Raw genomic sequence first — 72,089 nt, 5'->3', positions numbered from 1 at the left:
TATGGATCAAACACAGGGGAATTATCTGCCTTGTCTCAGAAAGACTTTCTGGCTCCTGATTCTGAACCTCAGGAAGCCTAGTTTCCATTATGCTCTTGGGTTTCCTGGACACCCTATATTCAGACAGCAATAAAACAGTTTTTCATAAGTTAATTTGAGTACAAACCTAAGCTCAATATATAAGCTTGCAGGTCATCACTCTATATATTTGTGTATTTACCAAGGGAGTGAGTATAGACAGAAAAGAGACATGATCTAAGAACTAAGATCCAGAATATTAGGACAGTAGGAATGGAGGAGGGAATAAAGTAAAGAAGAATGAGGAGCAGTAGCCAATGATGTAAGAAGAATCCAGAAATAGATGCTCACCTGGAAGCTAAAAAAAAGAAAAAAAAAAAGTGTAAGAGACAAAGCCATAAAAGTAAGAAGACACATGCAGGGTTTAAGGAAAAGTTAAAAACAAAAGTGATTGCGATTGGCAGAACTTGGTTTGAAGTTGACTCAGGGGAAAAAATGATGAGAGCTCTTCTGTTTCATCTTTTTCTACATGACCAGTACCCGATCTTACCCCTGGAAGAGAAAACAGTCATTGATTTAGAGATGAAACGAAGGAGTTGTAGTGTATTTCCCGTAGAAACAATCTATTCTGATCAGGCTGAACCTTTTTAGCTCTGTAAATATAATTTATTTAATGCCAGAAAAGAGTATAATGCTTTGAATACAGGTGTTAAACACTACTAAAGAAAGTAGCTTTTTTCAGAGATAAGTAGAATAATTATGGGCATTTTTTTACATCTAAAAAGCAGGTTCCATCAACAACTCTTGAAAACAACAATGTAGTTAGCTTTTAAAAAAATGAAAATAATGATGCACTTTGAAGCAGACCTCAAAATTACCTGTCTTTAACAGAAAGTCATTATATATTTTCACATAATGCAAGAGTAAGTACTAACTGACATTTCCAACTGGAAAAAGTTAAATGGTATCCTGTAAACTGGTACCAGCACTCATCTGTCAATTTGTGATACTGTGGTGACTTGCATGGTGCTGTGATGCTGGAAGCTATACCACCAGTATTTCAAATACTAGCAGGGTCACCCATGGTGGACAGGTTTCAGTGGAGCTTTCAGACTAAAACAGACTGTGAAGAAGGACCTGGTGAAATATTTCTGAAAAATTTGGCCAATGAAAACCTTATGCACAGCAGTGGAACATTGTCTGATATAGTGGCAGTAGATGATGCCCTAAGGTTGGAAGGCACTCAAAATACAACTGTGGAAGAGCTGCCTCCTCAAAGTGCAATCAACTTTAATGACTTGGATGGAGTAAAGCTTTCTGGACCTTCATTTGCTGATGTGAAATGATTCAAAATGAAAAGAAACAACTGCAAACATCCATTAATAATCAAAACGTGGTATGTACTAAAACTTATGAATCAAGGAAAATTGGAAGTTTTCCAAAGATAAAATTGAGCACTTGAAGATCTATATCCTAGGTGTTAGTGAGCTGAAATGATTGGTATTATTCATTTTGAATCATGCAATCATATAGCCTACTACACCAAGAATGACAATTTGATGAGGAATGGCATCACAGTCATTGTCAAAAAGAACATTTAAAGAATATCCTGAAGTACAATGCTGTCAGTGACAGGATAATGTCCATATGCTTACAAGGAAGACCAGTTAATATAATTATTATTCAAATTTTTGCACCAACCATGAGTGTCAAAGATGAAGAAATTGAAGATTTTTCCCAACTTCTTCAGTCTGAAATTAATCAAACATGCAATCAAGATGGATTCATAGTTACTGGTGATTGGAGTGCAAAAGTTGGAAATGAAGAAGAGTCACTAGTTGGAAAACATGGCTTTGGTGATAGACACAATGCCAGAGATGCCATGATAGAATTTTTCAAAACCAATGACTTGTTCATTGTAAATACCTTATTTTAACAACATAAACAGAGGCCATACATGTGGATCTCACCAGATGGAATACACGGCAATCACATTGCCTACATCTGTGGAAAGAGACTACGGAGAACTCAATATCATCAGCCAGATGCAGGACAGAGGCTGACTGAGGGACAAACATCAGTTGCTCACAGGCAAGTTAGAGTTGAAGCTGAAGAAAATTTAAACAATTCTGTGACAGCCAAAATGCAAACTTGAGTACATCCCACCTGAATTTAGAGACCAGCTCAAGAATAGACCTGACACATTGAACATTAGTGACTGAAGACCAGATGAGTTGTAGGATGACATCAAGTACACCATACGCGAAGACAAAAGGTCATTAAAAAGACAGGAAAAAAAAAAAAAGACCAAAATGGATGTCAGAAGAGACTCTAAAGCCTGCTTTTGATAGTAGAATAGCTAAAGTGAACAGGAGAAATAATGGAGTAAAAGAGCTGAACAGAAGATTTCAAAGGGCAGCATGAGAAGGTAAATCAAAGCATTATAATGAAATGTGCAAAGACCTGGAGTTAGAAACCCAAAATGGGAGAACATGTTTGACATTTCTTTAGCTGAAAGAACTGAAGAAAATATTCAAGTCTGGAGTTGTAATATTGAAGGATTCTGTGGGCAAAATGTTGAACAATGCAGGAAGCATCAAAAGAAGATAGAAGGAATACAGAGTCACTGTAGCAAAAATAATTGGTCAATGTTCAACCTTTTCAGGAGGTAGCACATGATCAAGAATTGATGCTACTAAAGAAAGAACTCCAAGCTGTATTAAAGGCATTGATGAAAAACAAGGCTCCAGGAATTGACAAAATACTAACTGAGATAGTTCAACAAATGGATGCAATGCTGGAAGCGAACGTCCATTCCAAAGAAAGGTAATCCAACAAAATGTGGAAATTATTGAACAATATCATTAATGGGATATCATAATCATGTAAGTAAAATTATACTGCAGATAATTAAAAAATGCCTGCAATGGTAAATCAACAAGAAACTGACAGAAATTCAGGCAGAATTCAGAAGAGAATTTGGAACAAGAGATATCATTGCTAATGTCAGATGGATCCTGGCTGAAAGCATAGAACACCAGAAGGATGTTTACCTGTGTTTCATTGACTATGCAAAGGCATTCAACTGGGTGGATCATAGACAATTATAGATAACATCTCAAAGACTGAGGATTCCAGAATACTTAATAATGCTCATGTGGAACCTGAACATAGACCAGAAGGCAGTTGTTCAAACAGAACAAGGGTATACTGCATAGTTTAAAATAAAAATAAGTGTGTGTCAGGGTTGCATCCTTTCAACATACTTATTTAATATGTATACTGAATAAATAATCTGAGAAACAAGACTATGTGAAGAAGAATACAGCATCAGGATTGAAGAAAGACTAATTAACAACCTGCCATATGCAGGTGATACAACATTGCTTGCCGAATGTGGAGAGAACTTGAAGCACTTACTGATGAAGATAAAAGACTACAGCATCCTGTATGGATTAACCCTCAACAAAGAAAACAAAAATCCTCATTATTGGACAAATATTAACATCATGATTAAAAAAAAAAATTGCCATCCAGTCAGTTTTGTCTCATAGTGACCCTATAGGACAGATTAGAAATGATCCATAGGGTCTCAAAGAGTTGCTGGTGGATTCAAACAGCCAGCGTTTTGCTTAACAGCCATATCTCTTAACCACTGTGCCACCAGGACTTCATGATAAATGGAAAAAATGTTGACATTGTCAAGGAATTCACTTTACCTGGATCCACAATCAATATCCTTGGAAGCAGGAGTCAAGAAATCAAGTAAACGTATTTCATTGAACAAATCTGCTGGAAAAGACCTCTTTAAAATATTAAGAAACAAAGATGTCACTTTGAGGACTAACGTGCAACTGATCCAACTGATTCAAGTCGTAGTATTTTCAATGGCCTCATATGCATGTGAAAGCTGGACAATGAATGAGGAAGACAGAAGAAATGACGCCTTTGAATTATGGTGTTGGTGAAGAACATTGTATATACCGTGGGATGCCAGAAGGAGCAAATCTGTCTTGGAAGAACTACAGCCAGGATGCTCCTTAGAAGCAAGGATGGTGAGACTTCATCTCACCTATTTTGGGACATGTTATCAGGAAGGACTAGTTCCTGGAGAAGGACATCATGCGTGGTAAAGCAGAGGATCAGTGAAAAAGAGGAAGATCCTCGATGAGATGGCTACAATGAGCTCGAACACAGCAATCATTGTGAGGATTGCACAGGTCTGAACAGTTTTTCATTCTGTTGTACATAGGGCCACCCAAATGGCACCTAGCAACAACATCAACTGACAAACTACAAGTGATTCTTGGTGATGAAAATAATTACGACATGTTATCGATAACATGTGCATCTTTGAGAGGAAGGTGATTTACTTGGTATCTACAACAGGAGAACAACATTTGGGGATGCAAATAGTTCTCTTCAAAAGGACAGTTTATTGTGAAATATTGAGTTTCCATTTGTGGTAAATGGGAAAGCAGATGGCTGAAGAACAATATTTTGTCAAGTTTGTAACATAAACTACCTAGTGGTAGGCACAACGTCTTTCTCACCATTGGAAGGAGTAAAGAGTGAGAAATAACCATAAATAGACTGATATTCCAGGATAGATTTTCCCTTTGGATTTTGACCACCCATTAATTTAGATATTTCTCTGCATTTAACCAATTGTTTCTATTTTTGCTACTGTGGGCATACAAAAGGCAATCAGATACAAATTTTTGACTTCTGGGTTTTAATTTTTGTTGTTGTTGTTAGTTGCTGTTGAGTTGACTTTGACTCATGACAGCCTTATATATAACAGAACAAAATGTTGCCTAGTAGGTTTTTTAGTAATGATTTGCTAGTAAAATTAAGACAGGTGCTTAAATTAATTCAGCAACAAATATTTATTAAATGCTTACTCTGTTTACTGGAGATTCCAAGATAAGTAATACATGATGTTACAAAGATGAATTAAAACTTACAAATTAATAAGTTCGTTGTTGTTGTTGAAGACCATCAAATCGATTCCCACTCATAGCAACCATGACCTCATGGAGTGCCCTAGGAAATGGGAGCAGACAATAAGTGGATAAATTTGTTTGTTAAAGCCATCCAGTTGTGCTATTTCTTTCAAAGTAGCACTAGATAGCTAAGTATTTATAATAAACTCATTTTAGAAACATACAACTAATGCCTCCCCAGTCACTGTTGGGTTAATTCCAACTCATGGATACCCCATGTGTTTCAGAGTAGAACTGCATTCCATAGTGTTTTTATGTCTGTGACCTTTCAGATGCAGATCACCGGTCTTTATTTGGAGGTGCCTCTGTTTTTTTTTCACTTCTGGATGGGTTCAAAGCACCAACCTTTCTGTTAGTAGCCCAGCACTTACCCATTATGCCACCCAGGGATTCCTAACTAAGGCTTAAACAAAAAATCTAGTGTCATCAAGTTGATTCCATTGCATAGTGACCCTATCAGACAGAGTAGAACTTCCCCATACTGTTTTCAAGGGTATAATCTTTATGGAAGCAGACTGCCGCATCTTTCTCCCACACACAGGCTGGTGGGTTCAAACCACTCACCTTTTGGTTAGCAGTTGAGCACTTCACCACTGTGCCACGAGGGCTCCTCAGCTAAGGCTTACGGAAGATAATTATTTTCTCAAAGATTAAATAAAGTGACAGGACGAGATCTTAATCAACTGATTTGACTTCAGTATTCTTTATTTTCTGCTATATTGTAAACATACTAACATAAAAAAATGGATTAGAAGGAGAAGAGTTTAGATAGGCAGGAAATAAAAGGCCTTGTGGAAGAGGTGACATTTTGTTAGGTTGCCTTCTAATTGTGGGTAAAATTTTAATGGGAAGTTTTAGAACACGTAAATCACTATTAGAATTTGACTGGAATGTAAAGTTTTTGAATGGGATGTTTATAGAATTATATTAAAAATACCAGAAAAACTAGGTAGAAAAAAATCTTTCAATTTTAGTCTGTATGCAATGAGGAGTTACTAGTGCGTTAATCTGGCAGCGGTCTTGCAAATGGACTAGCGATGTTGGAGACCAGATGAGAGAAGAGCAGTTAAAAGTCCATTGGCATCATCTAGATTAGAGATTCTCAAACTCTAATGTACACATGAATCACCAATGTGTTAAGACAGAGTGGAGCCCTAGTGTCTGCATCTTTATTAAGTCCTCAGGTGGTATCTCTGCTGCTGGTCCAGAGTGCATGGGTGTATGGATACACTAAATCAATGGTAGTCAACCCAGGGCAATTTGGTCCCCCAAAGGACATTAGGCAATATCTGGAGAAATTTTTTGGTTGTCACAAATTGGGGTTATGGGTGAAAGTGGTTGCTATTTGCATTTCGTGAGTATAGAGCAGGGATGATGCTAAACTTTGTACAATGCACAGAACACCCCGCACAAAGAATTACCTTTTGCCAAATGTCAATAGTGCTGATGTTGACAAACCCTGCATTATTTGCAGAAAATGTTATGGAAACCTTTGAAGAATGAAGGAATTCTGTGTCCTTTCCACATGTGCTGGGGAGAAGGGGTAGTAGGGCTGAAAGAGGGGCAAAAGCTGTCAAATGTAATATATATGCCATTACTGAAGAAAATCTGATGTCTCCAACTGCATGATCTCAGGCTAAAATAATTAAGTTGAATTAAGATGCATATATTTCTCCAAAATACAATGTACCTTCACTTTCTTTTGATTGTAAATCAGTGTCACTCATTTTACACTTTTTTTTTAAGTTGATAATAATCAGGCACAGATTTTCTAAAATTTTATCCCCTCAGCAATAAATAGATTAACATTTGTACCTACCATTTCCATCTACTTCTTATCTCAGAGGAAAAGATTGTAGCCAGTTATTCACCTTTCACATCTGCTCCAAGATATTTAATCTAATTGAAGATTCTGTTATTTTCTATCCATTATCCTTCCCTTCTTCCTTCTTGCTAACGTAACTTTAATCTGTAAGAAGCCCAAGGCAATAAGCATGAATGTTCTAAGCCTATCTTATCTTTTAGCCCTTCTTTTAGCAAATGATGTCAGTATGACCAGTTCTCATCAATAACACTTAATTGACTAGAAAAGTCTCTGGGAAAGTTGTTGCTTTCCCTGAGTAAGAGGGTTGGGCTGGAGGGAGATGTGGCTGTCCCATTCTTCTTGCCTTGGATAGAAGCACCCATCCTGTTGTAGTGTGGAACTAGTATCTCAGAGACATTGGCCCTTCCATTACTGAGCCATTGAATGAAGACTGTAATCTCCTACTCAGGAATTCTTGTTATATAAGAGAAGTAACTACTTACTTGATACACTGTAGACATGTTTCCTATTTCTTACAGTAAAACACCATTTTAAGTGATACACTTTCTCTCTTGACCTCCTCAGAGTCATAGCCCAACAGTATTCATCTAACTCTACACAATTTTCAATCATTCCTTCCCTTCTGTCACCTTCTCAAACCTGAAAGCGTGAATATCTACTTTCTCCTACTAACAAATGAACATACAGTAAACGACAACATGTGCACATAAAATATATGCTCCTTGCTTTTCTCTAAGTATTATTTAGAGTTTAAAGTGTTGTTTTGCGTTTGTTGCAGTTCAACAAGGAATAGAACGATAACTGCTTAGCTGCTTCTTCGTATTGTTTCTTTCTTCCCTGTTTTTTTTTTTCTTTTGAACTAAAGATAGGCTTATCCCAATTTCTATGCCCTTACCCTGCATTTTAAAAGTTGACGTAGTAACAGGCTAATCATTTTATGAAAAAAGAAGAGAACATAAAATATATCTTTCTTATTAAAAATTATTTTTAAAAAGTCTGCAACCTTCACAATATATTTTTAAATGCCATATGTGGAATTAACTACATATCTCCTTTTTAAGAATGAGCGTAAGAATTAGGGTACTGTGAACAAAAAGGGAGGTTTGAATTTCTTTCCTTTGCATTCCATTGTCAAATCTACTTTTCTAAAATATATCTTGCCAGCATTCTTTCAGTACATCTTAAAATTACACAACAATGCTTAGGTGATTGGTAAGTCATTTTCAGAACATCACTGGTAAATTTGAAACACTCTCATAGATCCAAAATAGAATAACCAGCCTAGCTGCCCCCTGTTGAGAAGCTTACTAATTCAAGAATTGTGCAAACTCTCACAGATGCTGATGTTACCACAGGGAACTGAGCTAGTGCTGCTGCCTCTTTACTTGTGACACCTCACATAATTAAGAAAATTACAGTTATGCTCCTTTCTCCAACACAGGGAATGAAAACTGTCCTTGGACTCTTTCCAAAGATAAATGGGCAGCAAATCTCTCTCCAATCCAAGCTTTAGTGTTTGGTTAGGAAGAACATGAAAAAACATACGGGCATTTCCATTTTTCAGTACTAGTGGGAAAATTTTAATTTAATTTATGCCTGGTGCTTCTTTTGCTCTGTCAGTTAAAAAAGATGTGATAATGATTATATTAACATATTCTATCTAAGGTGAACTTTAAGATGTATATCAATGCACACAAAGAAGGCAAGGGGTTATAAGAAAGGCAAAAAGAAACTCCTAGAAGATGTACTGTATTACGTCTACACATAGTTTCTTCCACCTCTAAAAATCGGGAAGAGCAGAGTTGGGATGCAGGGAAGGCTACTGACTCTACCTCAGTACAACCCAGAAGACTCATCTATTTCTCCCTTGGTTCACCGATTTCATCAGTTTCTTGTGCTACTCTCAGTCCATGTTGATTTTCACTGCTTTGTATCACAGCAATTACAGTCATTGCAGAGTATTTTTAGTATCTATGCCTGTAATTAATGCTCTTATTTTAAGTATTCAGTCTTAGCCAACTATATTTCCATAGCTATCATTATTTATGTCCTTTAAATGCACAGAATTTAATATCTTTTGCTTTTGACATGTTGAGCAGAATGTGTGGTGCATGTTTACTTCTAATGACGTTCCTCCGTCTGGGTTTTTCTGTTCTTTTTCCATCTGAGAACTCTGAATTGTGTTATACAGGCAGTGGGCGAGTGGAACCCACAGCTCTGTGTTTTCTAAAGTATGAGTCCTGCTTGCAGATGGAAGAACCCCTAGACAGGGTGAGATTTCATGAAGCTTCTTGCTCACCATGATCACAAACCTCCACAACTTTGATTGAAGGTGCTATATCTTTCTTTCACGATGTAAGTTCCCCCACGCATTTGACTATTAACATATTTGTACAATGTGTAGTAGCACTCAAGGAATAAATGTTAATTTTCTTCACTCATATATTTACATCTTCAGTTACATGGAATGAGGGAGAGTACTTCCCTCTAGAGTTGTAAGACTATGTGATTAAGTGATAAAACATGTAAAGCACTACAATGCCAAATGCAACAGATATAATCAGGATCAATTAAAATACAGAAAAAGTGAATCAACACGTGAATATACCTCTGCTTCAGTTAACCTGCCAATGTGGAAATAAAATCTGATGAGATTGTTCATGAGCATGAAGAACTATGCCACACACATGTAAGCAATTACTGCTTGGACCTGAACATTATAGAAAGTTGTAGTTATTGCTAGTCAGATTGAATCTGCTACAGTGAAAGCCAAAATTAGTGCCCAGGGGAGTAGAGACAAAGCTAAAGCTATTCATTCACTAACAGTACAAATCTGGAAAAGGAAATCAAACAGAGCATTGGAAAACTAAAGGTGGTTAATGAAATGGGACATATACAATGAGCATTCCTAGTAGTGTTTAAAATAGTAAAGGGGTATTTGAATTAATAACAGTAGTAGGAAAGTGGAAGCTTTGTTCCATAGTGTCTGCCTCTTTCTGTGAACTGGGAAAGGGTAGCCTTGCCTTCAGGAAATACAAATTTACATTAGAGAATGATCTTCCATGAAAGTGACAACAGTGTTATATACAATAGGTTTTTTACAAATGAGACCTCACATTTTTAAAGATAAGATCATTTGTTGTCTTTTGTATATAGTAATCAGTAAAAAAAAAAAAAAAAAAAAAACCTGTTCCCGCCCAGTAGATTCCGACTCATAGAGACCCTGTAGGACAGAGTAGAACTGCACCATATAGTTTCCAAGGAGCACCTGATAGATTTGAACTGCCGACCTTTTGATTAGCAGCCGTAGCTCTTAACTACTAGGCAACCAGGGTCAGAATGTATCAAATCTGTAGCATGTTCCTCTGGCTCATTTGGCCATCACTCTCCTAGTCTCTATATCAGAGAGTTTGCCATATCAGTCTTCAATGAAAGGAGCAAAAAAAATTTAAAGTAATTAAAGCTTTTTGAATAATTTTTATTATGAATAATAACTCAATTTTAATTTGTATCATTGTAGTTGCCCTTTTAATATTGCTATTCTACATGCTTTCAAAGGAAACTACTCAATTTTATGCAGTATTACACCTAAACTTCTTAATTATACATAAACAGTGTGATAAATGTCATATACTTTTATTTTTGGAAATGCAAAATAAATTATATTAAAAGTGTACATAGGGTCACTGTACCAAAAAGTACTGGTCAATATCCAATCATTTCAGGAGATAGCATATGATCAAGAACTGATGTGATGGTACTGAAAGAAGAGAACCAAACTGCACTAAAGATGTTGGAGAAAAACAAGGCTCCAGGAATTGATGAAATACCAACTGAGATGTTTCAACAAACGGATGCGGCACTGGAAGTGCTCACTCATATAAACCAAGAAATTTGGAGGACAGCTCCCTGGCCAACTGACTGGAAAAAAAAAAACAAACCCGTTGCCATTGAGTCAATGGCAACTCACAGCGACCCTACAGGACAGAGTAGAGCTGTCCCATTGAGTTTCCAAGGAGTACCTGGTGGATTTGAAGTGCTGACCTTTTGGTTAGCAGCTGTAGTACTTAACCACTATGACACCAGGGTTTTGGGAAGAGATCCATGTTTGTAGCCATTCCAAAAAGAGGAGATCTAAAAGAATGTGGAAATTATCAAACAATATCATAATATCACACACAAGTAAAATTTTGCTGAAGACCATTCAAAACCAGTTTCAACAGTACATCAATAGGAAATTGCCAGAAATTCAAGCCAAATTCCAAAAAGGACATGGAACGAGAGATATTATTGCTGATATCAGATGGATGTTAGTTGAAAAGCAGAAAAATGTTTAACTGTGTTTTATTGACCATGGAAAGACATTCAACTGTGCGGAGCAGAACAAACTATGGATAACATTGTGAAGAATGGGAATTCCAGAACATTTAATTATGCTCATGAGCGACCTGTACATGGACCAAGAGGCAGTCGTTTGAAGAGAAGAAGGGAATAGTGCATGGTTTGAAATCAGAAAAAGTGTGTGTCAGTGTTGTATCTTTTCACCATACTTATTCAATCTGTATACTGAAAAAAAGAATCTGAGAAGCCAGACTATATGAAGAAGAACACAGCATCAAGGTTGGAAGAAGACTCATTAGCAAGCTGCGATATGCAGATGATACAATCTTGCTTGCTGAATGTGAGGACTTGAAGCACTTAATGATGAAGATCAAAGACCACAGCCTTCAGTATGGATTACACCTCGCGGTAAAGAAACCTAAAATCCTCACAACTGGACCAATAAGTACCATCATGATAAATGGAGAAAATATTGAAGTAGTGAAGAGTTTTATTTTACTTGGATCCACAATCAGTTCCCATAGATGCAGCAGTGAAGAAACCAAACAATGTATTGTATTGGGCCAATCTGCTGCAAAAAAACATCTTTAAAATGTTAGAAAGCAAAGATGTCACCTTTAGGACTAACATGTGCCTTACCCAAGCCAGGGTGTTTTCAATTGTCTCATTTGTCTGGGAAATCTGGACCACGAAAAAGGAAGGCAGAAGAATTGATGCCTGTAAATTACAATGTTGGTGAAGAATGTTGATTATACCAGGGACTGCCAGGAGAATGAACAGATCTCTGTTGTAAAAAAGACAGCCAGTATACTCCTTAGAAGTAAGGATGGGAAGACTTTGTCTCATGTACTTTGGACATGTTATCAAGGAGGACCAGTTCCTGGAGAAGGACATCATGCTTGGTAAAATAGAGGATCAATGAAAAAGGAGAAGTTCCTCAGGGAGATGGACTGACAAACAGCAGCTGCAACAACTCAAACGTAGCAAGGATTATGAGGATGGATCAGGATCAGGCCATGTTCTGTTTGTTGTGCATTGGGTCACTATCATTCGGAATGAACTTGAGGGCACCTAACAACAACAACAGAAAACTCTATTAAAAATAACAACAGCATTACGCTGCAGATTTATCCATTTTTATCCACTTTGAATCCTAGCTAGATATGTGTGTGTATTTTTTTTTTTTTTAATCTTATATTCGTGTTTCTAGCTTTCTGTTAAGGTTTCTTTTTTTCCCCCTTTTCTTAGAGAAAAAAACGAAATAACTATTGATGTCAAATTATTCCCTTAACAAAATTTGATCTTGCAAAGAAATCCACAATACATTGTTTCATCTGTAAATGGAATGTTTATAACCTAACTTCTTTCAGTCAGGTCACTGGCAAAGATTTTAGGTAATATTTGCCTCAGAACACATTCCCTGTGGTGACTGTAATTGGAGAGTGCAGCTGTGGACTATAATACTGTTCTTTTCGTTATAAACCTTTCCACATGGCATTCACACAAGGACTTCTTCAGTTTTCAGAGGCAGCAACTCTTTGCCCAAACTAGAGTGGTCTGTGGTTCTCTGTATTACAGGTTCACTTCTTCCTTGCTGTCTTTGATCAAAAAAACCTCCAGTTTTCAGAATGCCTCAGACAAGGTGAGTCTGACAGCCACTTGTTTTCCTAACACCCCTCAACTCTTCTTCTTTTGAAGCTATAACTTGTTGTACCTGAGAAGTACGGTATTTTGCCTGCCCTCTCTTTTTGGTTCTATTTGCCCTAGCCACAAAGCTGGTGAAATGTCACATTTGTCTTTCTGAAGAATGTTAGCATTATTTTGAGCCATTTCAGGGACATAGTGGTTTATCAACTGATGTGTTGGAATATGCCATAGGACAGAGAGCAGAGCCCCAGAGAGGACTCACATTGTGTGGTACACCTACCTACTTCATTGTGTGGTAGACGTTTGTAAGACTTAATGACTCCAAAAAGGGCTTCTGGGGAAAAAAAAAAAAACAATATTCCGTAAGAATATAACCTATTCAGCCCTTATCCCTGATGTGTGCAGCAGAACAAGGATTGCTGAGGAGGCTGACAGAGACAAACTAGGTCACTCATAACTAAGGAAGCACCAGTGGAAGAAGTGTGTCCTCTGCCATCTCAGCTAGAGCCAAATCTGACTGTTTGGTTCTAGAGAGAATATTATAGTTAACACATGCTGAAAATATCATATTTACCATGTTAACATGCACTTACAATGAACATAGCACATTTTCTAACATTTTACCTGCTTTATCTTATTTAAACCTCTGATAAAACTTTTGAATTATAAAATCTTACGGCTCAGTGGTTAAGAGCTCAACTGATAATCAAAAGTTCAGCAGTTCAAATCCACCAGCTGCTTCTTGGAAACCCTATGGGGGCAGTTCTACTCTACACTATAGGGTTGCTATGAGTCAGAATCAACTCAATGACAATGAGTTTATAAAACATTTCAATGATAAAATCTTCATGTGTACATTCTACAGACACAAAAACTGAGGCAGAAAGAGTTGTCATATACAACAGAGAAGTTTTGAAACTGGGATTCTGGTGCTGGCAAGCTTGACTCTATAGTCTGTGTGCAAGGTACCACTTGGTAGTGAAGGAGGAATAAAGTAATAACAATCTTTGAGTTCTTTGCTCCTGAAATGGCGATGTGAAATTCCTAAGGAAATGATTGAGAAGAACTTCCTCTCCTTCCTGATTTCAGAGCCCTGATTTCAAAGTCTCATAAAATAGATCATTATTTACTACTTACTTTCTGTTCGCATGCCTTATCTGCCTATTAGAGTGTGAGACGTGAGAAGGGTTCATCGCCACCACATCTTATATTTTGTTACCTTTCCCCTGGTTTTTGATAGTCTCTCACAGGAATTTGTGCAATTAATATATTTTTGGAGTGAGTGGATGACTAATACTATGCATGCCTTTATTAGTTGTACGTTGCTGTATTACAAATTTCACCCATACTGAGCAGCTTAGAACAACACACATGTATTGTTCACAGTTTGTCTGGGTAAGGAATCCAAGTGAATTTAAATTGGCTGAGGTCTTTTTTGACTACAATTTTATTTATTTTATACTTACCATGAAGATTGTCTATAAATATGAGTCTCAATATTTTGAAAAGAGATAAAATAGTGATCTTAAATGATAACAGTGTAAGGAGCATGCCATGTGCTCAACTAAACTTAGATTTCATTTGGTGTGTGTGATGTATTGAATAATTGTGTCTCCCTAAGAAGGTATGTTTAAGTCCTAACCCGTAGTACCTACCACATGTGAATGTGACTCTGCCTGGAAATAGGATCTTTAAGTACGTTATCAGTTAACATGAGGTCATAGTGGAGTAGAGTAGTCCTAATTCATTTCGAGTGCTGTCCTTATAAAAGGGAACAGACCCAGAGAGACAAAGGAAAGATGTGCATGTGAAGACACACCTAGACGCCAAGGAGTGCTGGCCTGCCAGAAACTGGGAGAGACGAGAAAAGACCTTCACTTATAACCTTCAGAGAAAACATGTCCCTGTCAACACTCTGAATTTGGACTACTAGCCTCCAGAACAATGAGACAATAAATTTCTGTTGTTCAAAGCCACTGAATTTGTGATATTTTGTTATAGCAGCTAATATAAAAGAAAACCAAACCCACTGCTGTGGAATTGATTCTGGTGCATAGCAACCCTGTAGGACAGAATAGAGCTGCCCCATAGAGTTTCCAAGGAGCACTTGGTAGATTTGAACTGCTTTCCTTTTTGTTAGCAGCCTTAGCACTTAACCAGTACTCCACCAGGGTTTCTGTAGCTAATATAGTCAGGATTTAATACAGGAAACTAATATACTCAGGACTTCTTATGAAAAAAAGCACTACACAAGTCACTCTAGTTCAGTTAGACCAATATGGTTTCTAGTCAAGAAAATAGTTTTTAATTTCAGAAGACAAAATGTCCTAAATGCCAAAGACTTTTTTGACTAGCTTTAACTCTTAGCCTTGTGTTTTAGTCTCCATTTGTTGCCATAATAGAAATATCACAAGTGGGTCACTTTAAAAAACAAAAATTTATTTTCTCATCATTCTGGACACCCACAGTCTAAATCAGGGTTTCTGCCCTGCCAATTTCTTCTGTGAGCCTCTTTTTGGCATTCATTAGTGTCTGTCCTTCCCCTCTGTGCGCCTCTGTGTCTATTTTGCTCTTTTTTTAACTCAGAAGTATTTAGGTTTAGAACTCACCTACACTGGGGTTGAAAATAAAATTTCCATGAGATTAAATGTGTATTAACTTATTCATTTACACTTCATGAATCTGAAGCACCTGGTCCAGAAGTCAGACAAGAGCTTCGAAGAATAGTAAAAAGCAGAGGGATTTCATAAGCACAGGCACTCTGAAACAGGTAAGCTATACTGGGCAATTTCAGATTGACTGGAAGGCATTTTCTTTCCTTATTTGAGATTAAGGGGAAATTTTGAACTAGGTTAAGCTGAGCAGACAAGTCCTAATTGATTATCTTACGTTTTGTCTTCTGGGAAGGCATTTACAGGAAATAGGCTGTTAGGTTTCAGTTTGCTGATGTGAGCTTTAGCACAAGTGACTTCATCTTGGGCTTAATATAGTCAGGAGAGCACTTGTCTGACCTCATTAACCTAACAAATCCTTATTTCCAAATAGGATTATATCCGCAGGTAGAAAGACTGAAAATTTAACACATATTTTTGGAAGACATAATTCAGTTCTGTGGTGCAGTGAATTACTTAAAAATGGCCCTTGTAATCATAGTCTTTGTGACACCCTCACAGTGTTTGGGTGAGACTACGAAAATTAGGTGTACGGAACCTGTGATGGTTAAGATTATGTGTCATCTTGACTGGGCACAAGAAGGTTAGAAATGGTGGCAAATGCAGCAGAGAACCAACAGCAGCTGAACCAGGAGACCAGTGTAAGACGGCACAGTGGGTTTCCCAGCGCATGGAATGAGGCAGCTACTGCAGGTACGCCTATCCACAGAGTAAGAGAACTGAGCACCTTCAGGCAAGAAGTTTCCTGGAGAAGTCAGGTGCCTCCAGGTGCTTATCAATGGAGCTAGACTTGCTGACCCATAGAGCAAGAGAGCCGAGTGCCTTTAGACCTAGGCTTACTGGTGAAACGGAGTGCCCCGGGGACACTTATTAGTGGAGCTAAAGAGATTTGTAACACTTGACTGAGCAGGGGAGGGTTCAGGCTGAGGATCTGAAGAGCTAACAGCCAGAGAGAGAGGCCTGCCCTCAGACATGGTTGAGAAGAGACTGTCCTGATTGAAGAACTGTACCCTGAGTTATTTCTGATCCTGAATTGTAACCTGCTACTTAAACCTCCTAATCATGAGTATCGTCTGTGAGATCTGTGTGGCGATTGCAGTGAATTATCAAACCCAGCAGAGAAGTAAAGAATGCCGTGGGAGGGTGGCTGGGGTCAGAATTCGTAAAAGGGTTGGAGGGAGGAGATATGTCTGACTTCCTCCTTATAGGAATCATTCTTGGGTTGTTGATGTAATAATGATTCTCTTTCCCCCTTGTGAAGTTAGAGGAGGTCAGATACCTCCACAACATGGTTCTTACAAATTCTTAATACCACAGCTAAACATTCTGTGTCATTTCAACTGTTGTTTCAGATTATTATTTGACATTTGCTTTATAATATTAAAGAAAACTGAAATAACCTATATATTTGCACAGAACATCATGTATCATTGTCTGCATCTGTATAAAGTATTAATATACTTTCTGAAAGTTGCTTAAATAAATAGATGAAGAAAAGGTAAATTTTATCAGTCAGATTCCTGTGCACCAACAAAGAGAATTTTGAAGAAGAAATCACCAAATCCATAACATTTATAATAGCCCCCAAAGAAGATAAAATACTTAGGAATAATCTAACCAGAAATGTAAAAGACCTATAAAAAGAAAACTAAAAGACACTACTGCAAGAAACCAATGGAGACCTACATAAGTGGAAAAATATACCTTGCTCATTGATAGGAAGACTCAAGATTGTAAAAATGTCTATTCTACCCAAAGTGATCTGTAAGTACAATGCAATCCTGACCCAAATTCCAATGACACTTTTTAATGAGATGGAGAAATAAATTGCCAATTTTATATGGAGGAGAAAGGGGTCCCAGATAGTAAAGCATTACTGAAAAAGAAGAAAAAAGTGGGAGGGCTCACTCTACTTGATTTTAAAATATATCGTACTGTCACAGTAGTCAAAACAGCCTGGTACGAGTAAAACAACACATACATAGACCAAGGGAACAGAATTGAGAATCCAGACATAAATCCATCCACATATGAGCAGCTGATATTTGACAAAGGCCCGAAGTCTGTTAAATGGGAAAAACACAGTCTCTTTAACAAATGGTGCTGGCATAACTGGATATCCATCTGCAAAAAAAATGAAACAAGACCCATACCTCACACCATGCACAAAAACTAACTCAAAATGGATCAAAGACCTAAATATAAAATCTAAAACAATAAACATCATGGAAGAAAAAATAGGAACAACACTAGGAGCCCTAATACAGTCATAAACAGTATACAAAACATTACTAACAGTGCACAAACACCACACGAGAAACTAGATAACTGGGAGCTTCTAAAAATCAAACACGTAGGCTCATCCAAAGACTTCACCAAACGAGTAAAAAGACTGCCCATGGACTGGGGAAAAAAAAAAAAAATTTGGCTTCGATAAATCTGATCAACATTTGATCTCTAAAATCTACATGATACTCCAAAAACTCAACAACAAAAAGACAAATAGCCCAATTAAAAAATGGGCAAAGGATATGAACAGACACTTCACCAAAGAAAACATTCAGACGGCTAACAGATACATGAGGAAATGCTGATGATCATTAGCCATTAGAGAAATGTAAATCAAAACTACAGTGAGGTACTGTTTCATTCCAACAAGGCTGGCATTAATCCAAAAAACACAAAGTGATAAATGTTGGAGAGGTTGTGGAGAGACTAGAACACTTACACACTGCTGGTGGGAATGTCAAATGTTATAACCACTTTGGAAATCTATTTGGCACTTCCTTAAAAAGCTAGAAATAGAACTACCATACGATCCAGCAATCCCACTCCTTGGAATATATCCTAGGGAAATAAGAGCCTTCACGCAAACAGATATATGCACACCCGTGTTAATTGCAGCACTGTTTACAATAGCAAAAAGATGGAAGCAAACAAGGTGCCCATTAACTGAAGAATGGGTAAATAAATCACGGTATATTCACACAATGGAATACTGTAAGGCGTTAAGCTGAGTGAAATTAGTCAGTCTCAAAAGGACAAATATTGTATGAGACCACTATTATAGGAACTCAAGAAATAGTGTAAACACAGAAGAAAATATTCTTTGATGGTTATGAGGGTGAGGAGTGAATGAGTTGAGTATTCACTAATTAGATAGCAAACAAGAATTATTTAAGTGAAGGGAAAAACAACACACAATACGGAGAGATTAGCACAACTGGACTAAACAAAAAGCAAAAGAAGCTTTCTGAATACAACTGATTGCTTCAAAGGCCAGAGTAGCAGGGATGGGGGTCTGGGAACCATGGTTTCAGGGGACATCTGGGTCAACAGGCATAACAAAGTGTATTAAGAAAACATCCTGCATCCCATTTTGGAGAGCGGCATCTGGGGTCTTAAACGCTAGCAAGCGGCCATCTAAGCTGCATCAATGGGTCTCAACCTACCTGCACCAAAGAAGAATGAAGAACACCAAAGACACAAGGCAAATGTGAGCCCAAGAGACAGAAGGGGCCACATAAATGAGAGGCTGCATCAACCTGAGGCCAGAAGAACTAGATGGTTCTCGGCTACCACCCATGACTGCCCTATCAGGGAACACAACAGGGAATCCATGATGGAGCAGGAGAACAGTGGGATGCCAAACTTAAATTCTCATAAAAAGACCAAACTTAATGGTGTGACTGAGACTAGAGGGACCCCAGAGGTCATGGTCCCCAGACCTTCTTTTAGCCCAAGACTGGAACCATTCCTGAAGCCAACTCTTCAGACAGGGATTGGACTGGACTATAAAACAGAAATTGATACTGGTGAGGAGTGAGCTTCTTGGCTCAAGTAGACACATGAGACTATGTGGGCAGCTCCCTGTCTGGAGGTGAAATGAGAAGGCAGAGTGGGGACAGGAGCTGGCTGAATGGACACGGGGAATATAGTGTGGAGATACGGAGTGTGCTGTCTCATAACAGGGAGAGTAATTAGGAATACATAGCAAGATGTGTATAACTTTTTGTATGATAGACTAACTTGATTTGTAAACTTTCACTTAAAGCACAATAAATTTTTTTAAAAAAGGTAAATTTTATATTCCTGATACCTTTACTCTTCCCTATCTTCAATTCTTTCAATTCCTCCTTAAGTTTCTAATTTTAGGACTGGAATCATTCAAAAAAGTTCTAGATTGTCCAGTATATGGTCATTCATCACACTGTTTGAACACCTGCCATGTCCTAGGTATAATAGCAAGAAACAGGACAGGCAAACATAATCTCATCTTTCATGGGACCTAGAGGCTATTAAAGGAGTCAGGTAAATGAAACAAAAAGAACAAACAAACAAAACAATGGCAGTGGGAGAGGAATAAAATGGATGACCAAATATAACAACAAATCCTGACTGATCCAGTAAGGAAAACAGATGGTGCCATAGAAGTAATGTAGAAGGAACTGTAGTGGAGATGATGCTATCTCCATCCCCTGGAGTGAATAATCACTGAGGATGAGGTCATTTAATCTGAAATGTTAAGGTTGAGAAAAGAGCAATCAAGTCAAGAAGAATGGAAAAGCAGATGTTCAAGCAGAGGGAGTGGCTGTGTAAAGAGCTTCAAGAGCTTGTATACTGAAGAACTCAATGAAGTCAATAGAAAGTATTTATAAAGAATGGGAACAAATGAATTTACTCTTTGTACAGGAATTCCTACTGACTGTTGCATAGTGGTTAAGTGCTACAGCTGCTAACCAAAAAGTCAGCAGTTCGAATCCACCAGGCTCTCCTTGGAAACCCTGTGGGGCAGTTCTACTCTGTCCTGTAGGGTCACTATGACTCAGAACTGACTCAACGGCAGAGGGTTTTTGGGTTGCTAGAGGCCATCCGAATGAGATTTTTCTCACTGGTTTCTAATGTTCTCCTTAGGCGAGGAAGCAAAATATATTTCTTTCTAGAAATCACGTAGTAGAAAAACCATGAAAGAAACATAGTTAGAAAACTCTTAATGTTCTCAGAGGTCATTCTCTTGCTCCAATGATAATAATAATCATTCGACTGTGTTGCTAAATAATAGTAATATTTAGCAGCTACTCTGTGACATGTACCTGTCTAAGTGTGTTATAAGGATTGTTTAATTTAATTATTAAATTGATCATATGAAGTAGTTACTATTATCATCCCTAGTTTATAGATGAGAGAACTTAAGCAGGTCAAAATATTAAGCCAATAATAGAAACTGATTGAAGTTTATTTAATATACAATTTGCAAATTGGGGTAACATTTCCAACTAAATGTTCCAAAGGAGAAAAATCCTTTACAGATTTTTATGCTCCAGTTTATCACTAGTAATTATACGTTGTATGCAAACAGGGCCAGGATAGTGTTTACATGATAATGCATAAAACCCAGACCCAGTGCCGTCCAGTCGATTCCAACTCGTAGCGACCCTATAGGATATTTTCTTTGAAGAACAATTCAGATAATTACTGGTTTACCTTAAAACATAGCTCTTGTCTTACCTTTGAAGTTTCTATTCTCAAAACTGCACATAGATAATCATTTAAGGGAGCACAGTGCACCAGACAAAATGTTCTTTACCAATTACATTAATTAATAGAGATTATTGTTTGACTTCAAGGTGACTTTTAGGAAGCCAGTTTTCTCAAAATTTAAGGTTCAATGATTATCTCAGGGCAATGCTTTGTGTGGGTATCCTGATCCTGCACAGAATCCAGGAATCTGAATTCCATGACAAGTGAAAATTTTGTTCCTCAATTTCAATATATAAATTTTATTCATATGCATCTATGCACATACACACATATACACACATTACATACAATCATACATCATTTAACGTCCATGAAATGTTCTGTGAAATAGGATTTATGTGATTTGGACATTGTGTGAACACCATATTATATACATGTAGTCCCCAGATTAGGAACAAGTTCCTAAGTACGTCTTTAAGTCAAATTTGTTTGTAAATTGAAACAGGTATGGTTCACATTTAACGTGAGTTAGTCAAATGTTTATCTCTGTATCTAGCATATAGTGTACTTTTCTATGCATAAAAAACATTAAAGAAACAATTCTAGATACACTAAAACATCTTTAACGTAATAGTATAGTAATAATAATAATAACGTTTTGATGTGTGTTGCAAACTAGTACCCGTTTGTTATTATGAACCATTGTATGTACCTCAAATTTTAACATAATAGACTTTACAGTGGTTGGTTCATAACTACAGGTTGTACGTAAGTCTATTACATACAACCTTATGGGACCATGGACGTATATGTGGTCAGCCATCGCCCGAATGGATGTTATGTGGTGCATGACTGTATACATAAACGTGTACTACATCTATATATATATGCATATATATATAGAGAGAAAGACAGAGCCCTGGTGGAACAATGGTAAGAGCTCAGCTGCTAACCAAAAGGTTGACAGTTTGAATCCACCACTCGCTCCTTGGAAACTCTATGGGGCAGCTCTACTCTATCCTATAGGGTTGCTATGAATTGGAATTGACTCAATGGCAACAGGTTTGATTAGAGAGAGAGAGAGACAGAGAGAGCAATATGTGGAGCTCTGGTGACACAAACGCTAAGTACTCGGCAGCTAACTGAACCCACCAGTGACTCCACGGGACAAAAGACCTGGTGATCTGCTACTGTAAAGATTTCAGGCTAGGAAACCTTATGGGGCAATTTTACTGTATCATATAGAGTCACCATGAGTCAGAATCAACTACATGGCACACAACTACGGTTTGTGTATGATAATTTCATAAATTCACCTTAGAATTTAAGTGGAAAACATACAAATGATTAATTTTATGTATAAAAATTCATGTAATAAGCATGGAAATATATAATTACTTAAATAAGTTGCAAAAACACTACAGAGTAAAATTATTTCCACAAGGGTTATATGAAGAAAAATATTTGAAAATTTGAAGTATATTTCTGCATAAAAGTGGACAATTTGAATCATGAGGAAAGTTAAAGCAGTTTAGACTCGGACACAGAAAGCTAGCTTGCTCTTGATTTTTTTGACCTTTTGTTCCTTGGTTGGTTTTCTTATTCTCTCCAATTTTAACTGAGGAAATTATAAAAGGTTGTAAATGCCCATACTTGAAATACAAAGGTATGTGTGTGTGAGAGTGTGTGTGTTTGTGTGTGTGTGAGTAACTCTATAATGTATTCTGGTAATGCTGACTTTTTTTTTTTTTCCAACATAGAAATTATAATCTTTTCACAAATAAACACAGGGAGGTTTTTGCCAATAGAAGAATTTACAATGGTAGGATAATCCTGGACTGTGATTCTCCTCGGATAGTACAATTTGACTACCTTTTTGTTTTGCATTTTTCTGAGTTGCAGACTGTAAGGATACAAAGGGGGACACTGCCAAAGAAGGAAGGAGGCATAATTGGGTTTAATTTGTCCATAGAATTGAAAGATATTCTATTCCCAGAGGCACTCTGAGATGTTGTAAAATTCCAAGCTTCTTGAGTCTTGATTGCTGTAATTAACATATGCAAAGTCTTTCCTGTGTCTTCTGAAGCAAGTGTATCTACTGAAAACTACCTCCAAGAAGCTTTTAAGTACAAGAAATCTTTGCAGACTACAGAGCTCCATAAAAAGCTAGCTATTATTAAGGTCACAGGTGGGTACATTTTATTTAACTCAAGCCTTTTTTTAAAATAAAATGTGAGTACTTAAGTGTGAAAAGAAACTAGTATATTCTTTAAAAAGAGATTTAATTTCTACTCAAAGAAAGACAGCAAAACTACATACCCATTACCCATTGCTGTCAATTTCAAATCACAGCGCTCCTATAGGGCAGAGTGGCACTACATACCTGAAACAAAAGTTGTACTTAATAAAAATAAGAAAGAAAATAGAGAATTTTCTATCACCTCTTTAGTAAGGTCAGGGCTTGGTCTTTAAAACCTTTCATCAATATACAAACTAGCTCTGATTGTAACTTACCTTGTAAGAATGAGCAAAGTGTAGTGGGAAAAATATTGTATTGACGTAGGAGTAAGATGACCTAAGTTTTTGTGATTGTTCTGACACCATCTGGATAACCTCAGCTTCCGCATTTGTAAATACATTGGCTATGTCTGACAATCTTAAATTTTCAAAAAGATTCTTAGAGGTTCACCTTCTTAAAGGAATTATCATCTTTGTAAAAATAAAAATCATATTAAACCAATGATATAAATGGATTTGAAGTGTATTTAATATATGATTTGCAAGTCAAGTGATACTTCTGACTAGAGAGTCAAAGTGTTCTGAAGATGAACAAGCCTTCAGAGATTCTTACGCTGTCTTGTTGACATTGTCACGGAAGTGGGCTGGAAATCAGTGCTTCCATAACCATTTACCCTAAAACACAGCTTTCAGTCTGACCATGGAGTATCTGGATTTAAACTAACAACCTTTTGGTTAGCAGACGTAGCTCATAACCACTATACCACCATGGTTTCCACTGTACCACTAAACCAAAAACCAAACCAAACACGTGGCCGTCGAGTCGATTCCAACTCATAGCGACCCTATAGTTCAGAGTAGAACTGCCCCATAGAGTTTCCAAGGAGCACCTGATAGATTCAAACAGTAGCCATAGCCCTTAACGACTAGGCCACCAGGGTTTGTACTGTGCCACTACCCACTGCCGTCGAGTCGATTACAATTCATAGCAACCCTATAGGAGAGAGCAGAACTGCCCCATAGATTTTCCAAGGAGTGCCTGGTGAATTCGAACTGCCAACCTTTTGTTTAGCAACCTTATTCCTTAGCCACTATGCCACCAGGGTTTCCACTGTGCCACTAGGGCTCCTTTATTAATCCCCAGTGCTTTTTGTTTCTTTCTATATAGGTAGTCCCCAACTTACAACAGGGTTCCCTTCCGATGACTCCATCATAAATCCATTCTGCTGTAAGTAGAATATCTTTTTTTTTTTAGTTTTCATTATCATTGCCTTTTATTATCAGTACCTTTATAAATCTAATCTTTATTTGTCTTTGGGGGTTGGAAACAGTCCATATAAACTTACAGATACATTTTAATACATAGATTTCACATGAAAAAGGACACAAATCACAAAAAGTAACTCTGACATTGAGGAGTTGGAGAACGTTGACATTTTGCAAGTTGCGGTAATAACTCCTGTTATGGAAGGCTTTGGATCATCTGGATTATCCCTGGGAATGATATTTCTAATTAGAAAATTAGTGAGAGTTGTCTGTGTGGTCCTCTTCCTTTTTTCCTCATATATTTTGCGGTAACATCTCACTGCTTCCTGACTCGGCCCATCCACTTTGGCAAAGCAATCAGCATTTGAGTCTATGTTTTCAAGCCACTGAAGCCTCTGATTTAGTTTAGAAAACTAAACCTATACGGCAGTGTTGTGAACAATAAATCATAAAATTGAATATCTTCAAGTGAACATCTGAGAATAACATCAGCAAATTATGTACTGTAACATTGTATGTATACATATTACTTACTATAAGATGTACATAAAAATGACAGTCATAAGGACAGTTTCTTGTGACTTGAATACGTCTTAAGTCAGGGACTACCTGTATACTCATTGTTGTTGTCGGGTGCCCTCAAGTCGATTTCAAACACAGTAGAACTGTCCTATAGGGTTTTCTTGGTTGTAAACTTTAGGGAAGCAGGTCGCCAGTAGTCCCTATAAGAAAGAGTCAAATAGAGATGCTAAAACAGAAAAACACAGTAATGAAAGTGAGGAATGCTTTCCATGAGCATATCAGTAGCTTGAAACAACTGAGAAAAGAGTCAGTGAACTTGAAGATAGGTCAATAGAAATTACCCAAACTGAAATAGAAAGAAAAAGTGAAACATCTCACAGAGGTGAAACTGTGGCAAACATTGCAGCATAAGCATGTTTGAAATCCCAGCAAGAGAAGAGAAACGGAATGAGGTAGAAATATTTGAACAATAACGGCACAGAATTTGGAAACGAATGACAGAGGTTCAGAGTACACCAAGCAGGATAAGTACACCGATATTAAAAACAAAACATCAAAAAGCCTAGACATGTAATATTTAAACTGACGAAAGCCAAATGAAACTTGACAACGAAAAAAACAATTGTAGGCTTAGGAAAAAGCTTTAATCAGAAAGAAAAGGTATAAAAGGAAAGGGCCTATTGTAGTAATGAAAAAGGGCAACTACTAAAATAGAAGATCATTCCAACTTCAAAATCTTTAAGAGTCTCAAAGAATTCAGGAAAAAAAAAAAAGTGTATTCTTTTATAGAGACTGAGAGTCAACGAGACTAGAAAAAAAGCAGGTGTGGAGAGGTGGAATGAAAGGATGACATCATCAGATAGTAATCAGCATGTATTATGATAAAGCCACCTATTCTTCAGGAGAAGCCCTTAAAAAGGAGTAGTATGTGGGCTCAGGCTGAGGATGGACCATAGTTCAGGGACTTGGAAGAAGGAGAGAAGCTTAAACAAAGTTTGATTAACAAGCATTTTGTTTCTAATTGATCAGTGGTGTCAAGCGATCTAGTTACTCACTTATGACTTGAAGAAATGGGGATTCAGAAGGTCTGTGTCTAGCCTTGTTATAAGTAAACAAGGGGGCATCCATGAATCTTATCTAAGTCATATGGGAAGTGTGGTTATTTGCAGTAAGCCATTTTCCTGAGCAAAAAGGATGGAGTTTTTTTTTTTTTTTTTTTTTTTACTTATTGCTGTTTTCCAATATCAGAGAATTCAGATAAATTTCAACATTATCAAAACAAATAAAAAAGATAAAAAAGAAATTGTAGAAGGCAACCAATAAAGGGGAAATGCATTGCATATAGGGGAACAAAGATAAGCATTACAGCTGACATTACAGCTGGCAATCAATAAAGCAGTGGAGTGACATCTTTAAGGAGATGAGGGAAAAAATAAATTAAACCCTGCCAACCAAAAATATCTTTCAAAAACATGTCTGACAAAGTCAAGACTTTCTAAAACAAATAAAAACGTAGAGAACTAATTGTCAGTAAACCTACTCTACAAGTAGTGTTAAAGGAAATTCCCCAGTTAGAAGACACTAGACTTAACAAGGCCTCCTCCCCACTGAATGGTTTACAGTCTGAACCCACCTAACTTCTCCCAATAACCCTTTAGGACAGAATAGTGCTGCCCACAGTGTTTCCCAGGAGTAGCTGATGGATTTGAACTGTCTACTTTTGGTCAGCAGTTGAGCTTCTAACCGCTGTACACCAGGACTCCATATTAATCACAGTTGTTTTAAATTTCAAGGCAGATAATTCCCACACCTGTGCTATGTCCAGTTAGCCTATTCTAAGTGTTTAAATTGGTTTAAAGTCAGGAAAGGTGTGCGTCAGGGTTGTATTTTTTCACCATACCTATTCAATCTGTATGCTGAGCAAATAATATGAGAAGCTGGACTATATGAAGAACAGGGCATCAGGATTGGAGGAAGACTCATTAACAACCTGTGTTATGCAGATGACACAACCTTGCTTGCTGAAAGTGGAGAGGACTTGAAGCACTTACTAATGAAAATCAAAGACCATAGCCTTCAGTATGGTTTGCACCTCAACATAAAGAAAACAAAAATCCTCACAACTGGATCAATGAGTAACATAGTGATAAATGGAGAAAAGATTGAAGTTGTCAAGGATTTCATTTTACTTGGATCCACAATCAACAGCCATGGAAGCAGCAGTCAAGAAATCAAAAGACACATTGCATTGGGTAAACCTACCACAAAGGACCTCTTTAAAGTGTTGAAGAGCAAAGATGTCACCTTGAAGACTAAGGTGCGCCTGACCCAAGCCATGGTATTTTGAATAGCATCATATGCATGTGAAAGCTGGACAATGAATAAGGAAGACCGAAGAAGAATTGATGCCTTTGAATTGTGGTGTTGGCGACGAATATTGAATATAACATGGACTGCCAGGAGAACAAAAAAACCTGTCTTGGAAGAAGTACAACAAGAATGCTCCTTAGAAGGAAGGGTGGCTAGTCTGGGTCTTAGGCACTTTGGACATGTTGTCAGGAGAGATCAGTCTCTGGAGAAGGACATCATCCTTGGCAGAGTACAGGGTCAGCGGAAAAGAGGAAGACCCTCAACAAGGTGGATTGACACAGTGGCTGCAACAATGGGCTCGAGCATAACAACGATTGTGAGGATGGTGCAGGACCAGGCAGTGTTTCGTTCTGTTGTGCATAGGGTCTCTATGAGTTGGAACCAACTCAACGGCACCTAACAACAACAACAACAAGTGTATTTTTAGTTGCTTTTTCAAATATCACATAAAATACTTTGTTGAAAGTTGTATATCGCATGCAGTAGAGAATGGTGCAAATGGCATTTTTGAAAAATAGTCATGCATTTTTTTCACTTTCATTTTTAATAAGAGGGTTTGATTTAATCTAGTTAGAATCCGTTACGTGGGTGGCATTTGTTTAGTGCATCATCGTTGTTGTTGTTAGGTGCCATAGAGTTGGTTCAATAGAACAAAACACTGCCCAGTCCTGTGCCATCCTCACAATCATTGTTATGTTTGAGCCTATTTTTCAAAGCCACTGTGTCAATCGATCTCATTTTTTCACTGACCATCTACTTTACCAAGCCTGATGCCCCTCTCTAGGGATTGGTCCCTTTTGATAACATGTCCAAAGTATGTGAGATGAAGTCTTGCCATCCTTGCTTCTCGTGAGCATTCTGGCTGTACTTCTTCCAATACAGATTTTGTTCCTCCGGCAGTGCGTGGTATATTTAATATTCTTCCCCAACACCATAATTCAAAGGCATCAATTCTTCTTCGGTCTTCCTTATTCACTGTCTAGCTTTTGAAAACACCATGGCTTGGGTCAGCCACACCTTTCTACATAAAGTGACTTCTTTGTGGCATAGTGGTTAAGAGCTCTGCTGTGAACCAAAGGTCAGCAGTTGGAATCTATTAGCTGTTCCTTGGAAACTCTATGGGGCAGTTCTATTCTTTCCTATAGGGTTGCTATCTGTTGGAATCGACTCAACAGCAATGAGTGTGTTTTTTTGGTTTTTGCAGCAGATTTGCCCAATGCAATGTATTCTTTGATTTCTTGACTGCTGCTTCCATGGGCATTGATTGTGGATCCAAGTGAAATGAAATCCTTGACAACTTCAGCCTTTTCTCTGTTTATCATGATGTTGCTTATTGGTCCAGTTGTGAGGATTTTTGTTTTCTTTATATTTAGGTGCAAATGTTCTCTGGACATACCTTGTATTTGGGGTGGGGGTTCATTTACCAGAGCAATGTCTGTTTGATTCTGAGATTTAAGTCTTTCAGGTCTTTCCTTTGCTCTGTGTCTCAGATAAACTGTCTTTGTTTGCTATTGTTCCTCTGCAGTCCCTCATTTAGCAATATTCTGCTGTTACTTGTTATTCAAACATACTTCTTCGTCTGTGTTGGAAAATGGGAATTTACTCACTTTTTGTTCTTGTCTTGTGTGCTGTCAGGTTGATTCTGACTCATAGCAACCTTATAGGACAGAGTGGAACTCTCCCATAGGGTTTCCAAGGAGCGGCTGGTGGATTTGAACTGCTGACATTTTGGTTAGCAGCCATAGCTCTAAACCACTGCACTACCAGTGTCCCTCCCCTCCCTTAGGGGAAAACAAAAGAAAACAAAACAGTTTTCTTCAAGTCATTTTCTATTCATGGTAACCCCTTGTGGGTCAGAGTAGAATTGTGCTCCATGGGATTTTCAAGAGCTGATTTTTCAGAATCAAGTTGCCAGGCCTTCCTTCCAAGGTTCTGATAGAATCCCCAAATTCTAAACTTTCAGTTAGCAGCCGAGAGCATTAGCCATTTGCACCACCCAGGGACACCCCTCCCTGAGGAATAGCGCTTTTTCCCCCCCTTCCATTCCCCAGTTGTAGCGAGTTCTCAACTAAGGGCAACAGCAATTGTTCTTCCCTCCCCGCTCTCCTGCCCACCATGAATTAAGTAAGGCCTTTTCTTTTCTTTTTTTTTTTAATTAACTTTTGTTAAGCTTCAAGTGAACGTTTACAAATCCAATCAGAATGTCACATATAAGTTTACATACATCTCACTCCCTACACCCACTTGCTCTCCCCCTCTTGAGTCAGCGCTTTCAGTCTCTCCTTTCGTGACAATTTTGCCGGCTTCTCTCTCTCTCTATCCTCCCATCCCCCCTCCAGACAAGAGTTGACAGAACAATCTCCAGTGTCCACCTGATATAATTAGTTCACTCTTCATCAGCGTCTCTCTCCCACCCGCTGACCAGTCCCTTTTATGCCTGATGAGTTGTCTTCGGGGATGGTTCCTGTCCTGTGCCAACAGAAGGTCTGGGGACCATGGCCACCGGGATTCCTCTAGTCTCAGTCAGACCATTAAGTATGGTCTTTTTATGAGAATTTGGGGTCTGTATCCCACTGATCTCCTGCTCCCTCAGGGGTCCTCTGCTGTGCTCCCTGTCAGGGCAGTCATCTATTGTGGCCGGGCACCAACTAGTTCTTCTGGTCTCAGGATGATGTAGGTCTCTGGTTCATGTGGCCCTTTCTGTCTCTTGGGCTCTTAGTTGTCGTGTGGCCTTGGTGTTCTTCATTTTCCTTTGCTCCAGGTGGGTTGAGACCAATTGCTGCATCTTAGAGGGCCGCTTGTTAGCATTTAAGACCCCAGACGCCACATTTCTAAGTGGGATGCAGAATGATTTCATAATAGAATTATTTTGCCAATTGACTTAGAAGTCCCCACAAACCATGCTCCCCAGACCCCCGCCCTTGCTCCGCTGACCTTTGAAGCCTTCATTTTATCCCGGAAACTTCTTTGCTTTTGGTCCAGTCCAATTGAGCTGACCTTCCATGTATTGAGTGTTGTCTTTCCGTTCACCTAAAGCAGTTCTTATCTACTGATTAATCAATAAAAAACCCTCTCCCACCCTCCCTCCCTCCCCCCCTTGTAACCACAAAAGTATTTGTTCTTCTCAGGTTTACTATTACTCAAGATCTTATAATAGTGGTCTTATACAATATTTGTCCTTTTGCCTCTGACTCATTTCGCTCAGCATAATGCCTTCCAGGTTCCTCCATGTTATGAAATGTTTCAGAGATTCGTCACTGTTCTTTATCGATGCGTAGTATTCCATTGTGTGAATATACCACAATTTATTTACCCATTCATCCGTTGATGGACACCTTGGTTGCTTCCAACTTTTTGCTATTGTAAACAGAGCTGCAATAAACATGGGTGTGCATATATCTGTTTGTATGAAGGCTCTTGTATCTCTAGGGTATATTCCTAGGAGTGGGATTTCTGGGTTGTATGGTAGTTCTATTTCTAACTGTTTAAGATAACGCCAGATAGATTTCCAAAGTGGTTGTACCATTTTACATTCCCACCAGCAGTGCATGAGATTTCCAATCCCTCCGCAGCCTCTCCAACATTTATTATTTTGTGTTTTTTGGATTAATGCCAGCCTTGCTGGTGTGAGATGGAATCTCATCGTAGTTTTAATTTGCATTTCTCTATGGCTAATGATCGAGAGCATTTTCTCATGTATCTGTTGGCTGCCTGAATGTCGTCTTTAGTGAAATGTGTGTTCATATCCTTTGCCCACTTCTTGATTGGGTTGTTTGTCTTTTTGTGGTTGAGTTTTGACAGAATCATGTAGATTTTAGAGATCAGGCGCTGGTCGGAGATGTCATAGCTGAAAATTCTTTCCCAATCTGTAGGTGGTCTTTTTACTCTTTTGGTGAAGTCTTCAGATGAGCATAGGTGTTTGATTTTTAGGAGCTCCCAATTATCGGGTTTCTCTTCATCATTTTTGGTAATGTTTTGTATTCTGTTTATGCCTTGTATTAGGGCTCCTAGGGTTGTCCCAATTTTTTCTTCCATGATCTTTATCGTTTTAGTCTTTATGTTTAGGTCTTTGATCCACTTGGAGTTAGTTTTTGTGCAGGGTGTGAGGTATGGGTCTTGTTTCATTCTTTTGCAAATGAATATCCAGTTATGCCAGCACCATTTGTTAAAAAGGCTTTCTTTTCCCCAATTAATTGACACTGGTCCTTTGTCAAATATCAGCTGCTCATACGTGGATGGATCTATGTCTGGGTTCTCAATTCTGTTCCATTGGTCTATGTGCCTGTTGTTGTACCAGTACCAGGCTGTTTTGACTACTGCGGCTGTATAATAGGTTCTGAAATCAGGTAAAGTGAGGCCTCCCACTTTCTTCTTCTTTTTCAGTAGTGCTTATCCGGGGCTTCTTTCCCTTCCATATGAAATTGGTGATTTGTTTCTCTATCCCCTTAAAATATGACATTGGAATTTGGATCGGAAGTGCGTTAAATGTATAGATGGCTTTTGGTAGAATAGACATTTTTACTATGTTAAGTCTTCCTATCCATGAGCAAGGTATGTTTTTCCACTTAAGTATATCCTTTTGAATTTCTTGTACTAGAGCTTTGTAGTTTTCTTTGTATAGGTCTTTTACATCCTTGGTAAGATTTATTCCTAAGTATCTTATCTTCTTGGGCGCTGCTGTGAATGGTATTGATTTGGTTATTTCCTCTTCGGTGTTCTTTTTGTTGATGTAGAGGAATCCAAGTGATTTTTGTATGTTTATTTTATAACCTGAGACTCTGCCAAACTCTTCTATTAGTTTCAGTAGTTTTCTGGAAGATTCCTTAGGGTTTTCTGTGTATATAATCATGTGCAAATAGTGATAACTTTACTTTTTCCTTGCCAATCCGGATACCTTTTATTTCTTTGTCTAGCCTAATTGCCCTGGCTAGGACTTCCAGCACGATGTTGAATAAGAGCGGTGATAAAGGGCATCCTTGTCTGGTTCCCGTTCTCAAGGGAAATGCTTTCAGGTTCTCTCCATTTAGAGTGATATTGGCTGTTGGCTTTGCATAGATGCCCTCTATTATGTTGAGGAATTTTCCTTCAATTCCTATTTTGGTAAGAGTTTTTATCATGAATGGGTGTTGTACTTTGTCAAATGCCTTTTCTGCATCAATTGATAAGATCATGTGGTTTTTGTCTTTTGTTTTATTTATGTGATGGATTACATTAATGGTTTTTCTGATATTAAACCAGCCTTGCGTACCTGGTATAAATCCCACTTGATCAGGGTGAATTATTTTTTTGATGTGCTGTTGGATTCTATTGGCTAGAATTTTGTTGAGGATTTTTGCATCTATGTTCATGAGGGATATAGGTCTATAATTTTCTTTTTTTGTAATGTCTTTACCTGGTTTTGGTATCAGGGAAATGGTGGCTTCATAGAATGAGTTGGGTAGTATTCCGTCATTTTCTATGCCCTGGAATACCTTCAGAAGTAGTGGTGTTAACTCTTCTCTGAAAGTTTGGTAGAACTCTGCAGTGAAGCAGTCCGGGCCAGGGCTTTTTTTTGTTGGGAGTTTTTGGATTACCGTTTCAATCTCTTTTTTTGTTATGGGTCTATTTAGTTGTTCTACTTCTGAATGTGTTAGTTTAGGTAGGTAGTGTTTTTCCAGGAATTCATCCATTTCTTCTAGGTTTTCAAATTTGTTAGAGTACAATTTTTCATAATAATCTGAAATGATTCTTTTAATTTCATTTGGTTCTGTTGTGATGTGGTCCTTCTCGTTTCTTATTCGGGTTATTTGTTTCCTTTCATGTATTTCTTTAGTCAGTCTAGCCAATGGTTTATCAATTTTGTTAATTTTTTCAAAGAACCAGCTTTTGGCTTTGTTAATTCTTTCAATTGTTTTTCTGTTCTCTAATTCATTTAGTTCAGCTCTAATTTTTATTATTTGTTTTCTTCTGGTGCCTGATGGGTTCTTTTGTTGCTCACTTTCTATTTGTTCAAGTTGTAGGGACAGTTCTCTGATTTTGGCTCTTTTTTCTTTTTGTATGTGTGCATTTATCGATCTAAATTGGCCTCTGAGCACTGCTTTTGCTGTGTCCCAGAGGTTTTGATAGGAAGTATTTTCATTCTCGTTGCTTTCTATGAATTTCCTTATGCCCTCCTTGATGTCTTCTATAACCCAGTCTTTTTTCAGGAGGGTATTGTTCATTTTCCAAGTATTTGATTTCTTTTCCCTAGTTTTTCTGTTATTGATTTCTAGTTTTATTGCCTTGTGGTCTGAGAAGATGCTTTGTAATATTTCGATGTTTTGGACTCTGCAAAGGTTTGTTTTATGACCTAATATGTGGGCTATTCTCGAGAATGTTCCATGTGCGCTAGAAAAAAAAGTATATTTTGCACCAGTTGGGTGGAGAGTTCTGTATAAGTCAACGAGGTCAAGTTGGTTGATTGTTGTAATTAGATCTTCCGTGTCTCTATTGAGCTTCTTACTGGATGTCCTGTCCTTCTCCGAAAGTGGTGTGTTGAAGTCTCCTACTATAATTGTGGAGGTATCTATCTCACTTTTCAATTCTGTTAAAATTTGATTTATGTATCTTACAGCCCTGTCATTGGGTGCATAAATATTTAATATGGTTATGTCTTCCTGATCAATTGTCCCTTTTATCATTATATAGTGTCCTTCTTTATCCTTTGTGGTGGATTTAAATCTAAAGTCTATTTTGTCAGAAATTAATATTGCTACTCCTCTTCTTTTTTGCTTATTGTTTGTTTAATATATTTTTTTCCATCCTTTGAGTTTTAGTTTGTTTGTGTCTCTAAGTCTAAGGTATGTCTCTTGTAGGCAGCATATAGATGGATCGTGTTTCTTTATCCAGTCTGTGACTCTCTGTCTCTTTATTGGTGCATTTAGTCCATTTATATTTAGCGTAATTATAGATAAATAAGTTTTTAGTGCTGTCATTTTGATGCCTTTTTATGTGTGTTGTTGACAATTTCATTTTTCCACATACTTTTTTGTGCTGAGGAGTTTTTCTTAGTAAATTGTGAGATCCTCATTTTCATAGTGTTTGACATTATGTTGGTTGAGTCCTTACATTTTTCTTGGCTATTATCTTGAGTTATAGAGTTGTTATACCTTTTTGTGGTTACCTTATTATTTACCCCTATTTTTCTAAGTAAAAACCTAACTTGTATTGTTCTATATCGCCTTGTATCACTCTCCATATGGCAGTTCAATGCCTCCTGTATTTAGTCCCTCTCTTTGATTATTGTGATCTTTTACCTATTGACTTCCATGATTCCCTGTTATGTGTATTTTTAATTAATCTTAATTTGTTTGTTTTTGTGATTTCCCTATGTGAGTTGATATCAGGACGTTCTGTTTTGTGACCTTGTGTTGTGCTGATATCTGATATTATTGGTTCTCTGACCAAACAATATCCTTTAGTATTTCCTGTAGCTTTGGTTTGGTTTTTGCAAATTCTCTAAACTTGTGCTTATCTGTAAATATCTTAATTTCGCCTTCATATTTCAAAGAGAGTTTTGCTGGATATATGATCCTTGGCTGGCAGTTTTTCTCCTTCAGTGTTCTGTATATGTCGTCCCATTCCCTTCTTGCCTGCATGGTTTCTGCTGAGTAGTCTGAACTTATTCTTATTGATTCTCCCTTGAAGGAAACCTTTGTTTTCTCCCTGGCTGCTTTTAAAATTTTCTGTTTATCTTTGGTTTTGGCGAGTTTGATGATAATATGTCTTGGTGTTTTTCTTTTTGGATCAATCTTAAATGGGGTTCGATGAGCATCTTGGATAGATATCCTTTTGTCTTTCATGATGTCAGGGAAGTTTTCTGTCAGGAGTTCTTCAACTATTTTCTCTGTGTTTTCTGTCCCCCCTCCCTGTTCTGGGACTCCAATCACTCGCAAGTTATCCTTCTTGATAGAGTCCCACATGATTCTTAGGGTTTCTTCTTTTTTTTTAATTCTTTTATCTGATTTTTTTTCAGCTATGTTGGTGTTGATTCCCTGGTCCTCCAGATGTCCCAGTCTGCATTCTAATTGCTCGAGTCTGCTCCTCTGACTTCCTATTGTGCTGTCTAATTCTGTAATTTTATTGTTAATCTTTTGGATTTGTACATGCTGTCTCTCTATGGATTATTGCAACTTATTAATTTTTCCACTATGTTCTTGAATAATCTTTTTGAGTTCTTCGACAGTTTTATCAGTGTGTTCCTTGGCTTTTTCTGCAGTTTGCCTTATTTCATTTGTGATGTCTTGAAGCATTCTGTAAATTAGTTTTTTATACTCTGTATCTGATAATTCCAGGACTGTATCTTCATTTGGGAAAGATTTTGATTCTTTTGTTTGGGGGGTTGGAGAAGCTGTCATGGTCTGCTTCTTTAAGTGGTTTGATATGGATTGTTGTTTCTGAGCCATCTCTGGGAAACTAGTTTTTCCAGAAAATCCGCTGTGTCCAGTCCAAATCCCTGCGGGATGGTTCCCTGGCTGGGACGCTGCTCTCCCCGCTCCAAGTCCAGTCACTGCCTCCCGGGGACTTCTCCTACCGGCTGCTTCCCACACCGCCCGCGGAACCGGCTGGTCCCCCTCCCGGGGTTAGTTCAGGGGGGTGGAGCAGCTCTCTGTGCTTGTGCCGTACCTGACTGGTACACTGGCTCGAGGCTCTGAAAACAATCGCTGCTTCCCCGTATTAGTTCGTTCTCCTTCTCTAAATCTGTGTTTGTTGTTCAGGGTTCGTAGATTGTTATGTATGTCATCGATTCACTCGTTTTTCCGTGTCTTTGTTGTAAGAGGGATCCGAGGTAGCGTCTGCCTAGTCTGCCATCTAGGCTCCGCCTCCCTTTTTTATTTTCTTACTGGTGCAAGAGTAGCTGACTCTAGATACAGTTTCCTATCTTTTTCCCTTCGCTGTTGATTTTCCTCTCCCTCAGACATGCAACATAATAGATATTCTTAGTGCTCTTCTTGATCTTTTCTGAGTGGCTGGTAGGGTTGGTGGAGAAAGCCCTGCAAGATGATATGTTTTCACCCAATTTCTGTAATTCCCATTTTCAGGCTGTCTCACTTGTTCTACTTGACATTCGTATATTTGTCAACTCTTCCAATTGAAGTTTTTTTTTTTTTTTTTTAATAGTGACTGGGTGTTTATGCTGTATTTTCGTCAAGTGAGCGTATGCTCACATCTTTTTCTCCCTGCAGGCAATGTCTCTTGGTGCAGTTAGTTGGTATGCTATCTCTGCTCTCTGTTGCATCAGAAAAAGTCATAAATTTGCCATTAATCATTTTAAGTGTGGAAATGATGCCACTTCCAGCTCTCTATATCCTGAGTGGAAGCCAAATACCATGAGCTTTTGTAAATGAAGTAATATCATGAGATAGTAATAATAAAATTAGATGATAATCAATATCTATATGTATAAGCTGATTATTATTTTAAGTGCTTTACATGCATTACTTCTTTTGTAGTTACGGAAGCACAATTAATTAGGCACTATTATCATTTCTATTTTCCAGATAAAGTAAGGGATACACATAGAGAATATTTCAGTTATACAAATTGCTAAGCAAAAAGTAGAAATTTAAGAACACTAGACCACACAGTCCACACCATTAAACATTAAGCCATTTTGATTTTTATCACAAGAGGGAGCATTTTAAAGCATCTAACAGAGTTCATGGCTATATTCAGCAGATATTTTCTTCCTTTCTCTGTTGTTATTTTTTATTTCAGGTCCTTATTGACATTTTTGTATCTGAAGAATGCCAAAGTCCATCAAAACAACTCTTGTTCCTTTTGCAAGCCTTTCCAATAAGTGTTTTATATGCTGTCACATTATTTATGATACATTTTATTCAACAGCTTCAGCACTTTAGTTCACAAAGAGGATCCAAGTCGTTATTGATTTCTTTTCTCCTTGCTTAGGGGGAAATAAACATTTCAACCTCTGTTATTTTTAGAGGTTAATAATCTGCTTGAGTGGTTCATGGGGGTGCTTACTTCTTGTGGTTACTGTGCACAGAGCTGAAGCTTCCGGCCAAGTAGGAAGGCATCCAATGAGAAGGTATGCTATTTCCTCTTTTGAGGTTAAGAAATGAGTACACAAGCATTAGAGAAATAAACAATATATTTATAGGAGCTTCACTATGTGATTTTGACCTAAGATTTTTCCCAGAACAGCAGCTCAATCTTGCGCTGATGATTTATAAAGGTTTAAGATGGCCTTTTGAAACCACAAAACTGCGACACTGATATCTTTAATTTCCTTTTATTCTGTCCTAGGCTAACCCTATCATTGTTAAGCAGTAACTGGTCACAGGCAGAGAAATACAGGTAGGAGCCTTCAATTTACCCTGAAACTATTTTCAGAGCCCGCCTCTTGAGCTATTCAGAATTTCAGACTTTTTCCTTTAAAACAAAGCTTTGTCTTTATATCTTGTCATGGAAAGGATTCTCAAAATTCTTATTAGATCACAGTTCAATTTTAACCTTTTGAGACACAATGGACTTTGATTAATTAATAAGTTAATGGGCTGCAATCACTTTTTTATTCATTTTAACAATCATTTCATGGACTTTCAGTTCTGATTTGAGTGGATTTTCTCATAAATAGGCCAATCACAGTGGCTGCCCTTTTTATTAGAGCAGTCTTTTGTTCTATGCATTTCCTTCTTAATATCTCATTTTTTTTTCCTGAAGTTTTAAGGCTATTTATTTAAAATTTTGTCCACAGAAACAAGAATTCCTTACCCAAAAGTTATTTATTCAAATCTAAATAATCATTTTTTTACATTCCATATTTATTTTATTTAGAATACAAATATTTTTAATATTTTTAGAAGTCTTATATGAAAGATAGAATTCTAAAATGACCACAGTGACACTGTTGTTGTTCTTAGATACCACTGAGTCGGTTCCGACTCATAGTGATCCTATGTAACACAGAATTAAACACAGCCTGGCCCTGCACCATCCTCACAATCATTGTTATGCTTAAGCCCATTGTTGCAGCTACTGTGTCAATTCATCTCATTGAGGGTCTTCCTCTTTTTCGATGATCCTCTAGTTTACCAATCATGGTGTCCTTCTCCAGGGACTGATCCCTTCTGGCAACATGTCGAAAGTATATGAGACTTAGTCTACCTATCCTCACTTGTAAAGGGGCATTCTGGTTGTACTTCTTCTAAGACAGGTTTGTTCATTCTTTTGGCAGTCCATGGTATATTCGATATTCTTCGTCAACACCAAAATTCAAAGATGTCAATTCTTCTTCAGTCTTCCTTATTCGTTGTCCAGCTTTCACATGCATATGATGTGATTGAAAATACCATGGCTTAGGTCAGGTGCACCTTAGTCTTCAAGGTGACATCTTTGCTCTTCAACACTTTAAAGATGCCCTTTGCAGCAGATTTACCCAATGCAATGCATCTTTTGATTTCTTGACTGCTGTTTCCATGGTTGTTGATTGTGGATCCAAGTAAAATGAAATCCTTGACAACTTCAATCTTTTCTCCATTTATAATGATGTTGCTCATTGGTCCAGTTGTGAGGATTTTTGTTTTCTTTATGTTGAGGTGCAATCCATACAGAAGGCTGTAGCCTTCGATCTTCTTCAGTAAGAGCTTCAAGTCCTCTTCACTGTCAGCAAGAAAGGTTGTGTCACTTCTGTAACTCAGATTATTAATGAGTCTTCCTCCTGTCTTGATGTCCTGTTCTTCTTCATAGAATCCGGCTTCTCCAATTATTTACTCAGCATATAGATTGAATAGGTATGGTGAAAGGACACAACCCTGATGCACCCCTTTCTTGACTTTAAACCATGCAGTTTCTCCTTGTTTTATTCAAAAGACTACCTCCTGATCTATGTACAGGTTCCTCATGTTGTGGATTGAATTGTGTCCCCCAAAAGTATGTGTTGTAAATTCACTAATGCCTACAGTGGTTATAATTCCAATTGGGAATGGGTTTTTATTATGTTAATGAGGCAGTAATAGTATAAAAAGCCTCTTAAACCTTTTTTGAGATACAAAGAGAAGGTTAAACAAGGAAGCAAACAAGCAAAGATGGGGGAAGATAGATTCCCTTGCCACATGAAGATCACTAAGGAGCAAAAGAACAGAAGATGAAAAGTGAAAGGACCTTCCCCAACAGCCAACAGAGAAAAAAAAGTGTTCCCCTAGGTCCAGTGCCCTGAATTCAGATTTATAGCCTCTTAAACTGTGAGAAAATTAATTTCAGCTTGTTAAAGCCTCCCACTTGTGTCATTTCTGGTATAGCAGCACTAGATAACTAAGACAACTTGTATGGGTGGAATTTATGCATATGAAAAGATGTCTTTCCTATGATTATGCTACGTTGTTTGACAAAAGGGATTTTCTAAGTACAATTCAGGTCTCAAAACAATTAGTCTTAAAAGAGGGAGATTATCTGAGTGCCTCTGTTGTTGTTATTAGGTGCCATTCAGTTGGTTCTTGCTCATAGTGACCAACAATGGGCTCAAGCATAGCAACAATTGTGAGGGCAGTGTTTCCCTCTGAGTAAGAACAGATCTGACGGCACCTAACAACAACAACGTCATCATTAATATAACAAACAAGTAAAATTTTGCTGAGGGTAATTCAAAAATGGTTGCAGCAGTACATCAAGAGGGAACTGCCAGAAATTCAAGCCAGATTTAGAATAGGGTGTGGATCAAGGGGTAGATTTGACCTAATCATATAAGCCCTTTCAATCTGGTTCTAGAGGTCAGAGAAGAATGAATTTAGAGATTCGAAGCACAAGAAGAATTTACATGCTGTTACTGACTTGAAAACCTGGTAACGTAGTAGTTAAGAACTACAGCTGCTAACCAAAAGTTGGCAGTTCGAATCCACCAGGCACTCCTTGGAAACCGTACAGGGCAGTTCTACTCTGTCCTATAGGGTCACCATGAGTCGGAATCGACTTGATAGCAACGGGTTTGGTTTTTTTCGGTTTTGTTACTGACTTTAAGATTGAGGGTGCCACTGGCATGGAATGTTGTAATCTCTAGGTGCCGAGACTGACTCCTGTCTGACATCCAGAAAGGAAATGGAGAGCTCAGTCCTACTGCTGCAAGGAGCTGAATTCTTCCAACAACATGAATGAGGTGGAAAGCACATTTTTGACCAAAGTCTCCAGAGGTGGTCTCTGCTAAACCAACAGCTTGTTTTTTGCCTCGTGATACCATGAGCAGAGAATCCAGCTTACTTATGACCTACTGAACTGTAATCTAATAAATGGGTGTAATTTTAAGCTGCTATTGAGCCCTGGTGGTGTAGTGGTTAAGAACTGGCTGCTAACCAAAAGGATAGCAGTTTGAATCCACCAACCACTCCTTGGAAACTCTATGGGGTAGTTCTACTCTGTCCTATAGGGTTATTATGAGTCAAAATCAACTCGATGGTAACAGGTTTTTTGTTTTGTTTTTCAAGTGGTGCTTATTATTATGAAGCAAAAGAAAATGCTTGATTCTGCTTGTGCTACACTGGTTATTGATATGATTTATTCTCTTCCCACAACTAATAATCAAGTCCTTGTTAATAGAAAATTTACTTATTTAGGGCAATACTATATTCACATAAAGTATATAAGTAAAACAGCTGTTATGTAGTCCATACATTTACTTCATAGTGAAGGACTCTTTCGGAGTCTAGATACTCCTGTATTACATACATTTTAATGAACATGCTAATCTTATACTTTCTCATCGATGATAATAAAAAGTAGATTATAAAGGAAGGTACAGTGAGAAGTGACAACCACAAATTCCAAAGGGAAGTAAAAGCAAAACTTTAAAAAAGAGGCTTAGGAGTCAAAGATGCAGTGTAGTCTGAGGTCATTAATTGTTCATTATGCTCATTTTCAGAAATATAAATAGTATCTGCCAAGCAATGGGTGAGTTTACTCTGACTCTCTAATGGGGCTGGGTAAGATTAAGTACCAGATTGCCTGTCCTTTAAACCCTAAAATAAGAAACAGACCCACAGAAGACTGTATCCATCTAATGGCACACAGAAGATGATCCTTGGTCTTGGCTTATTAAACGAGGAGTTTAAGAATACCCTGTCCGGCAAGTACTCTGGAGTCAGATGGCCGTGCTGGAAATAAACCTTCATTGCTTTTAGTCCCCGAAGTTGTTTGTGACCACAGCATAACTGACTGATAGACCTTCCGAAATGTGTTTTTTCTCTAGTCTTCTACATTTTTAGTTCAATGAAACCTGGTTTTTCAAGTTCCTATAAAATATTAATATCATTGTAGACCCTTCCCTTTCTGTTTTGTATTCTTCATGAAACTCATTGATATATCCTTCTGATTTTATCTTAAAAATGTAACCATTTATTGTTTCACCTTTATCTAAGTAATATGAACCCTCTTATCCCTCATTTGGATTGGTACATTATTTCCAAAACTACTTTTCATGAAGATGCTCACAAGCCTTCCCCTGGGAACTGTGTATTTGGTTATATAAACCAAAACAAACAAACCTGTTGCTGTCAAGTTGATTCCGACTCATACTACCAGAAAATGCTTTATATGATCATTCCATAAGTAACATTTCTCTTCACATTGTGCGAGATAATCTTTAAAATCAGATACAGCTTCTACAATTAAGCAGGCTACCTGTGATATTATAAAATACCTATTTAATAGTTTCAGAATTGAAGATGAGTAAATTATACTCATTTTCCAGAGAAAATCAACAGAAATGTAATCAATTTTATTAAAATAAGTTATTTTAAAGAAAATATAAATAGGAGGAGATAGGCAAAATGAACAATGTAGTGTAGTATTAAACTTAGTGGTGTCAGTACTAATTTTTGGTTCAAAAAATGTATATATTTCTTATTACTTCTGAAATGGCTAAGAAATAAACATCTTGAAAATAATGAACATATTTAATACCCTGGTTCATTTTATTCACCACTGTAAGGAACCAGGTTCCTTGAAGAGATGGCCAATTCTGAGATTAAAGTTGGCAAAAGACGTAGTGAACCCAAGACATATCTGTGTCAGAGAGAAAGCCGAACTCAAAAAGTGATAAGTACGTGGCAAAAAGATACAGTAGCCAACCTGAACTGGCTCCTTTTGCCCAAATTAGGTACAATTTGAGTAATAAAATAAATGACAGTGACAGTCTAACATTATGTTAAATATAATAGGAGTCCTATAAAATATTTAAAGAGATAATTCCTGAATTATACTGTATCATACCCAAATATTCCAAAGGACTTCACTGAAACAATTATTTAAGAATTGTAAATAGATCCAAGGGAACCAACAAGTGATGCTCAAGCCTCAGGAATAAATAGCAATAGGAAGACTTGAATGGACAAAGGAAGGAACTAGTGTTAGTAGAAGGCGAGAGCTGGGGCTGTGAAGCAGAAATTACCGGGAGTTGCTGAAGCAGTGAGAGAGTAGAGATCTCTCTCTTCTACTCACTGATATTTTGCTCAGGCTTCCTATTAGATTTATTTGTATCCACTAGCAAGTGCCCAGGTGATACACCCACATGGGTAAGCCCTGCATGACAGAGCAGGGCAGAGAATGAGGCAGAATGGATCTAGTAGAGCAAATATGTGACAACCTTCGCACAATGTAACTTCTTTCCCATAATTCCTAAATAGCTAGAATTAGAGTTAAGCCTATGTCCAAGGCTGGATGAGAACTTTCTTTTCTTTGTTGTCATTATGTTGTCGTTGCTGTCAAGTTGACTGCAACTGTTGGTGACCCCATGTGCAGCTGAATAAATGCTCCCTGGTGCTGCACCATCTTCATGCTTATTGGTATACTTGAGTCTGTTGTTGCAGCCACTCTGTATTTTGAGCTCCTACCAACCTAGGGGGTCTCAACTTCTAGCACTATGTTGCTGTTGTTGCTGTTAGGTACTGGTGAGTCCTTTCCAGCTCATAGTGGCCCCATGTACAACAGAGCTAAACACTGCCCAGTCCTGTGCCTTTCACACAGTCATTGTTATGCTTGAGCCCATTGTTGCAGCCACTGTGTCAATCCTTCTCACTGAGGATTTTTCTCTTTTTTGCTGACCCTCTACCTTGCCAACCATGACTTTCTTGTGCAGGGACTGATCCCTCCTGGTAACATGTTCAAAATATGTGAGACGTAGTCTCGCCATCCTTGCTCCTCTGGCTATATTTTTCCCAAGACTGTTTTGTTCCTTCTTTTGGCAGTTCATGGTATATTCGATTTTCTTCACCAACACCGTAATTCAAAGGTGTCAGTTCTTCTTTGGTCTTCCTTATTCATTGTCTAGCTTTCACATACATATGAGGCAATTGAAAACATCATGGTTTGGATCAAAAGTACCTTAGTCTTCACAATGACATCTTTGTTTTATAACACTTTGAAGAGGATTCCTGTGGCAGATTTGCCCAATACAATGTATCATTTGATTTCTTGAGTGCTGCTTCCATGGGTGTTGATTGTAGATCTAAGTGAAATGAAATCCATGACAACTTCAATATTTTCTTCATTTAACATGACGTTGCTTATTGGTCCAGTTGTGAGAACTTTTTTTTTTTTTTCTTTATATTGAGGTATAATCCATACTGAAGGCTGTGGTCTTTGACTTTCTTCAGTAAGTGCTTCAAGTCCTCTTTGATTTCAACATCAAGATTGTGTCATCTGCATACCCCAGTTTGTTAATGAGTCCTCCTCCAATGCTGATGCTACAGTCTGATTTATATAGTCCAGATTCTCAGATTATTTGCTCAACTACAGATTGAATAAGTATGCTGAAAGGATACAACTCTGAGGAACACCTTTCCTGACTTTAAACCACACAGTATCTCCTTGTTCTGTTCAAAGAACTGCATCTTGATCTATGTACAGGTTCCTCATGAGCGCAATTAAGTGTTCTGGAATTTCCATCCTTTGCAATGTTATCCATAATTTGTTATAATCCACACAGTCTAATGCTTTTGCATAGTCAATAAAACGCCAAATCAAAAAACAAAACAAAACCCTTTGATGTTTACTTGATTCTGATTCATGGCAACACTATAACATAGTATATGGCAAAAGGATACACTATTTTGGACAATGTTCTGTTTTGATTCATAGAGTTTTCATTGACTAATTTTTGGAAGTAAGTAACCAGGACTTTTTTCCAAGTCTGTTTTAGTCTGGAAGCTCTGTCATAATGCGTCCACCATAGGTGGCCCTGGTGGTACATGAAATACTGGTGGCTTAGCTTATAGCATCACAGTAACATGTAAGCTACCACAGTACAACAAGCTGACAGGCAAATGATAACTAAGTCATCTTAATTCTATTTTAATATTTGTCAAGGCCAGGGGCTGACTGGGGAACAGACCGTCAATTGCTCATATGAAAATTCAAGCTGAAACTGAAGAAAATCAGAGCAAGTCCACCAGAGCCAAAATATGACCTTCAGTATATCTCACATGAATTCAGAGACCATCTGAAGAATAGATTTGACTCATTGAATACTAGTGACCAAAGACCAGATGAGTTATGGAACAGCATCAAGGACATCATACATGAAGAAAGCAAGAGATCATTGAAAAGACAGAAAAAAAAAAGACCAATATGGGTGTCAGAGGAGACTCTGAAACTTGCTCTCAAATGTTGAGCAGCTAAAGCAAAAGGAAGAAATGATGAAATAAAAGAACTGAACAGAAGATTTTGAACGGTGGCTCGAGAAAACAAAGTATTATAATGACATGTGCAAAGAGCTGGAGACGGAAAACCAAAAGGGAAGAACATGCTTGGTGCTTATCAAGCTGAAAGAACTGAAGAAAAAATTGAAGCCTCGAGTTCCAATAGTGAAAGATTCTATGGGGAAAATACTAAATGATGCAGGAAGCATCAAAAGAAGATGAAACAAATACACAGAGTCATTATACCAAAAAGAATTAGTTGATGCTCAACCATTTCAAGAGGTAGCATATGACCAGGAGCCGAAGGTACTGAAGGAAGAAGTCCAAGCTGCTTTGAAGGCACTGGTGAAAAACAAGGCTTCAGGAATTGATGGAATATCAATTGAGATGTTTCAACAAACAGATGCAGTGCTGGAGGTGCTCGCTTGTCTATGCCAAGAAATATGGAAGACAGCTTCCTATGCAACTGATTGGAAGAGTTCCATATTTATGCCTATTCCCAACAAAGGTGATCCAAATGAGTGTGGAAATTATAGAACAATATCATTAATATCACATGCAAGCAAAATTCTGCTGCAGATCATTCAAAAACGGCTGCAGCAGTATATTGACAGGGAACTGCCAGAAATTCAGACCAGATTCAGAAGAGGACATGGAACCAGGGATATCATTGCTGATGTCAGATGGATCCTGGCTGAAAGCAGAGAATACCAGAAGGATGTTTACCTGTGTTTTATTGACTATGCTAAGGCATTTGACTGTGTAACATTGGATAACATTGCAAAGAATGGGAATTCCAGAACATTTAATTGTGGTCATGAGGAAACTTTACATAGATCAAGAGGCAGTTGTTCAGACAAACAAGGGGATACTGATTGGTTTAAAGTCAGGAAAGGCATGCATCAGGGTTGTATTCTTTCACCAAACCTATTCAATCTCTATGCTGAGCAAATAATATGAGAAGCTGGACTATACAAAGAAGAACAGGGTGTCAGGATTAGAGGAAAACTCATTAACAACCTGGGTTATGCAGGTGACACAACCTTACTTGCTGCAAATGAAAAGGCCTTGAAGCAATTAGTAATGAAGTTCAAAGACCATAGCCTTCAGTATGGACTGCACCTCAGCATAAAGAAAACAAAAATCCTCACAACTGGGCCAATGAGCAACACCATGATAAATGGAGAAATTATTAAAGTTGTCAAGGATTTCATTTTACTTGGATCCACAATCAACAACCATGGAAACAGCAGTCAGGAAATCAAGATGCATTGCATTGGGCAAATCTGCTGCAAAGGACCTCTTTAAAGTGTTGAAGAGCAAAGATGTCACTTTGAAAACTAAGGTGCGCCTGACCCAAGCCATGGTATTTTCAATAGCATGATATGCATGTGAAAGCTGGACAATGAATAAGGAAGACCAAAGAAGAATTGATGACTTTGAATTGTGGTGTTGGCAAAGAATATTGAATATACCATGGACTGCCAAAAGAATGAACAAATCTGTTTTAGAAGTACAACCAGAATGCTCCTTGGAAGCAAGAATGGCGAGACTGTGTCATACACACTTTTGACTTATTTTCAGGGAGGATCAGTCCCTGGAGAAGGACATCATGCTTGGCAGAGTACAGGGTCAGCAGAAAAGAGGAAGACCCTCAATGAGATGGATTGACACAGTGGCTGCAACGACGAGCTCAAGCATAACAACGATTGTTAAGTATGGCACAGGACCGGGCAGTGTTTCATTCTGCTGTGCATAGGGTCGCTATGAGTCGGAACCGACTCGACGGCACCTAACGACAACAACAGCAAAATCTGTCAAGTGACTGCTAGCCCTGGAACATGACAAGGGTTTCTCATTTGATTGACAGCTACAATTCTTCCAATTGTTCAAATCTGTCTTAAGTTATTTTATGGAATTTTCTGAGAGTCTACTCTTCAATTTGCTGCTGATAATATCCAAAAGATCTCAGATTCTTCTTGACCTAGTTGATTCCAGCCTAAGACACTAGCTATGTTTTTTTTTTTCTTTTCATCTTTCCATGTGATGCAAAAAGAGAAATCGAGAGACTAAAACAATACAATAATGCTGAGGTCATTAAAAAGCACAAATTATTTCACTGGAAAAGGCACTATTTCCATTTTATTCTGAACAAAACCTGAAATACTATCCTGTATCACTGATTTTCCTCTCTTTAGTATATAAATTTCACAAGAATAAAAACATATTCTAATGTGTCTCATCTTAAAGGAAAAAAAGTGGAGGGGGACTATGGTTTGACCCCATTTGCTGTCCAGGTATTGCCTCCTTTATATCAAAACTTTTGAAATCAGTTCACAGCTTCCTTTCCTCCAAGTCTCCTTGAATCTACTATAATCAGGCATTTTTCCTTACCACTTCACAGAAAAATTGCCTTTTAAACTTGACCACTAAATCCAGTAGTTGATTTTAATTTTATTATCAGCAACTTTGAGATGGTTGCTTAATGCTTCTCGAATCATATTTTTCCCTTGGCTTTTGCGACACCATTTCCTCTCCATTCTCCAGCTATCTCATGGGTGATGCACTTAATCAGATTCATTTTCTTGCTCTCTTTCTCTGGCCACTCAACTTTTGTGCCCCCTGACTTAAGACTTAGACTTCTTCTCTGTCTATATAAAAAAAAAAAAATAGGTTCCCCCAATTATACCTTTACATATTAAATTCAAACTTTGACCCTTCATCTGAATTCTAGTTGCTTATAGACAACTCTGTTTTTTGGCATCACTTATTAGATGTCTAATCAGAATTATAAACTTGGCATGCCCAAACTTTAATTTCTTCTATGAATGCTAAGTGCTAATAACCAAATGTGTCTGGCCTTCATGCTTTAGGCATATGGTAAGATTGTATCTCTATAATAAGCCCTTTGAATATAAATGTGGACATGTTACGTGATTTGGCAAATAATGCAACAATTTGCTCTCATCCATTATTAAATTTCAACTAGATCTAGCCTGCACTTATTAATTTGTTCTTAAAACTCGTTGAAACCTTCCTAAGTGTCAGAACTGTAGAAATGCTTGGGATGCAAACACTAACAGTGTCTTGGTCCTTTACAAATCTGTAGCCTGATAAACTAGTAAGTCTCATAAAATGTTTGGAATTTCCCAGAGTTGATAGGGACCTGTTTTAGAAAAATGCAAATTTTATTAAGCTGGAACTGATTTAATTTAAATTTCTTTCCACTCAGAACTACTATTTCAATATTTAATTCAATTGTAAATACTTCCTATATGACTATGTTCTTACATATTTTTGTTTGTTCTTTCTTTTTAATGCCCTTAAGAAGGCATGCATTTTCTCACACTTTTCTTAGTATATATAGAGAGAGTATAGTACATTTTTAGAATATTTCAAAGGAGAAATTAACAAATTCTTTCACTTTTCCCATCAAAACCTGTCACTAATCAATTAAGCCTATTTGCTCTTGCAACTCCATTTTCTAAAGTTGGGCAAAGGTCTCCTGTATTTGTGAAATGTTCCTATAGTCTGGAGACTTGAGTATGATTATGAAAGAGCATTGGTTTACCTAAGTGTCTATAAAATAGGAACACTGTGCCCATACCTTTGAGCAAAAATAAAGCAAGATAAGCAAACAAGAGCATATCAAAAAAGATGAGAAAAGAAAAAACTCACAACTTTGACTACAAGAAAAGAAACTTTTTCATGCTTCACAGAAAATATAAAATAGAAATACATGATGTAGTAAGTGTACTTTAGACACAGAATAGATACAAGTTGAATTCAGCATAGTTTTTCTGTGATAAGCTGTAGTTTTGGAGGACAAATATTCGAGTCCAAAACCTGAGTTTAATTCATAAAATTTTCTGTTAGGCATCTTGAACTGTATTCATGATTTAGGATAGGAATAATTCGTCTGTCACATAATTCTTGTAAATCCGAATTAAATGATTTCATGACACAGCTATATATTTAATTACTTTTAATCCTGCATCTTCCAAATAGAAGAAGGAACAGTTTCCTTTCTTTCTTTTTTTTTTTTTTCAAAATCAGGATAATACAAATTTTATATCCTAATTTTCATCACATCATCGGATGTTTTACAAGATTTTTCTGTTTTCACACTCTTTCATATTATGGTTGCATCAAGCTTTATTTAATAACATTACTAGATATTTATACTGTTTCCAATTGTCCAGTTTACTAACAATCTTTTATTTTATTTTACTTCCAAAAACTGATAAAAGAAAAATTGCTGAATGAAGAGATTCTTTTTAAGTTTTTTGGTACAGATTGACAAATTGCTCTCACATAGGGTAATATAAATTTACGTAGTAGTAAATGACAGAAGCAGGATTTGAACCTACATGTACTTAACCCTGAAACTCATGCTCTTTCTACAACGTAAAGATGTCTATATTTTTACTGCACTCTAACTTACTTCAGAGTCTTTGAGCAAAGTACTAGACAGGTCCTTAAAAACGCGATTACACATAAAGCAGAAATGGATTTATATAGCTGTCCCTTTAAGTATCTTTGGCAAGTCAAGCACATAACCTGAAAGGGTGTTTTAGTGAATGTAATCGTCAAACGGAAATGTTATATTGTTAACCAAGCGTGTGCACTTCCTATAGTCTACTTTGAAATGAGGACAGAACTTAGATAAGTTAAAATAGATGGATAAAATATGTCTTTTAAACTTGCTTTCCTCAAGTTCCTTTAGTTTTTTTTTTTTTTTTTTTTTTGAGCCTTTGTGGTGCAATTGATTAAGCACTTAGGTGCTAGCAGAAAAGCTGGTGGTTCGAATGCACCCAGCAGCTCCAAGGGAGAAAGACCTGACAATCTGCTTCGTAAAGATTACAGTCAAAAATACTTTATGGAGCAGTTCTATCCTGTCACATGGGGTCACTATGAGTAGAAAATTATTAGACAGCACCCAACAAAAACAAAAAGGATTTTTAGGAATAGGAGAGCAGATAGCTTCCACTTAGATTCCCTGGTGAGTGTCTATGAGGAGGTGTTTTACGTTTCTAAAATAATTTACATTGCTACATCTAAAACAATTAATGACTCATAACAGGCATTTGATAAATATTGGATAAATAAGGGAAGATGTATATACTTGGGAAGAGTATGACTATGAGAATTTGGAAGCCTCATGGGAGTAATAGAACTAAGAAAAATCAGCTCACAAGTCACGGAAGGTTTCCTTGCCACCTGTGAGCAAAGCAAGCACTTCTTTAGACATAAGTAATTGAAACGCAGCAATTTCTATCACTTTTGGACAATGACAGAAAATAAACAGGTTTTTAAACCATGCCTTGTTTGTTAGTGGAATTTCACCTCATGGAGAAGTTACAGAGCATGTACTTATAATATGCAATATGTTGTTATTATTGTTAGTTGCCATCAAATCTGCTTCAACTTATGTTGACCTTATATATAAGGTAATGAAATGTTGCTCGGTACTGTGCCATTTTTCTAATATTTGGTATACTTGCATCCATTGTTTTCAGTATTGCATCAATCCACCTCATTGAGAGTTTCCCTTGTTTTTGGAAACCTTCTACTTTAACCAACATGATGTCCTTTTCTAGCAATTGATCTTTTCTTATTACGTTTCCAAGGTAATGGAGCCAAAATCTCACCATCCACAATTTTAAGGAACATTTCTTCTAAGACAGATTTGTTTGTTCTACTGGCAGCCCAGAGTATATTCAACATTCTTCACCAACACTGTGATTTAAATGTATCAATTCTTGTTTGGTATTCCTTTTTCATTATCCAGCTTTTGCATGAATATGAGGCAACTGAAAAGACCATAGCTTGGATCAGTCACACCTGAGTCATCCAAGTGACATCTTTGACTTAAAACTTTAAAGAGGCCTTCTGCAGCCGATTTAGCCAATTCGATACATACTTTGATTTCTTAACTGCTGCGTCGATGGATATAGATTCTTGGTTCAAGTAGAATGAAATCATTGACAACTTCAGTATCTTCTTCGGTATACAATTTAGCCTAGTGGTAAAACCATGGACTCCAGAGACAGAAATTCTGGTCACTATGAGTCAGAATCGACTTGATGTCCACAGGTTTTTGGGTTTTTATGATACTAAATATTTGTACTTCAGAAGTAAATTTTCTATAAAGCTAAAGATCACTCTGGGGAGGAAATTATTTTTGATATTTTGGTTTTCTCAGTATAATTTATACATAGATAGATATTTAGTTTCTTCCAATGCATCTTTTGCTCACTATTGTCAATGAGCCAGTTCTATCTCAAATTTTCTGAAATATTGCTCTTAGCATATAAATGTACAAGTATTTTGGAAACAAATTTAATGACATGGGAAGCCAATATAAGCAGGAAGTGCATGTATTATCAGCAAACATGATGCCCAAGCACTGCTTCTGAGTAATCCTGGGAATTCGTCTCAGTCATTCATCTAAAATCAACTGCGTCTTTCTTATATCAGGAAACATTACGTTTTGTTTCCTTTCCCAAATTCAAAACCATCAGAGGAACAGAAATTAGAAATTAGCATGAAATAGTCTAATTGAAAAAAAGAGAAATATAGGAAACACTTAAAAAGCATACCCAAGTAGTTTTAAAGCAGCCTATTTGGGCCATTTATTAAAATATATATCTCAATTTTTATTGAAAAGGCTATTACATTTTTGTCTAAAATGATGACAAATACTTTTATATAGATTTATTATTAATGTACATTTTTATCTGGTAAAAAAGAAAAAAAAAAGCATGTTCAGAAGCACATTTCTTGACAATTCTCAATTAAGTAGTATTTTATGCACAGTTGCAGGGTATATCAACAGAGAAGAGCCAGAAATTTCAAACCAGATTCAGAAAAGGACATGGAATGAGGGATAGCACTGCTGACGTCAGATGGATCTTGGCTGAAAGGAGAGAACATCAGATATATGTTTATTTGTGTTTTATTGACTATGCAAAGCCATTCGACTTTGTAGATCGTAACAAGCTACGGATAACATTACAAAGAATGGGAATTCCAAAACAGTTCATTGTGCTCATGAGGAACCTGTAGGTAGAACAAGAGGCAGTGCTTTGAACAGAACAAGGAGATACTGAATAGTATAAAATCAGGAAAGCATATGTGTTAGGGTTTCTTCCTTTCACCAGGCATATTCAATCAGTATGCTGAGCAAACAAGCCCAGAAGCTGAACTAAATGAAGAAGAACATGACACCAGAATTGGAGGAAGACTCACTGACAACCTGTGGTATGCAGATGACACAACCTTGCCTGATGAAAGTGAAGAGGACTTGAAGCACTGATAAAGGTCGAACACTACAGCCTTCAGTATGAATTATACATTAATATAAACAAAACAAAAATTCTCACAACTAGACCAATAATCAACATCATGATAAATGGAGAAAATATTGAAGTTGCCAAGAACTTTATTTTATTTAGAACTACAGTCAACCCCAGCAGAAGCAGCAGTCAAGAAAGCAAATGACATTGCATTGGGCAAATCTGCTGCAAAAGACCTCTCTAAAGTGTTAAAAAAGCAAAGATGTTGCCTTGAGGCTAAGGTATGCCTGACCCAAGTCATGGTATTTTCAAACAGCTCATATACATGCAAAACTGGACAGTGAATAAGGAAAAATGAAGAAGAATTGATGCCTTTGAATTATGGTGTTGGTGAAGAATATTGAACATATGACTGCCCAAAGAACAAACAAATCTGTCTTAGAAGAAGTACAGCCAGAATGTTCCTTAGAAGAGAGCATGGTGAGACCTCATCTTACCAGGGGGGACCAGTCCCTGGAGAAGGTCACTGAAGAAGAAGAAGCCCCTCAATGAGATGACTTGACACAGTGGTTACAACAATGGACTCAAGCATAACAACAATTGTGAGAATGGCATAGGACTGCACAGGTTTTCCTCCTGTTGTGCATGGGGTCACTATGAGTCAGAACAAATTCAATGGCACCTAACAACAAGAACAACACACTTTCTAAATCAAGGTCAATACTTTTCCACGCATATGTCATCAAACGGCACTGGATTTGGCCACCTAAACACTAAGTTTTCATTAAGTATTTTTTTACTACCACTTGTCCAATATGAAAAATCCTCAAAATAATTTATCAGTACTTATTATTTCATCACTACCAAATCAAATAGCTGATTATAACAGCAGTCACTAATAGTTTATCTCTGTAACCATCATTAAACATCTCCAAGGGCAAATGGAAGGAAGAATAACCACCTACCATGCAAATTTAGTAAATGGCAATATATATCTGTTTTTCAGCTAGGAACTCAATTATATATTTATTAGTAATGTTTCTTTTAGCAGGAGGCCACAATCTGAAATTTGCACATTTTACTTCATGCTGAATATGATGACATAATGATATAATTGAAGCAAAATACACTTAAAGTGATATACACATCTTTGTGAACTTGAACAGATAGAACCAATTCCTAGAAATGTTTAATAAACCTGATTCAAAAATTTCTATTACAGAAATGTTCTAGTTTATATATTCCAAAAATGTTATGGCCAAAGAGCAGTAAATTGGAAATTTCAAATTATACTTTTATTTAATGTGAATAAAGCTTCATAGTTTAAGAGGAAGATGATATTTTAATATACGGTGAAGCTTCCTAATTTAGTCTTGTGGGTGACTGAAATCACAGGAATCCCTTACCTTATGTAATCAGTAATTACCTTCATTTGTGGGTAAGAAAGGATTGAGGTGGTGTCCTCAATCAAAAGATGGTAAGGTTTAAATTAATAGGATTATTATTAGCTGCTCTTTGATTTATGACTAATTGAAGACATGGAATGTGGATATGTGGGAAAAAACCAGTGAGTAAAATAATTAAATTTATTAAATATCAAATACATGTGAGGCAGTGTGTTAAGCTCTTTTAGCTTTATTTTATATAACCTCTTTTTTTTACACTAAACTTGTAAAGAAGATATTAAAAAAAAAAAAAAAAAGTCGAGTCTATCCTGACTCACAGCAACCTTTCACAATTTATAGATGAGGAAATGGAGAATACAAAAGGTTTAATATGTTTTTAAAATTGCCCAGCTACTAAATGATAAATGATATCTTTTAGGGCATGTGAGTGCACGGGTTTATTACTAAGGTTTTGGGTCAGAAATGCTTAGGATGGAATATCAGAGGCATAGAGAGTCTTTGGATTGGTTCTCTCTTAAGAAAAAGATTAATGAAAAATATTCAATGAGTGAAATTGAATTTTGGTGGGACAAATGAGTATACACTTAGCTATTGCAAATCACACAAAGACTAAGAGCACAATGATGATTAGATGTAGTGAAATGCTTTAAAGTCCTGATACTAAATTGGTAAACCCAGGCCTAGTAAACATTTCTAAGAATCTATCATGCTCATCGACGTGTCTGTCGGTTTGTCATAATGTGGGGGCTTGTGTGTTGCTGTGATACTGTAAGCTATGCCACCGGTATTCAGATACCAGCAGGGTCAACCATGGAGGACAGGTTTCAGCTGAGCTTCCAGACTAAGGCAGATTAGGAAGAAGGACCTGGCAGTCTATTTCTGAAAAGCATTAGCTAGTGAAAACCTTATGAATAGCAGCGGAACATGGTCTGATATAGTGTTAGAAAATGAGCCCCCCAGGTTGGAAGGCACTTGAAAGATGACTGGGGAAGAGCTGCCTCCTCAAAGTAGAGTCGACCTTAATGAGGTGGATGGAGTAAAACTTTTGGGACCTTCATTTGCTCATGTGGCATGACTCAAAATGAGAAGAAAAAGCTACAAACATCCATTAATAACAGGAACCTGGAATATACGAAGTATGAATCTAGGAAAATTGGAAATCATGAAAAATGAAATGGAACACATAAACATTGATATCCTAGGAATTAGTGAGGTGAAATGGACTGGTATTGGCCATTTTGAATCAGACAATCATATAGTCTACTATGCTAGGAATGACAGCTCGAAGAGGAATGACGTTGCACTCATCCTCAAAAAGAAAGTTTCAAGATCTATCCTGAAGTACAATGCTGTCAGTGATGGGATAATATCCATACGCCTACAAGGAAGACCAGTTATTACGACTATTATTCAAATTTATGCACCAACCGTAGGGCCAAAGATGAAGAAATAGAAGATTTTTATCAGCTGCTACAGTCTGAAATTGATCGAACATGCAATCAAGATACGTTGATAATTACTGGCAATTGGAATGCGAAAGTTGGAAACAAAGAAGAAGGATCAGTAGTTGGAAAATATGGCCTTGGTGATAGAAACAATGCCGGAGATCGAACAATAGAATTTTGCAAGACCCATGACTTCTTCATTGCATTCCTTCTTTCACCAACATAAATGGTGACTATACACATGGACCTCACCAGATGGAACACACAGAAATCAAATTGACTACATCTGTGGAAAGAGACGATGGAAAAGCTCAACATCATAAGTCAGAACAAGGCCAGGGGCTGCCTGTGGAACAGACCATCAATTGCTCATATGCAAGTTCAGGCTGAAACTGAAGAAAATCAGAGCAAGTCCATGAGAGCCAAAATATGACCTTGAGTATATCCCACCTGAATTTAAAGACCATCTCAAGAATAAATTTGAAGCATTGCACACTAGTGACCAAAGACCAGACAAGTAGTGGAATGACATCAAGGACATCTGCCATGAAGAAAGCAAGAGGTCACTGAAAAGACAGGAAAGAAAGAAAAGACCAAGATGGATGTCAAAGGAGACTCTGAAACTTGCTTTTGCGCGTCGAGCAGCTAAAGCAAAAGGAAGAATTCATGAAGTAAAAGAACCGAACAGAAAATTTCAAAGGGCCTATCGAGAAGACAAAATAAAGTATTATAAAGACATGCAAAGAGATGGAGATGGAAAACCAAAAGGGAAGAACATGATCGGCACTTCTCAAGCTGAAAGAGCTGAAGAAAAAATTCAAGCCTTGAGTTGCAATAGTGACGGATTCCATGGGGAAAATATTAAATGATGCAGGAAGCATCAAAAGAAGATGGAAGGGGGGGCAGAGCCAAGATGGCGGACTAAGCAGATGCTACCTCGGATCCCTCTTACAACAAAGACACGGAAAAACAAGTGAATCGATCACATACATAACAATCTACGAACCCTGAACAACAAACACAGATTTAGAGACGGAGAACGAACTAATACAGGGAAACAGCGATTGTTTCCAGAGCCTGGAGCCAGTGTACCAGTCAGGTACGGCACAAGCACAGAGAGCTGCTCCACCGCCCTGAACTAACCCCGGGAGGGGGACCAGCCGGTTCCGCGGGCGGCGTGAGAAGCAGCCGGTAGGAGAAGTCCCCGGGAGGCAGCGACTGGTATTCGAGCGGGGAGAACAGCGTCCCAGCCGGGACACACGGTCACGGCACAAGCACGGGGAGCTGCTCCACCAAACTGAACTAACCCCGGGGGGTGGCCCAACAGGTTCGCGAGGGGGCACAGCAACGTGGCTGGAGGGACGAGAAGTCCCCGGGAGGCAGCGACTGATTTTGGAGTCGAGAGTGCACCGTCCCACTAGGGGAGGCTTGATGTTGGGCGTGGGGCTGGAAGTGGAGGATCTGACCTTGACTCTAGCGGGCCAGACCCCCCGGGTGCAATCTCCACACAGCCAGCACACATAGGCGATGCACCCCGCGGGAATCTCAGATATAATAGTCATTCCAAGCAAAACAAGCAACTCTGGCTATATTCTGAGATGCTACTCTCCTATCTCTCTGTTTCCTCCCCCACCCTCCCCAGGCGGCTTCATTAACATCCGAATACCCTGAGCCAGAGGGAGAACTCTGATAGGGATCTGACTGCATTTTTTTTTTAGCGGATTTTCTGGAAAAACTAGTTTCCCAGTGATGGCTCGGAGACAACAATCCATATCAAACCACTTAAATAAGCAGACCATGACAGCTTCTCCAACCCCCCAAACAAAAGAATCAAAATCTTTCCCAAATGAAGATACAGTCCTGGAATTATCAGATACAGAATATAAAAAACTAATTTACAGAATGCTTCAAGACATCACAAATGAAATAAGGCAAACTGCAGATAAAGCCAAGGAACACACTGATAAAACTGTCGAAGAACTCAAAAAGATTATTCAAGAACATAGTGGAAAAATTAATAAGTTGCAAGAATCCATAGAGAGACAGCATGTAGAAATCCAAAAGATTAACAATAAAATTACAGAATTAGACAACGCACTAGGAAGTCAGAGGAGCAGACTCGAGCAATTAGAATGCAGACTGGGACATCTGGAGGACCAGGGAATCAACACCAACATAGCTGAAAAAAAATCAGATAAAAGAATTAAAAAAAATGAAGAAACCCTAAGAATCATGTGGGACTCTATCAAGAAGGATAACCTGTGGGTGATTGGAGTCCCAGAACAGGGAGGGGGGACAGAAAACACAGAGAAAATAGTAGAAGAACTTCTGACACAAAACTTCCCTGACATCATGAAAGACGAAAGGATATCTATCCAAGATGCTCATCGAACCCCATTTAAGATTGATCCAAAAAGAAAAACAACAAGACATATTATCATCAAACTCGCCAAAACCAAAGATAAACAGAAAATTTTAAAAGCAGCCAGGGAGAAAGGAAAGGTTTCCTTCAAGGGAGAATCAATAAGAATAAGTTCAGACTACTCAGCAGAAACCATGCAGGCAAGAAGGGAATGGGACGACATATACAGAGCACTGAAGGAGAAAAACTGCCAGTCAAGGATCATATATCCAGCAAAACTCTCTCTGAAATATGAAGGCGAAATTAAGATATTTACAGACAAACACAAGTTTAGAGAATTTGCAAAAACCAAACCAAAGCTACAAGAAATACTAAACGATATTGTTTGGTCAGAGAACCAATAATATCAGATACCAACACAACACAAGGTCACAAAACAGAACGTCCTGATATCAACTCACATAGGGAAATCACAAAAACAAACAAATTAAGATTAATTAAAAAAACACACATAACAGGGAATCATGGAAGTCAATAGGTAAAAGATCAAAATAATCAAAAAGAGGGACTAAATACAGGAGGCATTGAACTGCCATATGAAGAGTGATACAAGACGATATAGAACAATACAAGTTAGGTTTTTACTTAGAAAAATAGGGGTAAATAATAAGGTAACCACAAAAAGGTATAACAACTCTATAACTCAAGATAATAGCCAAGAAAAACGTAACGACTCAACTAACATAAAGTCAAACACAATGAAAATGAGGATCTCACAATTTACTAAGAAAAACGCCTCAGCACAAGAAAGTATGTGGAAAAATGAAATTGTCAACAACACACATAAAAAGGCATCAAAATGACAGCACTAAAAACTTATTTATCTATAATTACGCTGAATGTAAATGGACTAAATGCACCAATAAAGAGACAGAGAGTCACAGACTGGATAAAGAAACACGATCCATCTATATGCTGCCTACAAGAGACACACCTTAGACTTAGAGACACAAACAAACTAAAACTCAAAGGATGGAAAAAATATATCAAGCAAACAATAAGCAAAAAAGAAGAGGAATAGCAATATTAATTTCTGACAAAATAGACTTTAGACTTAAATCCACCACAAAGGATAAAGAAGGACACTATATTATGATAAAAGGGACAATTGATCAGGAAGACATAACCATATTAAATATTTATGCACCCAATGACAGGGCTGTAAGATACATAAATCAAATTTTAACAGAATTGAAAAGTGAGATAGATACCTCCACAATTATAGTAGGAGACCTCAACACACCACTTTTGGAGAAGGACAGGACATCCAGTAAGAAGCTCAATAGAGACACGGAATATCTAATTACAACAATCAACCAACTTGACCTCATTGACTTATACAGAACTGTCCACCCAACTGGTGCAAAATATACTTTTTTTTCCAGCGCACATGGAACATTCTCTAGAATAGACCACATATTAGGTCATAAAACAAACCTTTGCAGAGTCCAAAACATCGAAATATTACAAAGCATCTTCTCAGACCACAAGGCAATAAAACTAGAGATCAATAACAGAAAAACTAGGGAAAAGAAATCAAATACTTGGAAAATGAACAATACCCTCCTGAAAAAAGACTGGGTTATAGAAGACATCAAGGAGGGCATAAGGAAATTCTTAGAAAGCAACGAGAATGAAAATACTTCCTATCAAAACCTCTGGGACACAGCAAAAGCAGTGCTCAGAGGCCAATTTAGATCGATAAATGCACACATACAAAAAGAAGAAAGAGCCAAAATCAGAGAACTGTCCCTACAACTTGAACAAATAGAAACTGAGCAACAAAAGAATCCATCAGGCACCAGAAGAAAACAAATAATAAAAATGAGAGCTGAACTAAATGAATTAGAGAACAGAAAAACAATTGAAAGAATTAACAAAGCCAAAAGCTGGTTCTTTGAAAAAATTAACAAAATTGATAAACCATTGGCTAGACTGACTAAAGAAATACAGGAAAGGAAACAAATAACCCGAATAAGAAACGAGAAGGACCACATCACAACAGAGCCAAATGAAATTAAAAGAATCATTTCAGATTATTATGAAAAATTGTACTCCAACAAATTTGCAAACCTAGAAGAAATGGATGAATTCCTGGAAAAACGCTACCTACCTAAACTAACACATTCAGAAGTAGAACAACTAAATAGACCCATAACAAAAAAAGAGATTGAAACGGTAATCCAAAAACTCCCAACAAAAAAAAGCCCTGGCCCGGACGGCTTCACTGCAGAGTTCTACCAAACTTTCAGAGAAGAGTTAACACCACTACTTCTGAAGGTATTCCAAAGCATAGAAAATGACGGAATACTACCCAACTCATTCTATGAAGCCACCATCTCCCTGATACCAAAACCAGGTAAAGACATTACAAAAAAAGAAAATTATAGACCTATACCCCTCATGAACATAGATGCAAAAATCCTCAACAAAATTCTAGCCAATAGAATCCAACAACACATCAAAAAAATAATTCACCCTGATCAAGTGGGATTTATACCAGGTATGCAAGGCTGGTTTAATATCAGAAAAACCATTAATGTAATCCATCACATAAATAAAACAAAAGACAAAAACCACATGATCTTATCAATTGATGCAGAAAAGGCATTTGACAAAGTCCAACACCCATTTATGATAAAAACTCTTACCAAAATAGGAATTGAAGGAAAATTCCTCAACATAATAAAGGGCATCTATGCAAAGCCAACAGCCAATATCACTCTAAATGGAGAGAACCTGAAAGCATTTCCCTTGAGAACGGGAACCAGACAAGGATGCCCTTTATCACCGCTCTTATTCAACATCGTGCTGGAAGTCCTAGCCAGGGCAATTAGGCTAGACAAAGAAATAAAGGGCATCCGGATTGGCAAGGAGGAAGTAAAGTTATCACTATTTGCAGATGACATGATCTTATACACAGAAAACCCTAAGGAATCCTCCAGAAAACTACTGAAACTAATAGAAGAGTTTGGCAGAGTCTCAGGTTATAAAATAAACATACAAAAATCACTTGGATTCCTCTACATCAACAAAAAGAACACCGAAGAGGAAATAACCAAATCAATACCATTCACAGTAGCCCCCAAGAAGATAAGATACTTAGGAATAAATCTTACCAAGGATGTAAAAGACCTATACAAAGAAAACTACAAAGCTCTACTACAAGAAATTCAAAAGGACATACTTAAGTGGAAAAACATGCCTTGCTCATGGATAGGAAGACTTAACATAGTAAAAATGTCTATTCTACCAAAAGTCATCTATACATTTAATGCACTTCCGATCCAAATTCCAATGTCATATTTTAAGGGGATAGAGAAACAAATCACCAATTTCATATGGAAGGGAAAGAAGCCCCGGATAAGCAAAGCACTACTGAAAAAGAAGAAGAAAGTGGGAGGCCTCACTTTACCTGATTTCAGAACCTATTATACATCACAGTAGTCAAAACAGCCTGGTACTGGTACAACAACAGGCACATAGACCAATGGAACAGAATTGAGAACCCAGACATAGATCCATCCATGTATGAGCAGCTGATATTTGACAAAGAACCAGTGTCAATTAATTGGGGAAAAGAAAGCCTTTTTAACAAATGGTGCTGGCATAACTGGATATTCATTTGCAAAAAAATGAAACAGGACCCATACCTCACACCCTGCACAAAAACTAACTCCAAGTGGATCAAAGACCTAAACATAAAGACTAAAACGATAAAGATCATGGAAGAAAAATTTGGGACAACCCTAGGAGCCCTAATACAAGGCATAAACAGAATACAAAACATTACCAAAAATGATGAAGAGAAACCCGATAATTGGGAGCTCCTAAAAATCAAACACCTATGCTCATCTGAAGACTTCACCAAAAGAGTAAAAAGACCACCTACAGACTGGGAAAGAATTTTCAGCTATGACATCTCCGACCAGCGCCTGATCTCTAAAATCTACATGATTCTGTCAAAACTCAAACACAAAAAGACAAACAACCCAATCAAAAAGTGGGCAAAGGATATGAACACACATTTCACTAAAGAAGATATTCAGGCAGCTAACGGATGCATGAGAAAATGTTCACGATCATTAGCCATTAGAGAAAGACAAATTAAAACTACGATGAGATTCCATCTCACACCAGCAAGGCTGGCATTAATCCAAAAAACACAAAATAATAAATGTTGGAGAGGCTGCGGAGAGATTGGAACTCTTATACACTGCTGGTGGGAATGTAAAACGGTACAACCACTTTGGAAATCTATCTGGCGTTATCTTAAACAGTTAGAAATAGAACTACCATACAACCCAGAAATCCCACTCCTAGGAATATACCCTAGAGATACAAGAGCCTTCATACAAACAGATATATGCACACCCATGTTTATTGCAGCTCTGTTTACAATAGCAAAAAGCTGGAAGCAACCAAGGTGTCCATCAACGGATGAATGGGTAAATAAATTGTATATTCACTCAATGGAATACTACGCATCGATAAAGAACAGTGACGGATCTGTGAAACATTTCATAACATGGAGGAATCTGGAAGGCATTATGCTGAGCGAAATGAGTCAGAGGCAAAAGGACAAATATTGTATAAGACCACTATTATAAAATCTTGAGTAATAGTAAACCTGGGAAGAACACATACTTTTGTGGTTACGAGGGGGGAAGGGAGGGAGGGTGGGAGAGGGTTTTTTATTGATTAATCAGTAGATAAGAAATGCTTTAGGTGAAGGGAAAGACAACACTCAATACATGGAAGGTCAGCTCAATTGGACTGGACCAAAAGCAGAGAAGTTTCCGGGATAAAATGAATGCTTCAAAGGTCAGTGGAGCAAGGGCGGGGGTCTGGGGAACATGGTTTGCGGGGACTTCTAAGTCAATTGGCAAAATAATTCTATTATGAAATCATTCTTCATCCCACTTAGAAATGTGGCGTCTGGGGTCTTAAATGCTAACAAGCGGCCATCTAAGATGCATCAATTGGTCTCAACCCACCTGGATCAAAGGAGAATGAAGAACACCAAGGCCACACGACAACTAAGAGCCCAAGAGACAGAAAGGGCCACATGAACCAGAGACCTACATCATCCTGAGACCAGAAGAAGTAGTTGGTGCCCGGCCACAATCGATGACTGCCCTGACAGGGAGCACAGCAGAGGACCCCTGAGGGAGCAGGAGATCAGTGGGATATAGACCCCAAATTCTCATAAAAAGACCAAACTTAATGGTCTGACTGAGACTAGAGGAATCCCGGCGGCCATGGTCCCCAGACCTTCTGTTGGCACAGGACAGGAACCATCCCCGAAGACAAGTCATCAGACATGAAAGGGACTGGTCAGCGGGTGGGAGAGAGACGCTGATGAAGAGTGAGCTAATTATATCAGGTGGACACTTGAGATTGTGTTGGCAACTCTTGTCTGGAGGGGGGATGGGAGGATAGAGAGAGAGAGAAGCCGGCAAAATTGTCACGAAAGGAGAGACTGAAAGGGCTGACTCAAGAAGGAGACAGCAAGTGGGAGTAGGGAGTGAGATGTATGTAAACTTATATGTGACAGACTGATTGGATTTGTAAACGTTCTCTTGAAGCTTAATAAAAGTTAATAAAAAAAAAAAAAAAAAGAAGATGGAAGGAATACACGGAGTCATTATACCAAAAAGAATTAGTCAATATTCAACCATTTCAAGAGGTGGCATATGATCAGGAACCGATGGTACTGAAGGAAGAAGCCCAAGCTGCTGTGAAGGCATTGGCAAAAATCAAGGCTCCAGGAATTGACAGAATGTCAATTGAGAAGTTTCAACACACAGATGCAGCCATGGAGGTGCTTACTTGTCTATGCCAAGAAATATGGAAGACAGCTTCCTGATTGGAAGAGATCAATATTTATGCCTATTCCCAAGAAAGGTGATCCAACTAAATGTGGAAATTATAGAACAATATCATTAGTATCACACCCAAGCAAAATTTTGCTGAAGATCATACAAAAACGGCTGCAGCAGCATATCGACAGGGAACTGCCAGAAATTCAGGCCAGATTCAGAAGAGGACACGGAACCAGGGATATCATTGCTGATGTCAGATGGATCCTGGCTGAAAGCAGAAAATACCAGAAGGATGTTTACCTGTGTTTTATTGACTATGCAAAGGCATAAGACCGTGTGGATCATAACAAACTATGGATAACACTGCTAAGAATGGGACTTCCAGAACACTTATTTGTGCTCATGAGGAATCTGTACATAAATCAAGAGGCAGGTGTTCAGACAGAACAAGGGGATACTGTTTTAAAGTCAGGAAAGGTGTGCATCAAGGCTGTATTCTTTCACCATACCTATTTAATCTGTATGCTGAACAAATAATACGAGAAGCTGGACTATATGAAGAAGAACTGGGCATCAGGATTGGAGGAAGACTCATTAACAACCTGCGTTATACAGATGACATAACCTTGCTTGGTGAAAGTGAAGAGGACTTGAAGTACTTCCTAATGAAGATCAAAAACCACAGCCTTCAGTATGGATTACACCTCAGCATAAAGGAAACAAAAATCCTCACAACTGGGCCAATGAGCAACATCATGATAAATGGAGAAAAGATTGACGTTGTCAAGGATTTCATTTGACTTGGATCCACAATCAACAGCCATGGAAGCAGCAGTCAAGAAATCAAAAGGCACATTGCATTGGGCAAATCTGCTGCAAAGGACCTCTTCAAAGTGTTGAAGAGCAAAGATGTCACCCTGAACACTAAGGTACTCCTGATTTAAGCCGTGGTATTTTCAATCACATCATATGCATGTGAAAGCTGGACAGTGAATAAGGAAGACCGAAGAAGAGTTGATGCCTTTGAATTGTGGTGTTGGCAAAGAATACTGAATATACCACGGACTGCCAAAAGAACGAACAAATCTGTCTTGGAAGAAGTGGGGCCAGAATGCCCCTTAGCAGCAAGGATGGCAAGACTGCATCTTACATACTTTGGACATGTTGTCAGGAGAGATGAGGCCCTGGAGAAGGACATCAAGCTTGGCAGAGTACAGGGTCGGTGGAAAAGAGGAAGACCCTCAACGAGGTGGATTGACACAGTGGCTGCAACAATGAGCTCAAGCATAACAACCATTATTAAGGATGGCGCAGGACCGGGCAGTGTTTGGTTCTGTTGTGCATATGGTCTCTATGATTCAGAACCCACTCCACGGCACCTAACAACAACAACAACACCTCAGAAAGCCAGTTAACCACCTGCTTCAATGCACAGGAAACCCTGGTGTCATAGTGGTTAAGAGCTACGGCTGCTAACCAAGAGGTCAGCAGGTCGAATCTGCCAGGTGCTCCTTGTAAACTATGGGGCAGTTCTCCTTTTTCTTATAGGGTCGCTGTGAGTCGGAATTGACTTGACAGCTGTGGTAGTGGCTTAATTTAGAGATAAATTCTTCATCTTGATCAATAGAAATTAACCGAGTACAACACAAAATATTAACGTTGGTGAAATATTTCAGATTTTTAGTGCTGCTAAAACAGAAATAACCACAAATGGGTAGGTTTAAAAACCTGAAATTTATTTTCTCACAGAATAGGAGGCTAGAAGTCCAAATTCAAGATTCTGGCTCTTGAGAAAGGCTTTCTTTCTCTGTGGATCCTGGAGGAAGATTCTGGTTTCTTTGAGTTTCTGCTCCTGGGAGATCTTCATGTGGATTGGCATCTTTCTTCCCCCACATGCCCTTGCTCACTTGCTTGTTAAACCTCTTTTATGTCTCAAAAGGTTTGATTTAAGACACAATCTACACTAACACTACCTCATTAACATAACACAGGAAACCCATTCCCAAATGAGATTATAACCACAGGTATACCGAAACAAACTCGTTGTCTTGGATTCGATTCCAACTCACAGCAACCCGATAGGACAGAGTAAAACTGCCCCATAGGGTTTCCAAAGAGTGGTTGGTGGCTGCAAACTGCTGAGCTTTGGGTTAGCAGCTAAGCTCTTAACCACTGCCACCAGGACACCACAGGTATAGAGGTTAGGATTTAAAACACATATTTTGGAGGGACACAATTCAATCCAAACACAAAGATATCAATTTGGCTAACTAATAGAAAGCTAAAGCTCTTTGATTGTCAAGCATAACATAGCCAGAGTATAATCTCATGTCTTGAGGTGTAAAATATGAGATTCTTTACAACTTCAGGTAGACTTTTTGTAAATTCCTAAAAGCCTTTTACACATTTGAATAATTCTTATTGTTAGAATCACTATGACAATGTAATTTAAGTAATTGAAAGAGCTAATAATTGATTACTTTGAGTAATTCCCTAGTGTTGTCTACAGTGGTTCTTGGACACAATCTAGCAATAGAAACTGAAATAGGGTCGGGTAGGGAGAATGAAAAGAAATCTGGATTGCCTGAAAACCACAAATAGTTACTCCATGGGCAGAAGTCAAGTTTGTGTGTGGTAAACAAGGGAAGTCTTAATGCCTACATATGCCATAGTGCTCTAAAGGGGCATAAACTCTATTGAATGTAGACATCATTTAATATGATTTTATTTACCTATTTATTCCAATTGCCTTTTCCTTGGAGAGACAAATTCCCTGAGTAGAGTTGATGTCTTAGTTACCTAATGCTGCTATAACAGAAATACCATAAGTGGATGGTTTTAACAATGAGAAATTTCTTTCTTCACAGTAAAGCAGGCTGAAAGTCCAAATTCAGAGTGTTGGCTCCAGGGAATGGCTTTCTCTCTCTGTCGGCCTTCTCATCAATATTCCTCTGGACTAGGAGCTTCTCTGCTCAGGGATCTCAGCTCCAAAGCATGCACTCTGCTCCCTGGCACTGCTTTCTTGGTGGTATGAGGTCTCCCTGGCTCTGTTTGCTTCTTTCTTTTTTAAATTTCGAGAGATTGCCTCAAGGCACAATCCAATCTCTTAGATTGAGTCCTGCCTCACTAACACAACTGCCGACCATCTTCCCTCATTAACATCATAGAGGCAGGATTTACAACATGTAGTAAAGTCACAGGATACCCACAATACTAGGAATCAGGACCCAGCCAAACTGATACACATATTTTTGGGGGGCATAATTTGATCCATGACAGTTGGTTATTGTAGTTGTTAGTTGCCTTTGAGATGATTCCAACTCATGGCAACTCTATGTGTGCAGAGTAGAGCTTCTCCATAGGGTTTTCAAGGCTACGATCTTTCAGAAGCAGATCGCCAAGTCTGTCTTCTGAGGTGCCTCTGGATGGGTTTGAATGATCAACCTTTTAGTTCATAGTACAGCTCTTAATCATTTCTTCAACTCAGGGACTCCTGAGTAAAGTTGGAGAATATCTACTAAAAATAAGTAGATCACAAAAAAAAAGATATCCCCAAAATGTGTTCCCAAAACTACTATGTCTTCAGCCCCTGTGGATAATCCAGTAATTTTTTTTCAGATATAGTTTTGCTGTTCCTTGTCCAATTTTAGTGGAGCCCTGGTGGCACAGTGGTTAAAGAGCTGGGCTGCCAACCAGAAGTTTGGCAGTTCAAATCCACCAGCAGCAGCATGGAAACCCTGTGGGGCAGTTCTACCCTGTCCTCTAGGGTCACTATAAGTCTGAATTGACTTGGTGGAAATGAATTTTTTTTTGTTTTTTGTTGTTGTTGTTGTCCAATTTTAACATGACTAAATGTTGCCATTAGTAATATAGGGGTGTTTTTTTCACCAGAGGTTCACAGTAGAAGGAAAAACGATTCTTTAACGTGTTTAAAGTAATGGAGGTTATGTTTTTATTCAAAGAAACTTAAAGTTGATGTTAAAAATAAGTCAGCAAGAGGTAAAGATATAGCTATAATCTGTTATAATCCCTTGGATACACTTCAGGAAGAATAAAAAAGAGTTTGACAATAGTTAAAAGAATTCTCAAAAAGGTCAAGGAAGAAGAAATGTTACCAGTAATTTAATATCATACAGTAACAAAAGAAAGAAAAAGGTTAAAAATTTAAAGTGCTAAAAGAAGGAGAGCATGCTAACCTCGGTTCCGGGATATAGATTGTTTTGCTCCAGCTATCTTGAGTGGAAGGTGTTTAGTTTATATCATCAACTGATGCGTAGAAAGGTCTTGGTTTAGAAGTCTTCTGAAGATATTTTTATTCCAAAATATTATTTCAGTATCATGAGTTTGAGATCTTCATTTGGGTTAAACTTCTAGTCATTATAAAAGGAGTCGGGGCCATGGATCATGGAATTCATCTTTTGGAATTTTTTTGCTGAACTAGTGGTTCACAGTTTCACCTAAGATATTTTCCACTGGGATCCTATGGCTATTTTTGTCTAATTTCTCTTCTAGAAGACCAAGACTTCATTAAAGTTTCCTTGGAAGAATATTGAAAATAGGCCACACATACTTTTTAATGTCAAGACTGTGTTTACTGATTGATGCCCATGGCTGTATCTATTTAAAACCATACCCACCCTAGAACCAGAAATTATATTCCTAATGCGTAGATTGGCCTATTGCCAATTCATGTGGAGGAAAGTGGTAGATCGTTTCATTGGCTTACTGATTATTACCTTTGTCTGTATTATGAACACTCACTGCACTCTTTTTCTGCATCATCTGCCTAGGTATCAAAGATTTGATATTTTACCAGAATAATTTTTGGTGTTTTCTGTTGATTTTATCATGCCCTTGATTACTTAACAAAACAAAGATTTCTTGCTTATAAAAGAGCGAAGTTTCTTTACAATCCTGTGTCCTTCTATGTTTACTTTTAGATGATTTATTGTGACTGAAAAATCAGATATAAAATTTAGTGTCATTGTGCTTACAGACACTTTGTCTAAAACATTTCTTGGATCGTCTTTATAATCTTGTTTAGCATGCCACAGAAACAAATCAACATTCTTATTACTTCCAATTTTCTTGTTATGATCTCTTGTCAGACTTTTCAAATTTAGAGATTATCTGTAATAAATTAACCACAGCCATTAGAACTCTCTGTCAGATACAAATAGTTCACTCTGGTGCATGACTGAAGGCTCTCTAATTGGCTACAGGCCAGCCTTTGTGCCTTCCTTAAAGAAGGACTATCTTAGAGCCCCACGAAAAGGGACTGTACTAGATACTTCAAAATATTTGCACTTCAAAAAATAATCTCTTGGTTTTAGATTTCTGATGATATAACAACCTTAACAGTGGGAAGAGTCATGATTTCCAGAATTTTTCCTAGACAAATTTCCAGATGGCTTTATCAGGGTGTTAACCCAAGATTCAGCACATAAGAAAGAATTACATAAACATGAATAAACTGATAAGGGTAATGTTATTGTGCTATTTGTTTGAAACATTGTTAATCTTGACTTTTTTTTTTTGTATAAGGAAGCGCTTTCTTTATAACTTTTACCCATAATAGTTTAATAGACTCATCTTTTGGAAACTAAAATGAAACTTTCCAATAAGGTGTTTTATCCCTTGAACCCCCTCTGTCTCAGTTTCTTTCAGTGTTACTCTAACAAATACTACAAGGGAGGGGCTTTAACAAACAGAAGTTGATTTTCTCAAACTTTTGGAGGTTTGAAGTCCAAATTCAAGGTGCCAGCTCAGCAGAAGGATCTTTCTGTCCCCTCTGAGGGAAAATCTCTGCCTCAGCTTCTTTTGCATTCTTGTCGACATTCCTTGGAGATCTCCACGTGATATCTGTCATTGTACTTCCTTACTTCTGTAACTAATCTGCTCTTTTTATATCTCAAAAATGAACGTTTTGATCAAAGACTCTATAGAAGATTCCTGATCAAAAGGAGAAGATGCAGAACAGAATTTTAAATTCTCATGGACTCCAGACTTTCTGGAGCCATGGAGACTGTATGAACTATTGCCCTGAGATAATCTTTGTACTTTAAAGAACCAAAAGTATCCCCTGAAGTCTTCTTAACACCAAACAATAGTTTAGCTTAAGAAGTAAAGAAGGTCTACCTAGAATATTGTGTTCTTTCAAGATCTATCTACATGGAATCAAGCTGACAAATGCAATTCAAAATATTAGATAGGATATTAGGAAGCAGAGTTTACATTTGTGGGAGAGGAGCAACGAAGAAAAGAGAATGGCTGCACAACTCAAAGAATGTAATCGATGTCACTGAACTGTACATGTAGAAATTATTGAACTGGTATATGTTTTGCTGTGCATATTCTCAACGACAACATAAACAAATAAAATTTTTTAAAGTAAGTATACACTTACTTTGCTATGGCCTCATTAACATAACAAAGAAAACCCTTCCCAGATGAAATTTAATCCACAGGTATAGGAGTTAGGAAAATTCAGAAACTCTCATTGAGTCTCAATACTTTTCCTGACCATATAAATATTTGAATAAGTCCATTAAGAATCTGTCTCCTGTTTCCTGGGAATAATTATTTGCTCTGCATAATTGGAAAAGTTTGTTCTGCCATCAAGTCTTACCCGGCATGTGGTATTGGAGAATGATACTCATTTTATTAGGTATAACTGGTGGCTTAATGGTTAAGAGATCGTCTGCCAACCAAAAGTTCAGCAGATGGAATCCACCAAGCTGCTCCTTAAAAACCCTGTGGGGTAGCTCTACTCTGACTTAGAGTCACTATAGCGGGAATCAACTCAACAGCAAGGTTTTTTTTTTTTTTTTTGGTTTTTAGATTTTTTTAGGAACCTGATGCTGCAGTAGTTAACAGCTGGGCTGCTAACCAGAAGGTCAGCAATTTAAATTCTCCAACCACTACTTAGGAACTCTATACGGTAGTTCTACTCTATCCAATAGGGTTGCTATGAGTCAGAATCTGCTTGATGGCAGATAGGTTAAGGAATTAAGTTGATTTTATGGAGTCAATAATCAGCAAGACTTCACAGGAAAACTGGCCTGATACCTAGCTTACAGGGCCCAGTCTTATAAGCAGTAAGAGAGGTCACCTCTTGGCAGGCCAGTCACCAAAGAACATTTTTGAAACCTGAATAAGTAGAAAATCACCCAAATCATAGATACTTAATATTAAACCTCATGGAGAAAGTTTCTTGGGCTTGGCTTCTTGGGCTCAAGATAGCAAATAATAGACGCTTTTAAAGTCTACTCTGAGATTTCCTTTGGAAATTTCCAGCAAAAAAAATTTAACAAAGTCTCTATGAGTTGAAATCCACTCAATGACAATGCCTTTTTTTTTTTTTTTAATTTGGTAGATTAAGTCCCCGGGTGGAGCAGTTTATGCTTGCCTACTAACATAAAGGTTGATGGCTCAAACCCACCAAGAGGTGCCTTGGAAGAAAGGCCTGGCAAATTGTAAAGATTATAGCCAAGAAAACCTTGTCGAGAAGTTTTATTCTGTAACTCCTGTGATCACCATGTTTTGGGATCGACTGGATGGCAAATGGGCTTTTAGGGTAGATTAAGACTCTTGGGGCTTCTGCATAAATAATAAGTCAAATAAGATAAGACCAGCTTTATTTTGTAATCTAGAATAAGATTGCAGTTGTCAAGGATTTCATTTTACCTGGATCCACAATCAACAGCCATGGAAGCAGCAGTCAAGAAATCAAAAGACGCATTGCATTGGGTAAATCTGCTGCAAAGGACTTCTTTAATGTGTAGAAGAGCAAAGATGTCGCCTTGAAGACTAAGGTGCACCTGACCTAAGCCATGGTATTTTTGATCGCATCATATGCATGTGAAAGCCGGGCAATGAATAATGAAGGCCGAAGAAGAATTGATGCCTTTGAATTGTGGTGTTGGCAAAGAATATTGAATGTACCAGGGACTGCCAAAAGAATGGACAAATCTGTCTTAGAAGAAATACAACCAGAATGCTCCTTAGAAGTAAAGATGGCGAGACTGCATCTTACATACTTTGGACATGTTGTCAGGAGGGATCAGTCCGTGGAGAAGGACATCATGCTTGGCAGAGTACAGGGTCAGCCGAAAAGAGGAAGACCCTCGATGAGGGGGATTGACACAGTGGCTGCAACAATGAGCTCAAGCATAACAACGGTTGTAAGGATGGCTCAGGACTGGGCAGTGTTTCGTTCTGTTGTGCATAGGGTCACTATGAGTCGGAACCGACTCTACGGCACCTAACTACAACAACAGAATAATCTTTGGGTTTTTTTTTTTAAATTACATTAAGAGAGTGAGAAAAATTTGTGCTTCAGCTGAGAACTATCCGTTTTCTAAAGCACTTTCAGATTATTTGATTCATTGACTTTGAGCTATTTTACAATTTTGTATGTAGTAGATAACTGATAATAATGAAAAATCTTGTTTGTAGACTTGCAAATGAATTTTGTCTAGGAGAGTTTCAATTGACTTTCCGCACAACTGTGGAAAAGCCACTTTGCCTCCATTTGCACATTCATTTCAGTATTCTTGATTTATAAATTTCTCTGTTTTTTGGATTTTCCTTTGAACTGGATGTAACATCTTACCAGTTTCTTCCTTAATGATCTAAATAAAAT

Source organism: Elephas maximus, chromosome 5 (assembly GCF_024166365.1).
Source record: "Elephas maximus indicus isolate mEleMax1 chromosome 5, mEleMax1 primary haplotype, whole genome shotgun sequence".
NCBI lineage: Eukaryota > Metazoa > Chordata > Mammalia > Proboscidea > Elephantidae > Elephas > Elephas maximus.
This window is presented reverse-complemented; position numbering follows the sequence as displayed.